Here is a 69,417-nt window from a genome sequence, read left to right on the forward strand (position 1 = left end):
CGCTCCCTCACCCACCGATCTCGCGCCGCCGCTCGCCCACGCACGCCGCCGTCGCCACGCGCACTCTGAGCCACCGCCGCTCACTCCGCCCGCTCACGCTCGCGCCGCTCCACTCTGCCACCGCGCGCGACCTGCACCACCGCTTCGCTCACGCGTCCGCGCCCGCGCCGCCACACGTCGCCCGTGCGCAGCCGCCACCGTGTGCCTCCACACCGCCGTTAGGGTCTGAGCCGCCGTTCCTGCACCACACGCCGCCCACGCAGCAGCACCCTTCGCCGCAGCCGCAGCCGCAGCCGCAGCGCCTTCTCGCTCAGTGCTTGCAGGGTGCTCGACGTTTTGCCCGAGCCACTTCTTGCGCTATTTTCGCGCCGCTTTCACTTTCTTGCACTCCCGCGCCACGTTCGCGCCACCGCCAGTCGAGATGGGTCGCGAGAAGAGGAAGGGGAAGGAGGTTGTTGTCGAGAAGCCCGCTCGCAAGCGGACTCGTGCAGAGAAGGAGGCTGAGAGGGCCGAGATGGTGGCCAAGGCCGCCGAGGAGTAGGCGTCAGGCCGTGCTCGCCCGTTCGCGATCAGAGAGCAGCCAGCCAGGGGCAGGGGCAGAGGCCGAGGCATGGGAAGGGTCAGAGGTGCCAGGGCCACCAGGGCCACTACACAGCAGACCGAGGGTGATACGTCTGAGGGGGAGCCGACAGCTGCAGAGTCAGATCACTCAGTTTCAGATGCAGATTCAGATGCAGCGCAGTCAGAGCAGACTCAGGGGCAGAGCACACAGGGGTCACCGACTCTACGACGTTCTGGCCGCACTCGGCAGACGTCCCCAGCAGGAGAGTCTTCACCAGCGACCGAGCGTCGCACTGGACCGAGGACGCGAGGAGGTCACCAGTCACAGGAGCCTCGCAGGTCCGCAGCAGCAGCAGCAGCTCGCAGAGCCGAGGCCCTAGAGGCCGAGCGCGCAGTGTTCCGTATGAACACTGTTGTGCGTCTGGAGCCAGGAGTGATGCTCCAGAACTTGACCAGAGCCAATGCGGCCAAGGTCAGGAGGCTCAGGTGGAGTGTTGAGGAGGAGGTCTGGTTCCTAGTGACACGTGACAGCATGGTCGACAGGAGGTTTTGGACCTTGTTACTGGCCAGCTTCTACGAGACCTATCAGAGGAGGAGCCACCGGATCTTTCCACACAGAGTGCTTGATTGGGTTTCACTGAGGACAGCTGCAGGGGGAGCAGACGTCAGAGCACACTTTGCACACTTCAGAGGTCTGCCCAGGCTATTAGAGATGGAGCAGAACAGATATATCGAGGACTGGGTCAGAGTGTTCTACGCTACAGCTTGGATAGCTCCCGAGCGCAGAGCCGTGCACTTCATGTTTGGAGGGCATGATTTTGGTCTATCGAGGGCGACGATTGCAGGCATCCTTGGAGTTGACCTGGTTGACGTCTCACTGCACGAGAGGGTTTACGGGGACTCAGATCCACCCCGAAGGGCGATGGTTGGCGGGATTGCACCTTCTCACGAGGCAATCTCTCAGTGCTTCCGCCAGCCGTTCCCAGCCTCTTACGCCAGAGTTCTGAGCTTGCTGACCCCAGAGGCGTACGCAGTACACATGGCACTCCGGAGGACTCTGTTACCGAGGAGTGGCTACCCAGAGGGGTTTACTGGTCTGCAGCAGCTACTGCTTCTACACATCCTCACTCACGAGCCGTTTGACATAGTAGATTTTATTCTGGCTGAGATAGAGGATGTGATCACAGACGGGATGGGTGTGGTGCGACAGTTTCCCTATGCAAACTGGATCAGCTATATATGTTCTATGATTGTGCCAGCAGAGTCACCCATCAGCGCTCCCTACCGTCACGATAAGGCTCCCAGGTTTCCAGTGTACCGACCCACTGCACCGCAGGATAGGAGAAGGGGCAGATCGGTAGACAGAGCTGCTATGGCACGACTTTCACCAGAGGTGCATGCCCGAGTGGCAGAGGAGGATGAGGCACTCCTAGCAGCCGAGGCACAACTTCCCGGAGGAGACGATGAGATTCACTGGTCTGAGCTTGAGTCAGACTCCTCCAAGGACGACGTGTACTTTCCTCCTGCAGCACCAGCTAGTCACGACCACGAGGCAGGAGGGTCTAGAGAGCCAGCTCCACAGACTTCAGCAGCTGCTACAGTCTCAGAGTCCCAGGTGACTCAGCCGTCCGAGCTCACCTCTCTTCTTCAGCAGCTTGTTACCCAGCAGAGAGAGGATCGGATCGCACAGGAGGAGGCTAGGAGAGCCCATGAAGCTCAGCTTGCAGCCATTCAGAGGGAGGCTGCTCGAGAGCGTGCTGCGACCGAGGAGCGCTTTGTCGGGCTTATTGACCGAGTTTCTCAGAGGACAGACGCTCAGTTCCAGCAGATGCAGCAGGGCATGATGGCGATGTTCGGGATGATCTCACAGCTTTACACTCACACCGGACTCGTCCCACAGCAGCCATGACTTCAGGGTGTTGCAGCACCTCAGCTTGCAGTCACACCAGCTCCTCCGCCAGCTTCTACTGCAGCTCCTGCTTTCTCGACGACACCGGGGACCTCGTTCTCGATGTCCGCACTTCTTGGGTCTGCCGGTCGACCGATCTTCTCACCACTGCCAGCTACCACGCTCTTCCAGGAGTCACCGGTGACGGTTCAGTCAGTCGCCCTCCCCATTGTACCTCAGACAGCACCTTTAGGGGGAGGAGCACGAGAGGAGTCCCTGCTTCCACAGTCGACGCAGCCGGCAGCTTCAGCAGTCACGACTTCAGACGTTGACACTTTTTCTGCTGACCCGGTTACGACTTCTACGGACCCTCTCCTAGGCAATGCTAGCACGAGAGCCTCCACGACAGCTACACCTCCAGTCAGCTCAGACCCGCAGGACCAGCAGCTCCCGTCCATCACCGAGGGTTCACCGTCTGACGACGACGATGACGACCCGGACCGCTTCCTTGCCGTACCGCGACAGCCGGACCAGTAGCTCGCCTTTTTGGTGCTTTGACGCCAAAGGGGGAGAGAGTCAGGGGGAGTTGGAGTCAGGGGGAGGGTAGAGTTAGAGAGAGCTCGTAGTTATCATGACTTTGATGCTTTGTATCACATTTGGTGTTAGTTCATGGATATGTATATTTGACGCTTGAGTATGCTGTGGTTTGAGACATATCTATGGATTTCGTTTGAGCCGTTGAGCTCTTTGGTCCTTTTTCGAGTTTGCTTGTGTTTATCCTGTTTTATCTTTCTCGCTCTCTCGTTATTCATGCTTGTGTTGTCATCAATCACCAAAAAAAGGGAGATTGTAAGCATCTAGGCCCTCAAGGTATGTTTCGGTGATTAATGACAACCATTATTGTGACTAATGAGTTTGTGCAGCTTAATGTATCATTTCCGCTCATTTGGTCATATGTCAAAAGAGGCCCCTCAATTTCATTATTCAAAAAGGCGATCTCGGTATTCAACTCAATTATATGTCAAGACTAAGGATCTTTCTAGTCCTAAGTGTCATAAGGTTGAGAATGACATTTAGGTTAGTATAGGTTTTATAGTTTTGTAGTGATCGCACTATTAAGAGGGGTTAAGGTCAAGTAACTTGAGCATGGACATGGTCAATCAAAAATGGATGCACACAATCGTCACTTAGGTTCCTAGAAGTTCAAATAAGTGGTTTTCAACTTATATCTCAAGAATATTTGGATTTCGTTCAAGACTCAAATCAGAAAAGGCAAAATCAGAAAAGTCTTTAACACCGGTTTAACCGACGATTTCATTTTTCTATATGTCGGTTAAACAAAATTAGCAGAGTCTGGACAAGTCAATACACCGGTTAAACCGACGTGTTTGAATTTAACGTCGGTGCATTAGTCCAGAGTTGGTTTTTCCAGGGTGTTTCAAGTTCTATACACCGGTTAAACCGACGCTATTTGAATTGAGACGTCGGTGTAATTGACCAGTGAGAGTTTTTCCAGGGATTTCTGAAGTTGTACTCACCAGTTAAACCGACGATGGTTTTGAGTTAACGTCGGTGCAGTTGTCCAGAGACTTGGTTTTTCAGTTGATCAGTGGACAACTACACTCACCGGTTAAACCGATAATACGTCGGTTAATCTGCCCAAGTTGTAATGGCTAGTTTTCAGAAGGGGCAGTTTACATTCATCGGTTAAACCGACGCTGGCTATTGGAGGATCGTCGGATTAACCGGCGCTACGCAGTTTTCTGGCAGCTTTTTCTCCAACGGCTCTATTCGTGGGAGCTGCCTATATATACCCCTCCAATGGGTCATTTTGCTCTCTCTTAACATCTGGACACATTCATACACTCATACTTTGTTGAGAGCCACCTTGAGCTTCATCTTTCATATACTTGTTCATTCAATCAATCAAGAAGCAAGACTAAGGACTTGAGTAGAGAGAAGCTTGTGTGCATCCGTTCTTGGTGATCGGTTTTTGCTCAAGTGAAAGCCCTAGCTTGTTACTCTTGGTGATTGGCAGCACCTAGGCGATCTTGGTGATTGAAGGTGTTTCTTCCGGAGCTTGCCAAGGATTGTGGGAGCCCGAAGAAGGTTGTACGTGGCTTGAGCTCCACCACGCCGGGATGGTGAACGGAGACTTTTAGTGAGCGACCAAGTCTCGGTGACATGGGAGGTGACAAGACTCTTAGTGAGTGTCACAACGTGGATTAGGGGTGTGTGCCAACATATCGACACCACGGGAAAAAATCCGGTTGTCTCTTGCCCACTCTTTCATTTCAAGCACTTACTTTCATACAATTATTCATGTGCTTGTCTTTAGATATCATAACTTAGCTCTACCTTGCTTAGTTTCTTATCTTTGTTAGCTTGTGTAGTTTGTTTAGTTAGCCGGTTGGTGAATTGAGCTTTACTAGCATTGCATAGGTTAAGGTTGCTTTAATTGTTTTAAAAATTTGAAAAGGCCCAATTCACCCCTCTTGGTCCGTGGACTTACAGCTGTGACTGTGAACGATATGCTTGAGTACTGACTGCTGCTGATTTCTGAACAAGACCGCTGTGCAGGGCTGGATCCGCACAAGAATCTGAGTACTGATTGCTGAACGTGTCCAGTCTAGATCCGCAAAGAAAATGACAAGTTTTATGCAACAGGGCTCAAGGAAAATACCTGCTGGAAAGTTTCTAAACAACACATCTTTTACAGTATTATCTGTTAATCATTGACAGTACCAGTATGCAACCCAGATGAACAACTGATTGGTGTGATTTTTTTTTGTTGCACCACGTTTGCACTATGAAACCGTGAAGTTGATATTTCTATCTTTCCTTTCCCCGTAAGCTGGTGTTTTTTTTTGAAACATAGCTGGTGTTTGTTAGATTTCGTGCATTTACATAAATACAAAAGTAACCACCAAATCGAATTCTAGGATTTATTACGGGTAGTTGGGGTCAACAACGCCATTTACAAACTGAAATATCTAGTAATTGCCTTTCAGTTTTCTTGAGGGTTTGCTCGAATACTCCAATAAAGGACAATTGCGAGTGTTAAAAGCAAGGTAATTGTTTTGAAGTGGTGGCAAATCTATATAAGTGAACAAAATTGATTGCTGATGTTTGGTGCTTACAAATATTGGCTTGATTTATGGGCTAGTATACTCGTCTGCTGCTATTTAGGGAGAATGTATCTGGTGTTACCACCTAGTATTAGGGTGTTACCAATCTTAATTACACCTAGATTTGTACATAAGAAATTTATTCAAAAATATGAATGGATAGAGCACATAAGCATCTACCATCATGCAAAGTTTGAGGTTGAATAAAAATTTGTGCAAGAAGGAACAAAAAGAGAAACTTGCACTTCAATAGTTACGGGTTCGATCGTTCATTTCAGACCCATCCCCGTTACTATTCATAGGTTGATTTCTCTTTTTTGTTTTTCATTGCACAAATTTCGGTTGCATCTAAAATTTTGCATGATGGTAGATGCTTGCATGATCTATCCATTTATATTTTTGTTGAAATTTTAAATATACTAATTTAAGTGTAATTAAAACTGGTAACACGATAACACCTAACCTGCTGGTAACACGAGAGATTCTCTCTTATTTTAGGTGCCTGAAATTGGAGAAATTCCAGTCACTGAAACGTGGGCAATTGTGAAAATAGCTGTACAACTGAGATCTTCCGGTGTCAACGGCCATGGCTTCTCCTCCGACCTTAGAAGAAAAATTGTTGGCAGCAGGGAGCCCAGGCAGAGGCAGCGCCGTGGCAACGAGCGAGACGGCGAGGCGGCAGCAACGCCGCCTGCGATGAGCACTGAAAGATGGCCAGATAGGCAAGCGATGCAGGAGGCGACGGCGCCCGTGTGGTATGATGGCTTATGCTGAAAAAAAGCTGGTGAAGTAAAAAAAATGGATTCGTTCGGTTTTTAGTTTATTTTAGTACAAGTTTATAAAACAGTTTTACGCTATAGTATTTTGATTTTCGTGAAACAAGTGAAGCTGAAGCTAAAATAAACTATGTCAAACATCGAGCGCACGGTAGGGACTAGGGAGATAAGGGAAATTGACACGGGGACAGTGAGCAGGTCGTGGAACTTGACATCGCGGCCGTCCAGTTGGGATCATACGGCTAACGGCGTCGTATGAGAAAACGCCTGAATCAGGCCCGTTTAGTTTCCAAAAAAATTTCTATAGTATTTGTCACATTGAATTTTTGAACATATGCATGGAGCACTAAATAAAGTTGAAAAAAATAACTAATGACACAGTCTAACTGATTAGCACGAGACGAATCCTTTAAGTCTAATTAGTCTATAATTAGACATTAATTGTCAAATAACAACGAAAATACTACAGTGTCAAACTCCAAAAAATTTCGCGAACTAAACAGGGCCTCAGGCGTCTGAATTATAAGCATCCGTAATTATTTTTTCAATCTTTTTCAATTGTTTTTTTTTCCACTTTTTCTCTAGTTTTTTTTGAGGGAAACTTTTTCTCCAGTTCCTTGTTTAGTTGCCGTCTATAAAGTTTTTGAAAAGGAAATTTTCTACATTTGAAGTACTAAACATAGACTAATCACAAAATTAATTACAGAACTCGTCTATAAATCGCGAGACGAATCTAATGAGCCTAAGTAGTCCGCCACTAGATGTTATTTACTGCAGCATTACTGTAGCAATTTAGCATATAATCACGGTCTAATTAGGTTCATTAGATTCGTCCCGTGATTTATATGCAAACTGTACAATGTGTTTTTTATTCCGTCTAGATTCAAGTCTCCATGCATATATAAAAAAAAATAAAATTTTGAACTTTGCAACTTAGGCAGCTTCTCAGGCGCCTCATGCCGCAGCTTTTAAGCCCACCGCCCTCCTAATTTCCCTCGCGTCCCTCCCTCGTCCGCCTCCCCTCCCAAATTTCCAATCCCCCTCCTCTCCCTCGCGCCTCCTCGTCGAGTTGGCCTCCTCCCCTGTTCGCCCCCGCCCCACCGCCCCCCCCCCCCCCCCCCCCCCCCCCGTCCCCGTCCTCTCCAAGAACCGCAAGAAGCGGGCGGGCGGGCGGGCCTCCCGATCGGACAGGCGCGCGCGGCCGCAGCCATGGGGCCGTCGTGGTGCCGGGGCCTTCGCCTCCTCTTCGTGGCGTCCCTGCTCGTCCTCTCCGTTGCGGCGCTGCACCCGCCGCCGCCCGAGCCGTCCGCGGCCGACGGGCTGCTCGTCCGCATGTGCGACCCGCGCAGCGCGCGCCCGGCGCCGGCCTCCTGGTGCCACGGCCTGCACCTCAGGCGCCGCGCCGGGTCCGCGGGGCATCATCGCCGCCACCACCACCACCGGCCCGAGCCGGCGCCGCTCCCGCCGCCCGGACGCGGCGGCGGGGAGGAGATCGACGTGCGCTACGGCGTCGCCAAGCGGCTCGTGCCGACGGGGCCCAACCCGCTGCACAACTGACGAGACGCGTGCCGCGCCGCGCCACAGCGACGACGACGCGGTCGGTTCGTGGTGTCTTGGACGCCGAGTCCCTGGCGCGACAGGAGCAGGCAGCGCCATGCGGTCGCCGCCCGTCGGCCTCTCTTGTTCCTGCTTTCCGGCCCGGCGGAAAGGACTTACAATGGAGGCCCGATCGACGCCGGCGCCCGCATGACAATAACAGAGATACTGCTACTGGATAGATATAGGTGATGGGTGTGCCATGTATAGGCTAGTTCGTCGTCCTCCTCCCGATTCTTGACTTCTTGCCGCTGCTCTGTTTCTTGCTGGGGTCCCCTTGTAGCTGTAGCCTTCTTGGCTTCCGTTGTTCACCAGAAAACTGGAAGTGTTTTCCTCGCCGCGGTGACGCCCGCAGAATTTGTCGTCTCGCTCGCGGACCATCTCCTGTTCAGCCCTCGCCGGGTCGCCGCCCGTCTTCGCCGCTTACCTGAACCCGGAGGCGACAGGTGAGATGAGGTCACGCGCGTTACTCCTCCCCCGTGGTCGTCGGCGTCGCCGACCCGTCGGCATCGCCGCCGCGATGCAACGCCTTCGGGGCAGTTAATGCGCCCCTGGTTCTTCCTGTGACTGCAAAAGGAGGCTAGGGCGCAGGGGTTTAATGGCGCCCCACGGCATCGCCTTCCTCAGCATTGATTTCGTGGCGTCGACGGGCGGACGCGACGCGACGCGCCTTCGTGCTCGTGGTCGCGGTAAAAAGCGCACGGCCACGGCGTGGTAAACTCCGCGACTTCCGGTCGGGCCGTCGTATAACGAACTACAGTTCAAGCGCAATTTTTTTTTTAAATTTTTTTATTAATTTAAAGTACTAAATGAAGTCTATTTACAAATTTTTTTTTACAGATGGGTTGTAAATCGCGAGACAAATATAATAATACTAATTAATCTATAATTAATTAATAATTAACGAATGATTACTGTAGCACCATTGTTGCAAATCATGGATTAAATAGGCTCATTAGATTCGTCTCGCGATTTACAACCTATTTATGTAAAAAAATTGTAAATAGACTTCATTTAGTACTCTATACGTGTATTGAAACATTCCATGTAATCATAATGAGTTTGCTGTTCGACGCCCTGACGCGTGAAAGAAACCTTGGCGTGCCGCGTGCGCCTGCTCATGGCGGCAGCCCCTACAGCATTAACTGAAACAGAGTTGGATCTCGGATCAAGAGGTAACTCCTTGCCGATCGCCCGTGGGTAGACAGCGCCCCAATCTTGTGCATTCTGCAGCCTGAATTATGAGCAGCACCGAATTCGCCACCCCGTGTTCAAACATGGCAAAACGTCGCTCTGCTACAGTCCGGTAAAATTCATACTATGCAGTAAAATCTGGCTTTCTATTGAAGGCAAGAAGATACATGTACTCTTCCCTATGTTATAGCCTAAAATGGACCAGCTTTTGTCCACTAACTACATACGGATTTGACAGTGTACACCATGCTTTAAGCATGAGCTGCAGCAACTATGTTTTCTTACAAAACTATGCACAATCCACCAGCTTTCTCCGCATCACCTCTTCCTTCCGGAGACGGTCTTCTTGACAGCACCAACCGAAACCAAGAACTCGTCCAGCGAGGAAAGCGTCTTCATGTCGTCAGGAGGGAAGTAGCTGGCCGCCTTCCCCATGAAGGATGCCAAGAGCAGGGAGAGGCCAGACACCGCGGCAGGGCGATCAGGGAGCAACTCATCAAGGAAGCCGAAAGCGGCCAGGAAGTCTGATCGGCTTGCGTTGATTGGGGCTGAAAAGTGGCAAGGGATTATCCGTCGGAATGGCCAGTCAGCAGCGATCCTGTCGACCCAATCCCTCACCTGTGGATCGAGGCAAGTCACCTTCATTAGCTTGAATGGCTACTATTATGCAGTGCTAGCTTGTAGTGTTGACTTTGCCTTATCTAGGGTTGGGTGCAAATGCTGGAGAATTAGGGCGTGTTTGGTTTGCTACCACACTTCGCCAGGCCACAGGTGTGGCAGAGTGTGGATCACCACACTTTCATGGGAGTTGTTTGGTTGAGCATTCATGCTAGGCAGCCACAGAACCTGCACACTGTATTCTCGCTACCACAGGCTGTATTCTCACCACAGAGTGAGGCGAGCGATTCCTCCGCCACCAACTGCATGCGACCGTGTCTCCGAGGGACAGTTGAACGAGCGACTCATGAATGCTGCCGGGTCGGACGAGCCAATAACTCGAACGTGTTCGGTCAGTTTTTTGAGTGGCGTGGCTTTTTATGGTCGGCATCCAAACAACCCCTTAGTGATCTAGCACCATCGCACCAAGCCACTAATCATATGCGATTGTGTTCTCAATTTGAGCGTGGATTGATGTACAATTTTAGAAACATCAGAAAGAGTACTGGTAGGGTGAGGTCATTCGACAAGTATCTGGAACATTCAGTTCTGTAAATTAGAATACCACATTGAAAAGAATGAGTACTGGTAGGGTGAGGTCATTCGACAAGTATCTGGAACATTCAGTTCTGTAAATTAGAATACCACATGGAAAAGAATGCCTATATTTCAAATGTTAACTAAATCTGAATATAGTTAATCCGAATAAGATATAAGTTATAGATTTACCAGTTACTGGAAAGATGAATGCTGCTGAGTGCTGACGGTTTGTGTCAGTGAGTAGTGAGCACATAGTAACACCTAACAAGGTGAAGATTTGACAACTAATTTGTTAATAGGCAGGCCTACTGAAAGACAGTGAAATCATAATTTGCCTATGATCCTTTTAGTTTTCTTGAACACGTTTCTGATCCCTAGGACAAGGGATATTTCAGGTGCAAATGGCCTATTTGATGCAAAAATGCAAACATTAAATGCTGGTATTGTGAGGAGATAAATGGTTGAGAAACAATAAGCACAAAAGCGGCATCAAGTAACTCACTAAGGTATCAACCGATGTGTGATGCTAGATTTCCAATTGCCACAAGAAACTTACCTTCTCTGGAACTTTGCTGAAAACGAGTGTCTTGACAATTGGCGAGACGATCAATTTTTGTGACATTTGAGCAAAACTTGCATTTGGCTCAAGAAGATTTGAGGGGCCAAGAAACAGTATTTGAAGCACCATCCTTTCCCATCCTGTTGTATAATGAATAAAGATTGTATCAGTATGTTTGATGTGGTACATGACTTTTTACTATTCAGCATTCCATTATGGAATTGTTTTTTTCCACAAAACATTGATTTGTGCCGTCTAGAATCTTGAATCAACACATAGAAAATATTGCATAACCACTAGTCTAACCAGCTGGAACATGGTTACACCAAAACTTCAGAGAGAATGAAGTTACCAAGGGAGGTAAAAAAAAATTGTTGTAAAGCTCTTAATCAGTGACATAAAAAACCATAAATTGCAAATTAGGCCTGTCCACAGGGTAATTTCTTTTAATAATATCCATCAAGTAGTTGAATTATGTGAACATGGACATGCATCTGTTCCTAGTACATTGAAACTACTCCTATAATATCGATCAACTAGTTGAACTATGTGAACATGGGCATGCATCTTTTCCTAGTACGTTGAAAGCTACAATAGTCTCAAAAGGGACGTGATACTACTAGACTACTTTTGGTTAAAATATGAGAATTATGTTTCACTAATTTCATCTGTCTTGTTTTCTTGTGTATCAATGTAGTGACAAACCCACAACTGCAAAGTAAGGTTTGACTGTCCTAGTTACCTTTCTGACGGTTCAGTGCATTGTCCACAACTGGTTCATCTGGAACCTCTTTTCCTTTGCTCAATAACTTCACTGCCAATCCGTTCTTGGCTGAAGCTAACAAAGATTCTTTGCTGATACACTCGGGAGGCTGCCGCGGAACAAAGATGACAGCATCCGTCACCAGCAATGTCTTTGAAGGCTTATGGTAGAACGCCACCTCCACGTATGGCCCAATCCCTGAAAGCATCGATACAATATTCAGACTTTCAGACAGAAATGCATACAGCATTGAACGAAAACAATGCTGAACATCTGCAGGGTGAATACCAACTTCCGGCGAGCTGAGCACCTTCTGCTCGATCTCGGTGGCCCATGGGGTGGTGTCGTCCTCGTCCTCGAGGGGCTTGGCCCGGAAGATGCCGAAGAACTCGAGCGGCAGGTTGATCGGCCAGCTCCACTGCCTGGGCGCCACCCATATCCGCGCCCTGGGGAACTTCCTGGAGAAGGGCCCGACGAAGATCTTGTGCTCGTACGCGAAGGTCGGCAGCACGATGTGCTCCACCGGCGCGTCCAGCTCCTTGAGCAGCTGCAACCCAATCGCGGCCACGTTAGCGGCGTACCTACCAGGGGAGGGGGGAACTCACCGCGCCGGGCAGCAGGTAGGTAGCGTGCGTACCTGAATGCACTCCTTGGTAGGCGCGATGGGCGCGTGCACCCAGAGCCCGCCGGACTTGAGCCTGATGACGGTCATGCGGATGTTGGTGGAGACGCTGCTGAAGCCCAGCGCCTGCTCCTGCTCGAACAGCCATATGCTGCCCTTCACCGCCTGACCCGTCCAACGGCCGGCGCGCACCAACCAAGGGAGATGCTAGATCGTGAGGGGACTTTCTCCGGCGGCGTCTCCGGTCGTCGTGACGGAGGACGGAGCAAAAAAATGGCGAGGCTGCCTGCGGGCGAGAGAGAGAGGAGAGGTTACCTCGGTGCGGATGGTGCGGCGGTTGAGGAAGGGCCCGAGCGGGAAGGGGAAGCCGGTGAAGTTGAAGTAGAACCGCTCGGAGCCGCCGGCCTCCGCCCCGGCCGCGGCCGACATGGCGAGCCGCGGCCTGCGGGAGCGGAGCGTCGGGGCGTTGGCATGGTCGGGCGCGCCGCCGAGAGCCCAGCGCGGCGCCAGGCGGAGCGGCCGCGGGGTGGAGCTGGAGGCCACGGCTGCGGCTGCCATTGCTGGTGCTGCTGCTGCTGCTGCTGCTGCTCTCGTTTCCGAAGCCTGCGGCTGCGGGGAGTCGAGTCTCGGGGCGGGCCCCGGCGGTTGGTTACAGCGCGCTGGATTTGCAGGCGGGGCGGGGGGGGGGGGGGGGGGGTCCGAACTGATGGCTGGATGGGGCGACACGCGGAGGCGGCGGGTGGCTGGGAGGCGCTGATGGCCGCCGTGGATCGTCTGGCGTGGAGTGGAGACGAGACGAGCGCGCCGCCGCAACGGATGGTGTCTCGGACTCTCGGTCGGATGGGCCTTGGCCGTGCTCGTTTAATTTTCCGGCTCGAAAATTTCACGGGAGGCCCAGTTTGTTCTAGGCATAGCAATGTCCTCTCTTCCCCGCCGGCCGGCTCGAACTACCTGGTTCCGATTGAGAAGATGCGTTTTTTTTTTTCTATTTTTTATTTTTTAAAAACGGGCGGTAGCCCCCTGCCGAGCAGTAGTGACTTATATATAATTAAAATTTGAGTTCTATCACGTGGAGACCCCTGCCGCCCCCCTACCGCCCGGTGGAGGGGCGGCAGGTAGGCCGACCGCCCGACAGGGGGGCGGCAGGCTCCCCCCAATATAAAAGCTGAGGTCCCCAACACCTGCATTTGCAGCAAACAACATTTATAGAGGGAAAAAAGAGAGACGTGGTGTGAGGGAGGGAGTTGCAACAGCGAAGTCCTGCCGGATTCCGCACTTATGATCTGCATATAAGTTACGTATGAATCCATTAATATTTTAAAGCAATTTAATTTAATTAATGCTATAATATTAAAATTTCATTTCAATATTAAAATTTCAGTTTATTACAGATTTGTTTCTAAATTAATTATAAATTAAAATAGAATTAAGTTTTGGATAGTGAAATATAGTATTAAACTTGTTTCTAAATATTACAGCATAAGGCAATGGCTGCCTTCAATTTTGGAGGATTTTCATGGACCGAAGAAAAATCTAGTATAATACTTGAGATCATGACACATCTTGTAATCAATAAGAAGTTGGATGTATTAGCGGATGGTACGATAGAGATGGTGTTGTCAAAATTAGTTGAGTTTAAAGATTTCACATTATTTCGAGATATTACAACGCAAGATGTAAAGGAACACCTACTAGAACGTCGGAAGATATACACGAGGGTATGTGAACTAGCGAATCATCCTAATATTATTGGATTCTTACAAAATACTTGTAAGATATGGATGTGGTCAGAGGTGTATGAGATGCACATTAAGGTAACTCATATTCAGTTCTAATTCCGTCCGTCATTTGTAATCCATATTTATGAAATAGTAAAATTATTGTGTAATTATATATTAGGATTACCCCGAGGACACGGAATTGATTAACAAATCGATGCCAAATTTCCGTAAATCGGTATGTATCTTCGGTGGACTTATGCCGCAAACAGACGAAGGAGGTGGAGAAGATCTTCGGGTGATAGTTCTTGGCCTCCGCAAGAACAGATGACCGGAGGTTCGTCAAGTCATGCTGCACCACCCCAAGCACCAACTTGTGTTAACGGGGATGACGATATGGATGACTTCATGCCCCCAAAACCATGGCCTCCAACACATGATGTTTGTCCCCCTGTACATGAACCTAGAACCAAAAAAGAGAGAAAAGTAAAGTCGAGAGGTTCGTCAAGTCACGCTACACCACCTGCAGCACCACCATCTGCCAACTGGGATGATGACCCAGATGATTTCATGACATGATTTATAACATATGATGTTAATCGGTTTTAGATTGTGATGTAAATTGTGACGGGACGGCATACCTCCTGTACCTTTAATTGCAATACTTATATGTTTGCTATGTTTGATTGCAATGATTATATTTATTTGTGAATCTTGAACCTCGTGTGGCTCTATGATACAATACCACATAAGATACAATGAACGAAATATAAATAGAATGTTAAACAAAATACCACATAACATATTACATTGAAGGTTTCATTCGTTACAACCAAATTTGAGAGAAATACGCACTGCCAACTAATTAAACAAGACATCTAGACATAGTATATACATAATATACTTAGTTTCATACACACAAATACATTGCAAGCTGTTGCGCGCACAGCTAGATGCGGCGAATTCTTGTAGGTGGAGCCGATCCATCCGTCGGATTCCCGGAAGGTCCAGCCTCGGCAGCAGCAGTGGGTACTGAAAGCTGTGGGCACTTCTTGTAAGTGTAACCGTCTGCTCCACACAAGTTGCAATATTTTTTCTTCTTTCCAACCTCGGACTTGTCCATTCCGTTCTGGATACGACGCGTCTGCCGTCGGCCTATGCCCCTCTTCATAGCTGGATCTAGGATGAGCATTGGATGTGAATTTTGTTGTGTGAATGGTCCTAGAATACCGATGTCGTATATCTCATGACACCAAGTCTGTGCAGCGGCTTTCTTTGTGAAATAGTGAGAAACATATGACGCAGCATCTAACCCAGATACAGAACAAGCCGCGATGATATGGAAGCATGGTAAAGTGATGCACCTTTGGCTTCTGGCATCTGCAGAACACCCTCCCGTCAATGGTTATCAAAATTTCTTGAACTACTCTTTGTCTGCGGACACCCTGTCCGGTCCTGTTCCTGCATGATACCTCAAACCTTTGCTCTTTTGTGCCCATCGATATAACTGAGTGAAATCGAGCCTTTTCCATCTTTTTTACATGTACTTATTGACCCTTCCGCAAAAACGCACTCCTGAATCATGAAGTAAGGAAGCGGCTGATACGTACCGCTCCCTAAAATACCTTACACATCCATACATGATGAACTCAACAATGCCAACAAGAGGAAATCCACGAACACGACGCATTACCATATTGTAACACTCAGCATGGTTGGTCGTCTCGATCCCGTAACGCCTCCCATCTGTGTCATACAGAAATGACCACTTCTCTTTAGGTGCACCATCAATCCACTGTGTAAATGGTTTACCAGCTCGAACTAATGAATCTGTAGAACGTCTCCTGCTGGACGATGAGGTCTGGCTCTTAAGCAATTCGGCGCTCATGTCATCAATTATTTCCCACAAAGCATCGAACTTCCTCTGCTGATTTTGAGTGCACAATCGCTTGAACAAATTCATCAGATCCTTATTCTTGAACCTCTCATAAAAATTAGCAGCCATATGCCTCACACACCACCTACTGACAACATCTGGCCATATAGGAGGTGAAAATGGACTACCTTCTTGGAGCTGACTTATGGCTGCAAGGAGACCTGCATGCCTATCACTGATAAGGCAAACATTAGGCCTTCCAGCAACAACGTGATTCTTCAGACGTTCAAGAAACCAGTACCAGCTTTCTGTATTCTCATTCTCAACAAAGGCAAAGGAGATGGGAACTATCTGTTTGTTGCAATCAATTCCGATCGCCGTCAATATTGTTCTCTTATATTTCCCTGTTAGGAAAGTGCCGTCAATACACAGAACATGAAGAGAGTAAATGAAGGCCCTCACACATGCACCAATGCAGAAGAAAGCTCACAGCAAAATGCTTGGCCCCCCTGACAAGCTCGGTACACTGTATGTATCAAAAGCACTTCTAAGATTTCTATACACAATTACTTCAAGCATACGAGGTAGGTTGTCATATGAAGCCTCATAAGTGCCAAACCGCATCTCAAACATTTTTTGTTTAGCCCGCCAAGCCTTTGCATAGCTTATCACATACTGAAAATTATGTTTAATGTCCCTAATTATCAATGCAGGCTCGTAATCCATTTTGTCAAGAATCACCCCATACATCTTCTTAGCCACGAAAGTAGATGTGATATTACGGTGATGTCCCACAACACCTGTCAATCTACAAGTATGTGGTGTAACAATTACACATTCTCAGTGTGTTTTGAACTTCCCCTTGTAGGCATGCGCTCGCCATATACAGTCTCTATCTGCACACCTCACATCGTATTCTTTGCTGCTAGACTTCAACACTCTGAATTTCTTCCTCAGAGATATAGCCCAGACCTTCACAGCATCCTTCACATCTTCAATGGTACGATACTTTGCCCCTTGTATGACCTCATTCACTCAGTATTCAAACTCCGGACATCTAATATCTTGTACCACTGGATTCCCAAAACCCTCTTCACGCCATTCACCTAGCACTGGGAAGCGCTCATCGTCCTCATCATCCGATGAGTCCCCACATTGCTCCATTATTTGTGCATCCTGGTCTTTTTTCTCCATGTCCTCCACAATTCTAGGTATCCGCTCGCCTTCATCTGCTAAATCTTGTGGTTCTGGTTCTGGTTCTGGAGCTTGTACGTTCTCTTCTTCTTTATCCTCTTCCAACTCTTCATTCCAGTCATATGTTGTGTGTGTTGATTCTTCACCTAAATCACCGACCTTCTGGGGAATCTGAATTAGCATTGCAAGAGGCCACCCTCTTTGAAGAGCTGCGTACATGTAATATTTCCATTCTTCCGTACTACTTATAAGCGTCAACTCCCAGAAATCCCCATTTGTTTCCCAGGAAGTCACGTTATGAACCGTAAGCAAATGGGTCTTTGGATTCATATTGAACTTCCCGTGAAGCCATTTGCGTATGGAACCAAAACTCCTCTCTAGGGGTTTATCTAGACTGCACTGTCTTCGTTCCAATGCTGATAGATTTACTCCATAGGTATCACGAGCAATTCTATAGAAATCACCGTAATAAACTTGAAACGCCACCTTGCTCGACATATCTGGTCATTCAAAGACTTAATTTTAATTAAACTAGTTTCTAAAACCATGGTACGGCTTCAATTATAACCACTAATCCGAACTCTAAGCGGTTACAATTATAAAAAACACTAATCACAGAATTAAAAATACAAAAAATTTAGAATGACAAAGTTGAGAAATATTGGTTACCTGCGGTTCGGATCTAAAATCCGGCAGGGCTTCGCTGTTGCAACTCCCTCCCTCACCCCACGTCTCTCATTTTTCCCTCTATAGATGTTGTTTGCTGCAAATGCAGGTGTGGGGGGGGACCTCAGCTTTTATATTGGGGGGAGCTTGCCGCCCCCCTGCCGGGCGGTCGGCCTGCCTGCCGCCCCTCCACCGGGCGGTAGGGGCCTCCATGCGATAGAACTCAAATTTTAATTACATATAGGTCCCTACCGCCCGGCAGGGGGGCGGCAGGGGGCCTACCGCTCGTCTACGGGCGGTAGGCCCCCTGCCGCCCCCCTGCCGGGCGGTAGGGGTATAGAACTGTAAATTGTGAAACTAAAAATATATTTCTGTAAAAAATGTTTTAAAAAAATATAAAAATAGAAAAAACGCTGAGAAGAGCCCTCCCGCCTGCCCGGCCCGGCCCTCGTGTTGGCGTTTACGGGGAGAGGCAAAGGCATATCGAGCGCAAGAAAAACATAGCCTGAATGTCCCCAACCGGCCCTTACCCCTGAGTTTTCGACAGGACAAGGTGCCGTGGCGGTAGGGCATCATGGGCATGCTGGAGCTGAAGTGAGTATAGAATGGTAAAGAGCTTTGAAATTTGGCTTAGAGAATCTAAAAATCGGGTCTTAAAAGAGTCAGGCTCTAATTCTATACAATTTTGACTTAAAATATTTAAAGATCATGTTGGGTTGTAAAAGAGGCCACTAGGGCCATAACCCATTACCACCTCTAGAAGCGACTCATGAGTAGACAAACAGCAGGAGCCGCGGCGGCGCCACAAAGTCCGATCCCGTTCCATGTGTGCTCATGTTCTTGGTTGAATCTCTTTTTTTTTAACGCGAATATCTTTTCTTCTTTGAGTTCTTTATTTTGTGAGAAAAATTGTCTTGAGTTAGTATCTGTATTATTAATAGGATACTACGGAGTGACGGCTGTGACAACTACTGATCATGTGTGGTGTTTTGCAGATGGGTCGATGGCAATGTCTAAAACAAGGAAGGATAACTCTCAGCGTAGGAAAAGAATAAGATTTTTGGAACCGAACCTCCCAGAGGTGTTGTATACGTACAAGTAAAACATCACTAGCTACAGACAATTGGCAACCATATATAGCACTACCTTGACTCTTTAAGATATGATGTTCAGGACTACTAATCTAGTTCCAGTTAACTAAATCGGGAAAGCTATATTCTACCTGGGTATTTTCTCCCTCACTCACACTCGATTTTTTTGCTTCTTCTTCCTCATCGCCTTCTTCTCCATCTCCATCGAGCTTTGGAGCCGGGGGGGCTTCGGGTTCGGGGTTGGGGGCGGGGTCCAGCGGGATTCTCCATTGTCGGACCTAGAGGAAAGGTCAGGGGAGGCAGGCCGGCCCGGCGGAGGTTGCGGGCGCCGGGGCGGCGAGGTCGGCGGCGGGGGCGCCGCCGGGCGGGCGGTGGAGGAGGCCGGTTGGGCCAGGCTGGGGCGGGGGCGACGACGACCATGGCCATCGCCTTCTTCTCCATCTCCGTCGAGCTTCGGAGCCGGGGGCTTCGGGTTCAGGGTTGGGGGTGGGGTCCGGCGGGGTTCTCCATTGCCGAACCTAGAGGAAAGGTCAGGGGAGGCACGCCGGCCCGGCGGAGGTTGCGGGCGCCGGGGCGGTGAGGCCGGCGGCGGGGGCACCGCCAGGCGGGCGGTGGAGGAGGACGGTTGGGCCAGGCCGGGGCAGGGGCGACGACGGCCATGGTGGCGGCGGCGGGAGCGGCGGCGGGAGGGGTAGAAGGAGGTCGCCGCGGGCGCGGTAGGGTCTCGCCGGAGCTCCGCGCCGTGGCGGCGGCGCGGAGCTCCAGCGAGACCCTACCGCGCCGTGGCGGGGAGGCGGACCGTCTGGGCGGTGGCGGGGAGGAGCAGAAGTTGCGGAAGCTTTTTGGCTGGAGGTAGAAGATGATGGACAACCTTTGGATGCTGATCCAACGGTGTAAAAAATTCTGAGTGTAGGAGGCTGAAAAAAATACTCGAGTGTGATATAGATAACCCCAACTAAATTTGTTGTCCTACACGTCATAGTTAAGAGCAGGAGGAGTAGAAGACTTCTAAAAGATATATACTGCCTTGAAAAAAAATAAAAAGAAATTAGACAGCCAAATTTCATCCTGCCATCACTCTGCTTTGTAATTCCTGTCTCACATGATAAATAGCTGGTTTCTGATGTCTAGCTTTTTCCTTTCAAAGTATTAGCCCTGGTGGTTCTAGCCCATGCCTTTTTGAATCATATGGATGAAGCTTAAAACAAATGCAATTTTGTAATGCCTAGTTCGTTAAACGCAAAACAATGAGAAGCTCAAAATCTACTTTAGAATAATTGTTTTTGCATTTATGTGCTCCGTTTGCCATGTTGAGCTAGCTGCATGGTCCGTGGGTGTACGATAAGACATCTTTCCATTTATGATTGCTTGGGTAAATAGTGCAATCCATTAACCCATACAAAATTACCAATATAATCCTGCTATACAGAAGAGAGATCTTCTTTAGATCAGTAAAGAGAAGATCCATCTCGTATCTTCACACTGATATTTTAATCAGTCATAAAATGGGTTGGTCTTTCGTGGTAATCCTTGTTACAATGGTCCTATGTGTCACCTCTCATCTGTGACGAGTGCCATCTGTAAAGCAGGTTTGTTCATGCAAGCATGCACAATTACATGCTTGTGCAGGACATGGACATCTGGTGTCATGTACATTCCCTAATACCAATGCGAGATTTTGCCCGTGTTGCTTGTGTATCCCACACATTTCAAAATGCATGGTTACAACATCCCAACCTCATCCTCACTAGGGAAACTTTGGGCTTAACGTTTGCAAATGGTGATATAACAAGGCCGTTCACTAGTATAGTTGACCAGATTTTGAAAAAACAAAACACTCAGGAAATGGCATGACAACACTCAAGCTTGACATATCTGATTATCATGATCTCAACCCTTGTTATCTCAACGACTGGCTTTAGAATGGTATCACACCAGGATTTGAAAATGTCACCCTTATGCGACCTCCGAAATTTAAGGAAGGGTACAGCTTCCCGTGCTCACTTTTGTTTGGTGGGAATGGAAGCTCGATTCGTCAACTTCACCTCACCCACTGTGCCTTCCATTCCACGGGTGGCATTGGTTGCTTTAGAAATGAGAAGCCTAACAAAACTGCATTTGCATGACATTTGTGCCATGGGGGATGAGTTTGCATGCCTTCCCCCAATTCTCCGGCTTTGATGCAGTTGGAACTTGCATCTTGCAATGAGATAATCTGCTTGAAGATACCATGCATGCTGGAGCAATTCAGCTGCTTGACTGTGTCTGAATGCAGTATGCTGCAAATAATAGAGAGCAGAGCACCAAATCTCTCTACCATCAACTTTGAAGGTAACCTAGTACAACTCTCATTGGGACAACCATTGAACGTGCGAGCCTAAATATGCAATGTTCGGATGAGACCAATTTTCTGTGTTACGCTATTACCAAGCTTCCATACATTGTGCCAAATCTCGAAACTCTTTCGTTATTTTGAGATAGCGAGGTATAATCTGGAACTGTATCGTTAGTTGCCAGAGTGATGACTTTTATCAGTAGTCATTCACTCATTTTCTGAGTTGTATTTCATACAAGATACTTCTTTTTTGCAGATGGTTACTACACCAATGGTAGCTTCTAAGTTCGTCCACCTAAAGCACTTACAAATTTGTTTTGGTGGAGGTCTTTCTGAAGGATATGGTTTTTTTGTCTTTGGTTTCTTTTCTTGATGCTTCCCCTGTTTTAGAGGCTTTTATCTTGGGTGCAAGTCACCACTTTACTATAGATATAGATATGTAGCATCTGTGGTGGTGTAACCAATTTTTTAAGTGACATTAGTTTTGATTCTATGCAGGTATATCAGTCTGAGATGAATTTTGATCCAGTTTTTGGAAACAACACACATGAGGCAGATGTCTGAGTACAAGCATCGCAGCAGCCTCAAGGATTTGATTATCCTTGGCTTCTGCTCTGCAAGGAGTATGATTGAGCTAACATGTCATATTCTCGAGAGTGCAACAAACCTAGAGTCTGTTACCATGTACTGTGTATTTGATGAGAATGATGAAGAAAATACTGGTAGGTGTTCCATAATTTCTGACCACAAACCCGGCGATTGCTTCCCTCTAAATAATGAGATGATCTTGGAAGCCAATAGAGGGATCATGGCAATCGACAGATACATAGATTTGAAAGTTCCATCGGCTATAAAGCTAGATGTTCAGGGGCCTTGCAGCCGATGCCATTCAATTTTCTAGAGCTGTAGACGATACATTCCTCAAAAAGGTTATTTTCCATTCGATAATGTAAATTCTGTAATCATTTCTCATTTGCATCTTATGCCTTATTTATTAGTTTGTCATTAATGTTGGTCTTTTCGCCTGTCTGTCCTTATTAGAATACTCCGGTAGTTTGACAAGCTCAATTTTGCATCCTTGTGAGCCGTGACTACAGAACCACATGGTCAAGCTCAATTTTGGTTATGTGGTTTTTGTTCGGATGGATCCAAACAAAAATGTACATCCTGAAGATCCAGGGCTATCACCAAGAACTCCTCAAATGCCGTGCTACCTATAACCCTTCAAAGCTCATAACACACTATGATTTCAAAGTAAGTCATAATCTACATGACAACAGATGTGCTTTTCGCAAAGAAAAGATTGCAGGTGTTTTTCTAGATGAAAAATGCAGAGCCATAGTAGTATAAGAACATTACCCCATAGCCCACATCATTTTTTAGAAGAACATTAATCTTCAAGTTGTAATCGAGGGCTTGGATACATTATCCAGAAAATAGGAAGTCTGTTCCTGCCTTCACGACTTGCAAAGCAAAAATCCCGAAAAAATGAGTAATTAATCCCTAGAAATACTTTGTATCATATGAACTTTTTATGCACAAGAAATTTCAGGTTGTCTACGAATCTGAAGGTATGAAATTTCAGGTTTTCGTGCATACACAACTTTCTAGAAATCCTAAGTTCTGAAACCTGACCAACCATACGTTTCGACTTACTTTCTAATTGGGTTGTCTTGAAAATAGCAATGCATACTTGTGAGAAGCTTCAAGAAGATTAGAGAGTATGCATGAACTATGGTTGTCATGCTTTATGGTGAAATATGGAATACTCTAGAAACTAAATATTTATATGGTTAGATAAGATGAGAAAAATTCTAGAGTTAGATATTTTTAGAGAAGTGTTTAGAAGATGGACATATAGCAAAACTATGATCCATGGGGGCCTATAAATAGGTGTGCCCCCCTCCCCTCTTATCATACCATGCATAAGAGGTAAAGTAGGAGATGACAAGGTTGCCATATAGTATAGTAGTGCCATAGTAGGGTAGCCACATAAAGAGTGTAAGAGTCTTATGTTATATTAAGTTATGATGAATAAATAGTTGAGTCATCGTATAGAGTTGGTCTCTCATACTGGTGTCTAGGTGAAGTTGTCAATATAAGGTACGCAGAAGAAGTGATATCACATTACTTTGGTACCGCTTCTCGGAAGTCGGTGTCAAGTTAGGAGCACCGATTTCTCAACATGCTAATTTTAATTACTAAACATATGCATACCAGAAAATTTGTTCAGCAATAAAGTTGATCATTTTTTTCTGTTTCTCATTGACGAAACATTAGAATTTTCTGAAGAGTTTCGGACTTTGATCAAGGCTTCAGTAACAGTTCCAAACAAATGGCAATAGACATGATTAGAATAATGCAGAGATTTATGTAATTCAGCATGTTACGGACACAACATATAGTACTAGTGATAACAAAATGAAACAAGCAAGTCGGCTACATGCACTTGTCCATACCACGTACTCCTAGATGCCCAAAAGCAAAATTCAACACCAAATTGAAGCTCAACTATATTGAAAATGGTGAAATCTCTTCTGGAGACACCGGCGTCTAGCACCGTCTCCACAGCCACCTGCCTCACAGTGCAGAGATATCCAAGCAGTAACTTGTGCACCGCGCTCCGTGAGCACAGCGGCGGCGAGATCTTACAATGACCCCTGGAGTCCCAGTGTTGAGCACAAAGTGGGCGATGTGAAGAGATGCACGGGTAGCCATTTATCTACCCTGTTCACGCCTAGAGTATTGCTTCGGCGAGGCAATGGGCGGAGGAGAACTTGAGGAAGTCATCAGTGGAGTGGACGCAGTTATCGTGAACGAGCTCAATGTGTTGATGGGGTCAATCACCATGTCGTTGTTGGGGACAAGGCATTGGTGGTGGTGATGCACTCGTCATGGGTGATATCGCTAGCAGTGGTAGCGCACAACCGGCTCGGCATCGTGGGCGAAGAGGAGGGGGTCGGTGGGGACTGGGTCGCGGCTAGCAGCGCCAAACTCATCGAGGGCGAGGCCGTGGGTGGAGGAGTCGATGTCGTCAGAGGCGAAGCGGCGTGTGGAGACGACGTCGTTGGAGGGGTCGAGGTATGCTGACTCCACGGCCTTGACGGTGTCGTCGGTAGTGAGGCCGCGCGTGGAGAGCACGATGTCGACGGAGTCCTCGGTTTAGGAGAGGTTCGGGTCGTTGGAGAGCCCCTCATTGCGGATGGCCTGTTGTGCTGCCGCTGCCTCCATCTCCATGTACGCGATGGCCTTGTCGAGGAGCGCTGCGGATGCTCCGATCATGTTCTCGACGTTGGCGAATTGAAGGCGTCGAGGCGCCGCATCCTAGTCACCTTCCAACCCTTCTCCTACTTTTGGTGGTGAGGACTAGAAGTTTGAAGAGTGCCTCCACCTGCATCGATCTCCAAGGTCCTCTTCTCGTGGTGCTGGTCCAGCAGCGCCTGCAGCTTCTAGAGGGAGTTCATGCCCGTTAGCTTCCTCCACGCCATGCGCACTCCCCACTTCCCCGCCATGATGTTTCTCGCGCAGGTGGCGCTCTCTCGGTGCAGTGGAGGTAGGTGTTTCGGGGGAGCGATTTGGGAATTGCTCTAGAGATTTGGGAGATCAGTTCGCCTGCGTGTTTATACAGAAATGAAGAAGGCTTGGAGATGGTAGTTGCTTTTGCTTCCTGTGAAAGAACGGCAGGATTTGAACTACAAATTTTGGCAAGAGAGAGGGAGCGCCATGGCGGTGCTAGAGCGAGTGCTTAAGCCTCTGAGAAGACTGGTGAACTGGGCCGTTATGTGGATGGACCGGCCCAACGTGTTGACACAGCCTAAGTTGGCAAGGCAGTCAAACTGGCCTCGTGGCCAAGATTTGTGGCCCTAATTTTGAAGCTAGATGTAAATTCTGATGAGGACTGACGGTATGAATTTGGAAAGGACTTTTCACAGCTGTGCCTGAAGACATTAGAACCTCTGTAAAGATAACTACATTTACTCTTCGTAAGGATCATGAGCTACAGAAAAAAATCTCATCTATTGAAAAACTCGATGACAAGAATCAGTGCCATCTATGTTTATATTTCTTTCCCTCCACCTCTGAATTTTTTCTATTATTGTGTGTGTGGGGTGGGGGCAGGGTTCAACTTTTCGGTCGAATTTCGCCGAAATTTCGGTATTTTTTTCGTTTTCGCTAGTTACCGGGAAGTGAAATTCCGGTATTTTTCGCTATTTTTCGTTTTCAAATTTAAAAATTCAAAAATATTTATAAAAAATTCGAAAAAATATGATAAAAAACTAGGTGTTCTTCTGAGCAAATAGGACTAGAACACACTCAAATCTAAGATCATTTGCTAGGCTAAAATTGCATTTTAGTTGAAAAACAAGGTTATTTGTAGTCTAATGAGGTAGAATTTATAGCTTTTTAGTATCCGACACAGCTTGGCATTTCTCCAGACCCCTCCTCGCTCTATACAAATTACATTTTAGGAATTCTCTATATAAATTGAATCAAAAAAAATTCAAACACTGTCACATGAATTGATAACCAATTCAAATCATGTTTGCCCTGGTTTTAAAACAACTTTCAATTGGATCAACCAATGTCCCTGAAATTTAATAGGCATATCCGCAATAACAAGAATAATAAAAGTCTAGTTGAGACCTAAGAGAGAAAATGGAAGTTGTCACATGAAATGACAAGACTTTTAATTGGTAGTTTTTGAAATAATTAAATAAATTTCAAACCATTGCTCAAATGAAAAAGTTCCTGAAACAAAAGTTATAGATCTCGAAAAACTGAACAAAGTTGGTATTCAAAAGTTTTTCATTTGACCTCCGAAACAGTACGAAAATCACAACGGACATCATTTTCCGGTCGAAATCACCGAAATTTCGGTCGAAATCACCGAAATTTCAGTCGGAATTCACCGAAATTTCGTTTTTTGAATTTGAATTCTCTTTCCGTTCGGAATTAGCGAAATTCGGCGAAATTTCGGCCGAAATTTCGTTTCCGGGAGTTAGCGGGATTCGGTAGAAAAACAAAAAGGTGAACCCTGGGGGGGGGGGCAAACAAACCATGAATGATGTAGAGAAAGGAGGAAGAGGAAAATGAAACCCCCTAAATTTGTAACCTAGATTCGCTGCTGATTAGGTGAACGATGTCATCTGAGACAACCAACAAAAAGGCTATTGAGATGCCATGTGGACCGAAGGATTGTGCAGGGCCTGCCAGCGGGGGAGTACGTTGTGTAAAATCTTCAAACTCTTGACTTAGTATAAATATAAAACTATTGTCTCTAGATTCCTTTTTACGAGAGATTTATCAGAAGTCACACACTAATGCTATAAGATACAATCAACTACTCTCTCCGTCATAACATATAAGCATTTTTTTACTTCTTGACATGATGTTTGAGCATTCGTCTTGTTATTAATTCATATCTAAGTTAATTTGTCTATTTCACAAAAAAAATCATGCATGTTAATTTGTGTTTTCTCGATGCTTTAACAAAGAGAGATAAATACGAAAAACAAAAAAAAATCGCTGTATCTCTCCTTAATGAATGACAAGCTACCGTTAGCTCGGTTACACAGAAAATTTATGATGAATTTTCTTCGAAAGAAAAACTGTGACTCTTCTAGATACTCAACCATACGTAGATTTGTTTTTCAGAAAAAAAAGAGACAACATTGTGAATAAATGCAAAGTAACCATACGTGCTCCGGCGGTATCTCACCTCTTGTTCGTGGATGATATAGCTCACTCTCCTTCAAGGCCACGACGGAAGAAGATGCAGGGATCAGGTCGATTCTGCAGAATTTTGCGATTGGCCCGGGACAGACTGCTGAGCGAACAGAAGTGCTCCATTATGTTCTCAGCTTCGGTGTTAGATCAGGCTGGAGGAGATATTAAACATATCCTGCATATTGAACAAGAGGATTTTGAAGCAAAATGTTTAGGGCTCCGGACCCAGAGGGACGCATGAAGAATGAGAAATTTCAGCCTCTGGTAGAGCGATTGGGCAAACTGTCGCAGATTGGAGCGAGCGCTATATTGCATCGACAGGGAAAGAAGTTTGGCAATATGTCAGATGCAAACTAATCTTTCCGTGCAAACCGTGCAAACTTTAATATGGGTCACCAGATCCACATAAGGAGGTGCGTAGGGAGAGTAGGAAAGGTCGAGGGAGATCCACATTCAAAGAAGTTTTTATTAAGTCAATAGAACAGGCTATTCTAGGCCCATTTTTAGGCCCGTGCGGCTCGTGCGATCGCACAGGGTCCCAAAATATAATGAGTATACTAGCTATAATTATATAGTAAGTTTTGTTTTAGTTGTCTTTTGGCCCAAACGAAGCAAATTGTGGCCCAAATATATCACAGAAGAGGGAATGTACCGCTCGGTCGTTACCTTTCGATCCAATCCGCAGACCGCCGCACGATAGTTTTTGCTTCTGCCATCACCGCTCGCTAGGCACATGCGAGTTGTGACGTCTGCACTTCCGCCTTCCGAATTTCGCTGGGCACTAGGGCCCCGGTTCATAGTTTCGCACAGAGCCTTCGGATTTGCCGGTACGGCGGCCCTGGGCTATTCCTACATATACCACGAGTGTGCTCAAGCTATGGGCTGGGCTATATGAAGTCTTCACCTCTATCTTCCCGCATGACGTGGACGCCTACAAGTAGCTGCGGTATTGGCGGTAAGCTTGTGAGGCGGGTGCTGGTAGTGGTAAAACGTGGGAGCGCGTTGAGCTCTCTGCCGTCTGAATCCTTGTGGTTTCAACAGTTTGGCGCGATCCTACGTGTTCTGCCTGCCTGCTAGGATTAATGCTACGGAGCGTCAGCGACCATAGGTCCATATAATCATATATAGCTCGCGCGCTCGGCACTAGATGCGCGGCCCGATCGCGCATTCGCGCCCCTCCTCAGTATCCATCCGGCTCGCCGCCGGCGAGCTCCACGGCGCCAGTCGCAAGCTTCGTTCGGTATACTGCTGCGCAGCGCGCACGCCACGGGCTCGATCGTCATGACTTGGGTTTTGCCATGCCATGCCATCTTGCGCATCGCCCGATAGTACGGTGGTCGTACCCTCTCGCCCTGGAACATTATTGTCAACTCATCCACATCTGAATTGAGCGACACGAGCCCACAAGTTACCAGCAGGTTACCAGCAGTACACCGTATCCGAACACCTGGGGCACCGATGACGCAGCACTAGAACGAGCGAGAGATAACACTCACGGACAGCGACAGATACGATCAACAATCATCGGGAATGCCCTTTTTTTCAGCGGACACACACACGCACGCTGACAGAGTGAGGACGACGGACGAGCTAGCTATCTCGTGATGCCGTCAGCACATGCTAGCTCAAGGTCAAAGCTTAAGGTAAAACAATGGCGGTCGTCGTACGGATTATTGGATGGACTCGACCGGCTCGGGCTGCGGTGGGGAACTTGGGATGCAGACCACCGGCTGCGGTGACGACAACGAGACGGGCAACCCTTATCAAGAGCGTGGCAAGTACGGTGCGTATACTTTTTTTAGAGAACTTGCCTAGGCAAGCATTTCATTAAGAAGGGTGCGTATACCTTGTACACTGTATGTACACCAGACCCTCTTGTTGCTTGGACACACGACACGTTGCAATCCTTCACACGCATGTGTTGGCGTCCATGGCCGCCACCGGCAAGTCGTGACAAACCCTGATCCCTAAGCACGCACGCACATCACGCATTCACGCAGGGAAACACAAACAAACAAACATACTGAGATGCTGAACTAACTCAGGATTGCGACGGGCTGAACACGTCAAGCTAGCTATGCACGCGTCGGATGTTGCAGGCGCCGCCGACCGCGTGCCCTGGCGGCGGACGGATCATCAGCCGCGCACGACGCCGCCCGCTCCCAGCTGATTCCTGGCGGCGCCGTACCCACCGACGGCGCCGGCGCGCGCGGCGAGGCCGGCGCCGCCCACGGCGACGCTGCGGGCCCTGCGCACCGGGGGCCCGCCGACGCGCACGGCGTCGTCGGCGCCGAACTCGCACGGCGCGTCCTCGTCGATCCGCCCCACCTGCACGCTCCGGCTCCGGGGCGGGACGCCCTCGCCGCCGCGGCCGGGCGCCTGGCGCTTGGACATGGCGCGGACGAGCGCGTCGACGTCCTCCTGGCCGCCGGCCCCGCCGCGGCGCGAGCGGGAGCTGAACGTCGCGGCCTGCATGCTCCCCGGCGCGAACCCGCCGCGCCCGCCGTAGGCGGCGGCGTGCGTCGGCATCCGCCCCGCGCACGCCGACATCTTCCGCGCGTACGAGTCGCACGCCCGCGACAGCGCCCGCACCGGCGCGCCCAGCCACCGCCCCAGCTTGCTGCCCCCCTCCGCCTTCTTCTTGCTCATCGCGATCCCTCAGCCGCCGAAGCTGCAACAGCTAAGAGAGCCGCCGAGTAGTGGGCACGCGCGCGCGCTGCTCAAGCAAGTCAATGGCGAGGTGGGTGCGTGCAAGCGCAGGCTCGGACAGTGGATGTGGATGGGGACGAGGGCGATCGATCGATCGATCCCCTTCCTGATGAGTAGGCGATGGCTGCCTTTTGCCGGTCATATAAGAGGATGGCGGCCCGGCGTAGTAGTGGCCGCGGCGGCTTGCTTCGCGGAAGGTCTCGTTGAACCAGTAGCCGCGCCCATCATTTTGTAAAGAGAAGCAACGGGCGCTGCGATAGTCAAAGGCACCGGGGGGGAGAAAGGTTCAGCTCGAGAGTGGGAGACTCTGAACGAACACCCGGAACTCTTCAAAGTCGCAGGCAATCTCGCTCGAATGGTCGGGTCGGGTGCGTCAGTGCGTGGGATTGGGGACAAGTTACTGCCCTGTAGCCTGTAGGGGTGGGATAGTTGCTGTGTTGGATTGGATCGTTCTTAGAGTTGGAGGGGCAGATGCGTGCGGCGTGCCGAACTGTTCAGATGGGAGTAGTATAAAATTGGAGCACAGCTTCTCAGCACTCAAAACGTTTAACTTGCATGCGCTTCCTGGCCCGAATTGCAAATTCAAATTTACATTGACCTTGCCATTTGCTGCATGAAATCTAGAGGCTGTCAACTCTCCTTTTCGTTTTCTTTTTTCTTTTCTTTTGTTACCGAAAGAAGGAGAGGCTGTCAAATCTTGGGGACACTTCTTCTGTCTCGCTCTTATCTTCTCGTTTTTCACTTCCTTTGATCGTGAGAGATCGCGGTCGTAACAGCCGAGGCAATGAAGATCGTCGAACGTTTTTGTGCAGAGTTGGGAAGAACAATCACTGCAAGCATCGTCAGCGACACAGGAACTTGGCTACTGCTTCATGCGTAGCCGAGGCAGTCGCCAAACCGATTCTCTGCGATTTCACATGCCTGTCTTGCTGCCCTGCTTTACCAGGGCAAGGAAAAACACCAAAGCGTTGCAGCGCGTCGTTTTTTCTGTTACTTTTGTGAACAAACTAAGCGATAGCCGGGTTGAGTTCGTCTGTGTTGTTGGTAGGCTCCTGACCCCCTGATCCACCTTTTACTGTTTCAGCACTTTCAGATAGCTTAAAATAAACCAGAGAGGATTTGACTTTAGACTGGAGAATTCATCGATTGGAACGTGATCATAAGATGGAGAGACTATCGAGAGCAAGCTTTGAGCTCTTAGTTCTGCTAGGTGTTTTGCTCCGCGAATTGTTATGCACTTATGCTAGTGGTTACTTGGGTCTGACTACAGATTTCTTTTAAGGTTCAACAGAGGCGGAGAGAATCCTCCACCTGGAATTTCATTCAGTCATTGGCCCCTGTAACCAGATTACACGGTTGCACGGTTTAAGCTGAGAAACCAGTGCTCTGCAATCACATCGTCATTGGGACCACGTCTTGGGCCTTCCTCATCTAGAGCTTCTGAAGTCAAGATGCAAGCGGGGCGGTCGTGGGTTGCCCGCCCCACGTCCGCATCGCCCGCAAACTCACATGCGGGTTCATGCGGCAGCCCGCATGGGACCGCAAGTTATTTGCGGGTTTGGTGGGAGCCCGCTTTGTTGCTGCAAAACCTGAAAAGCTGCACATACTTCCTCAGCCAGCACGCGAACGCAAGGCAGGGTTCTGGCCGCATGGCTGCAGGTGCAGCACGTGAACAAAGGATGTTCAGAGACAGACTAATATAATACTGAGAATCTCTCTAATGTACAACACAAATTGAAAGAAGGTTAAAATAAAATTAGAAAGAAAGCTAGCGGAGCGCTTTGGCAACAAAATAAAATCTGAAAAGGAGTCCTGCTAATACATCACATATTACATATTTTTATCCTTGCATGGCAGATAAACAAAATAGCATATAAGATGAGTTGTCACAACAAGTTGCCACATCAGGTTTCACAGGTTTCATCCATTTGCAACAACAGGTTGCCACGAAAGATGACTTGTCTCTGAACACATAAAATTCTCAACTCCCATCTGCCAGTGAAGAGGGTGAGCCCTAGAGAACATCAGCTGCAGTGAGGATGGCAGGCTGCAGAACCACCCTGCCTGTAGACATGATAGAATATTTGCACTCCATCAGCCAAACAATGACAAAAAATACAGTTTCTTAAGGATCAATTGGAATACAGAGCAAAATGACAGCGATTCAAATAATCTTGAGCTTTATTATTTTATAGAGAACATGATAAAGACAGGTAAAATGACAGTGATGCAAAGAACATTATAGAGAAAGGAACCTGCTACTAATATTAGTGGAACGCCTTCTCATGCTCAGCTTCAGGCCATACTTCTATTGGCTTTTTCAGGCATGCTGGGTGGCGCTACTTCAATAGTTACTTCTACACTAGAAACAGAATTTACAAGGGTGTATTTGTGTACTAAAATAATGATAAACTGAGCACTGTTTTGGAACATTAACCAAGTTCTGATGATATAACAAACTGGCCATGAGGACTTCACTAAACTATCAAAAGACAAGAACAAATTCAGCTAAGAATTGAATGACAGAACTGCAAAGAAGCTTTTACAGAGAACATTATAAAGACAGGTAAAATGACAGTGATGCAAAGAATAGAACTGCAAGAATCTCAGTTACTAATACTTACAACAATATGCATTAGATGCAATCAAGCTCATCTCCAGCTATGTTTTCAGCTATATGATCATGTGTACTATCTTCTGATCTCAACCAGTCTTGAAGGCAAATAAGAGCTTCAATTGTTTCACTTTTTAACCTGCTTTTGTAGTCACTCACAGTTCTTTCTGCAGAAGAAAATGCAGATTCTGAGGCCACTGTTGATGCAGGCACTGCTAGAATATCACGTGCCATTCGTGCAAGTGTTGGATAAGTGCCTGAGTGCATCTTCCAATACTGCAAGATATCAATATCAACTCCTACTGACATTGTTTCTTCTTCTAAGTATTTGTCTAACTCATTTGTTGTACTCATTCACTATGCACTTTGATGCTGCCCCCAATCTGCCCATGGATTGTTCTCATCAACTTTCTCATCAACCATATGTGCCTTCTCAAGAAATGGGTCACTAATTTCTACAGAATATTCAGAAAATAGCTTTCGAAATGTCTTGTCCACTTTAGAACTATATCTGAATGCTTCTTCCTGAAACCATTGGTTCAAGCGGAACTCAAGAAAGCGCATCTTAAATCGAGGATCGAGAATAAATGGAATGCAGATTTTCAAATAGGACATATCCCAATATGTGTTCAATTTTTCTCTCATCCCATGCACCATAGTTGTAATCACAGGGTCACCAATTGAAGACTGTTTGTCCAACTCTCTCTTCACCTCCCACAACATATGAAAGTAACGACTTGAAGTAGGATATTTTGATCCCGAGACTATCTTGGTTGCTTCATAGAAAGGTTGTAACATGTTACACAGCTTCTTTGCCACCTTCCAGTCCTTGGTTGAAGGCTTGTGTGAGTATTGCGGGTCCCCCTGCTTTAAAGCTTCATATACCTTCCTGAATGGTTTGAACTTACCGTGACCAAGCATACTTCTTTTTTGATAAAAGGAGATATTTGCGATTCTTGTGAAGACCTAGCCAATGTTGTAGATGGAGAAATGACCCTAGGGGATAGCATCATTCTGACTCTAGTTGACTTCGATGCTAGTGGTGACTTGAACCGCTTTGCAGGTGCTGCCCTTGGTCTGGGGACCTTATGCTTCACTGATGATGAAATCCCCTCTCCCTCATTAGCCTGCATAGATAATATTTATTTCTTTAGGCATTATTACTAGCAGGTAGCACATGTACCAACAACAAACAAAATTCATGGGGAATTCTTGACAAGAATCCGTACCTGTGCTTGCTTTTTCTTCTCCCTTTTCCTAATTGCCTCCAGATGTGCAGTTGCGGTGGCAGCAGTTGAGCTCTTGTCCATAAGCCCTTTCCCTGCACCTGCCTCCTCCTCTCCCCTTCCCTGAACACAAATCGATATATAGCTAAGTGCCTCTCCACCTCGATGGCTGCAAGTATCAGCAAATCAAATCGATAGGGGATTTTTTGGCAAGAAATCAAACATGTGCTTGCTTTCTCTTTTCTCCTTCCCTAATTGCCTCCCGATGCGCAGTTGCCATGTCGACCGCAGCTTTTATTGAAGATGAACTCCTCTCCATGAGCCCAGATCCCAGTGGTGGGGGACAACCGGCCGGTGATGGTGGTGGCGATGTCCTCGTCGCGAGCGCGGGCACGAAGACGCGCACCGGACCGGGCGCGGGCAGGAGGACACGCACCGGCGCGGGCATGAGGACACGCACCGGAGCCCAGAATCTGAAGTCTGAACTATGGATCGACGGAGTTTCTAGGAATTCTGGCTTTGCCTCGGCACACGCTGACTCCAATACTGGCAGTGCCGCCGCACCATAACGACGGCGACGCTGACGGGTGATGGCCGCATGAAACTGGGAAAGGACTAGATGGCATTCCGCACCTGATACGGGAAGAAGCGCCGTGTCCGACTGTCCGTGTTCGACTCGGAGTATCCCAGCCTGCTCCGCCGTCGGTTCTTGATCGCACGGCTGCTGACGAATCTGGCCTCGCCCAGGTCCCCACCCGGACGGAGCGAGTAATCCCCAATCCTCCCCTGACCGGCCGGCCACCCCTACCCTCTTCCGCCCGCAGGCTCGCGCCATGTCGTGGCTCGCGCGCTCCATCGCGGCCACCCTCTCCTCGCCGCGCGGGGAGCCCGATCCCGACGCCGACGAGCCGGAGCCGGAGCCCGCCTCCGCCTGGAGCGGGGCGGGCCCGGGGGAGGAGGAGTCATCGCCGCGCGGCCGCGGCACTAGCCGGGACCCCGGCGCCGAGGAGCCCGAGCAGCAGCCCGGCACGCCGAGCCGCGGCGTCAAGGACGACATCTCCGAGCTCACCGAGACCCTCACCCGCCGCCTCTGGGGCGTCGCATCCTTCCTCGCGCCGCCGCCAGAAGTGTCGACCCCGCGCGCCGGCGCCGCGGCTCCGGCGGAGGGCCGGGAGGATGAGGAAGCCGGGGACGGGGGTGCGGACGGGGAGGAGGAGGCCGAGGCGCTGTCCCCGCGGATCGCGGGGATACGGAGCGATCTGGCGGAGATCGGCGGGAGGGTGAGGAGCGGCTTCTCGATGCTGCAGAGCAACCTGGCCGTGGCCGAGATCTCCAAGATCGCCTCGTCGCTCCTGCCGTTCGGGCAGGGGGGCGACGACGAGGGGGAGCCCGTTCCCGGCGTCACCGAGGAGGTGGTGGTGTTCGTTAGGCACATCTCCACGCGGCCCGAGACATGGCTCGATTTCCCCCTCTTCATCAGCGAGCGCTATGCCGATGGTAACAGTTAATGCCTTTTTAGTAGCGCTCCATTTGGAAATTTCTATGAATTTTGGTAATGGAGCGCTTAGTGTATTTGGTTGAGATTGGTGGGGAAGAGAAGTAACCGGAATGGGAAAGCTTAAATGGAGTGCTTTTGTTTATTAATGTTAGCGCATTTGATTGATATTGGTGGGGGGAAAAGTAATTGGAGTCAGGATAACTTAATTCCGGATTTTGCTTGTTTATTTTTGCGGATACTTATTTTATGATTGCACAGACTGTTATATAAACTCGAGCATTTATGTGGAGTAGATTACTAATACTTCTTTTCACTCTATCGTCATGCATGTGAAACAATACAAGTTATGCTGACCTGTACTGATCCTGTGAACTGTGATTACATTTGTGAATGCTGCTTGAGAAAGAGTACTGATCAGTGCCCGAACCATTTTTGTTAGATCCCATGCTAAAGTTGAGCCGTTTAGTTTGATTTAGTTTTGTTTGGACTTCAGGCGTTACTGCGAAAGATAGGCTGTTGGACTGGTGGCTGCTTTGTTTAACTCCACAATTCCATGAGTATTACGAGTCAATTCCACGAAGTATCGGATATGGGTATGGCTTGGTTAGTGAAGTATCGGTGATTCATAGGCCACTATTAATGGTTATAAACAGTTACATAGTTAGGGTGGAACTGGATTCTTTCTGGAGCTTCGACAATATATTTGACTGTCCTAGCTTGCTGGGACTTTTGTTTCTTTATATACTGGGGCTTGGAAAGCTTTTTGATAATGCATCTGTTTTTCATTTGTTTTTTTGGCTTGCGACTAGGTGGACACTTTTTTTCTTTCTTTTAGTATTACTGGTACTGTTGACTGTTGAGGCAGTTTTGGCAAGATGCCTTGTATCATATTTCTGTTACCACAGAATTGAGTCTCTGTATCTTTGATATTGTTTGCTTTAACTGATATTGTTTTCTTTAACCAGACACGCATTGATTGGTGATATATCATTTAGTTCTCATGTTTTAGAATGCCCTGGATCATTCATGTTTAGTTCTACGCAATTAATGAAATAGATCAACCCCAACTTTAAAATCTGGAATATCATTATATTTGCTTCAGATGTTACCTAAAATAGATCAAGCCTAACTTTAAAATGGATCATTCATGTTTAGTTCTATGCAATTAGTGAAATAGATGAAGCCTAATTTTAAAATCTGGAATATCATTATATTTTCTTCAACATTATTTGACTGTCCTAGCTTGCTGGGACTTTTGTTTCTTTATATAGTGGGCCTTGGAAAGCTTTTTGATAATGCATCTGTTTTCCATTAGTTTTATTTTTGGGGCTTACGACTATGGTATGGCGATGCTTGGGAGGTGGAGTGCGCAGGGGAGAAACAAGCAAAAGAGAGGATTGAGAAGATGAACGAATAGGGTAGCGGGATGCAGGACGAGGACTGCCCTTGTCGCCGGCGGCAAGGTGCGCCAGAGCGACCGAGGAACAGACCCAGTCCGGGACTCTATTCCTTCGATGATTTCCTAGTTACAATCTAGGCTACCTTTATAGATCAGGTGCCACAAACGAGATCTCCAATTCCTAAACAAATCTCCAACAGATAACTAAAAGAAAGGAAACGACTCCTACTTGCTAACTACTCCTGATCTTCCGGGATTGCTTCCGATGCTGCATTATCTTCCTGTTGCCGGATAGCTGACCTGGGATGCCTCCTGTAGACTCGACCAACAAAAGAGTCTGTAACATTTCCCCCCCTCCCCAAGAAACAGCTCGTCCTCGAGATGAAAATCTGGATAATCAGCAATAAAGCTCGACAAAAGCTCCCAGGTTGCATCTGATGCAGCATGACCTTCCCACTGAATAAGCAACTCCCACACACCACGATTAAGCCGCGCTCGCAGCACCTTCAATGGCATAGGGATGACACGGCCATGCAAAATAGGAGGAAGCGGCACAGGAACAACAGCTGGTGGCTCACCCACAAACTTCTTCAAAAGCCCAACATGAAAGACGTTATGAATCTTGGCCTTTTCAGGTAACTGTAAGTGATAAGCCACATCGCCAACACGAGCAGTAATCTGAAAAGGACTAGAGAACCGAGGTGCAAGTTTGGAAGAAGTGGAAGTAATTCCAACAGCCGTTCGATGGTGAAGACGCAACCACACCCATTCACCAACCATAAACTCAATCAACCGACGCTTCAAATCATGATTATTCTTCATCACATCTTGTGCTAATAACAAGCGTTCCCTGATTTCTATAAGAAACTCATCTCTGTCCTGCAAGTGCTGTTCCACTGCCGGAGCTCGAGCAGAACCAGCGATATACTGAACAATAGCAGGAGGGTCACGTCCATACACCACGCGGAAAGGCGTAACCCGCAATGATGACTGATAAGAAGTATTGTAACAATATTCTGCCCAAGGCAACCATTGTAACCACGAACGAGGCCGATCACAAGCCAAACATCTCAGATACATAGCTATAATTTTATTAGTAGCCTCTGATTGTCCATCCGTCTGCAGATGAAAAGCCAAACTGAGCAGCAGCTTGCAACCCGAAAGCTTGAACAACTCCGACCAAAATGTACTTGTAAAAACCGGATCTCTGTCGCTGACTATAGAGCACGGCAAACCATGAAGTTTGACAATGTTATCAAAGAAAGCACGGGCAACAGAACTAGCAGTGTAAGGATGGCTAAGAGGAATAAAATGACCGTATTTAGAAAAACGGTCAACCACCGTTAAGATCACAGATTTAACCGCCGACCTTCGGAAAGCCTTCAATGAAATCCATGGCGATGTCGCTCCAAACATTACTAGGCACCGGCAGAGGCTGCAGTAATCCACCCGGATGGAGATGCTCAGTTTTATTGCGCTGACAAACTGAACAGCCACGAACAAAATCTCGGACCAATTTGGACAAGTGGGCATTATAAAAAGAAGACCTGAGCCGATGCAAAGTTTTTTGCATGCCTTCATGACCAGCTTCGTGAGCTTCAGATAAGAGACGCGGCCACAGCGCAGAGTCATCTGGAACAAAAATACGGCCTTGAAATAGTAGTAACCCATCAACCAAGGTCCAGCCAGCAGCCACTGTCCCACTATCAATCTCTGCACGTAACTTTTGAGCAATTGGCGAAGCAGCCTGGTCATCTCGGAGTTCACCAAATAAGGCAAAAGATGGCGTGGAAAGGGCCATTACTGATAAAACCTCCTCATCACGACGCGAGAGAGCATCCGCCACCACATTCTGCTTGCCCGGACGATATTCCACAGTAAGATCATAACCAGACAGTTTGCTAACCCAATTGTCCTGTGGAATAGTAGACAAATGTTGATCAAGAATAAATTTCAAGCTGTGATGATCAGTCCGTACCACGAAAGATCGGCCCCATAGATACGGCCTCCAATGACGAACAGCCTTAACTAGGCCAATCAACTCCCGCTCATAAGCCGGCAGTTTGGCATGATGCGGCGCCACTGCCCGGCTAAAGAAGGCGATTGCACCATCACCTTGATGAAGGACAGCACCAAAACCAGCCCCCGACGCGTCACAATCGACGATGAAGGGCCGTGAAAAATCTGGAAGCTATAGGAGAGGAGCCGACATGAGAGCATGCTTGAGGTCAAGGAAGGACCGTTCAGCCTCATCATTCCAGGAGAATGCTGCGCCCTTGAGCAGAGCCGTCAGAGGGGCAGCAACCGCGCCGTAGCTCGTAATGAATTTGCGGTAGTATCCCGTAAAGCCGAGGAAACCCCGAAGTCCGCGCAGCGTACGCGGACGTGGCCAAGCATCCACGGCCGCGACCTTCTCCGGATCCATGGCAACACCGGCTTGAGATATAATGTGGCCGAGGTACCCCACAGATTCCGCTCCAGAGAAACACTTAGAGCGTTTGGCGAACAACATGTGCTCACGCAAGCGCTGAAATACCGCCTTGACGTGCTGCATGTGTTCAGCCCAAGTGGAACTATAAATGAGTATATCATCAAAAAATACAAGGACGAACCGGCGAAGGAATGGCTTGAGGACGTCGTTCATGAGAGCCTGAAAAGTAGTCGGCGCGTTGGTGAGGCCGAACGGCATCACCATGAACTCGTAGTGACCCGATGCGTGCGGAACGCCGTCTTCTCGATGTCATCCGGGTGCATCCGGACTTGATGATAGCCGCTACGAAGGTCGATCTTGGTGAAGTACCGCGCACCCTTGAGCTCGTCCAGGAGCTCATCGACGACCGGGATTGGGAACTTATCCTTCACTGTTTTGTCATTTAGGGCGCGGTAGTCGACGCAGAATCTCCAAGTGTTGTTGCGTTTCTTCACCAGCAACACCGGGGAGGAGAATGGTGATGTCGACTCCCGGATGATGCCTTGCCGCAGCATGTCGTCGCATTGGCGTTCGAGCTCATCTTTCAACAGCTGGGGGTATCGGTACGGCCGAACAGCCACCGGAGCGGTCGTCGGCAGCAAGTGGATACGATGGTCCTACCGGCGTTGAGGCAGCAGGCCATGGGGCTCCGTGAAGATGTCGCTGTAGGCGTCCAGCAACGTTTGGAGCACGTCGTGGCCGGAAGCAAGGGCGAGGACCGGCGGAGAGCGCCCGCCAATGCCGGTCCAGGACACAGTCCGGCCATCACGCCAGAACAGCATGGTGAGGGCGTCGAAGTTCCAGATAATAGGGCCCAATGTGCCCAGCCAGTGCACACCAAGGACCACGTCGAAGCCATCCAGGGGTAGTGCATAACAGTCGAGGGAGAACTGCTCGCCGTGCACGTGCATGGCAATGGCGGCGCACAGCCCACTGCTCGCCACGCGTTCGCCATTGGCGACCTTGACGGAGAGCCCAGGTCGCGACGTGATGTGGAGGCCAAGCTTGGAAGCGACGTCGGCGTTGATGAAGTTGTGCGTCGATCCAGAGTCCAGCAGGGCCACCAATGCCACGCCCGCTACTTGGACGTGCAGCTTCATGGTATGTGCAGCAGTAATTCCGGTCAGTGCATGTAATGATATACTGACCGTGTTGTCTCCCTTAGAAGAGCCTTCACCATCTTCTAATTCCAGGAGGAACACGCCCTTGCGAGCACATTTGTGGTCCTTGGTGAACTTCTCCGGGCAGAAGTAACACTGCCCGCTGAGACGTTTCTTGGCGATCTTGTGGGGGGAGAGACGACGGAAGCGCGGCTGCTGGTCGTCTGGTTTTTCCGCTGGGTCGGCTGCGGGCACCGCAGCCGAGGCCGACGATGCCGCTGGGCGCGGCCGCAACAATTGGCGCGGCGACGAGGATGATGTTGCGCGCGCTGCCTCGGCCGACCTTTTCTCGAACGCCCATGCCAAACTTATGGCCGTCTGGAGGTTAGCAGGGCGCTGCATCTCAACGTTAGAAGCCAGTGGTTGGCCCAAGCCTGCAGTAAAGAGGTCCACCTGGTGATGCAAGGTGAGATCATCACAACGGCAAAGGAGGGCCAGAAACTGCCGCTGGTATTCTTCCACGGTGCCGACGCGCCGGAGCTCCTTTAGTTCGCCTAGGGCATTCGTGCGGATGGGGGGGGGGGGGGGGGGGGCGAAACGCAGATTCACGTACTCGGCGAAGCTGGGCCAGGAGGGGATGCTGACGTCGCGCTCGAGCTGGTAGTACCACTCAGTCGCGATGCCATCGAGGTGCAGAGACGCCATCCAGACCTTCTCTTCATCCATCGTGCGGCAGCCCTAGAAGTTGTGCTCACACTTGTTCAGCCACGGGAGGGGATCGACCTCACCATCATAGTGAGGGAAGTTCAGCTTCGGCCGGTGGGGGCGCCGCCAATCATCCTGGTCGTGTCGGTCGTAGCGGTTGAAGGCGCCGCCGCCATCGCGGCCGCCGCCTCCGCGGCCGTCGTCGTCATCGTCACCACCGCCACCGTCGTCGTCTCCGCCGCCGCGGCGCTTGGGCTTCTCAGTGTCGTGCACTTCCGGGATCAACTCGTCCTCGCTGGACTTGGCCTTCTCGATGCGTGCCAGCCGGAGATCGTGCGAGTCTAGGCGCTTATTAATGGTGGTGAGCTGGGCGAGAATCCGGTCCAGCTTGGCCGAATCAATCGCCGGAGGATCGTTGTCGCTGGGGCCGGCCATGGAAGCTGCTGATGGCGGTGCCCCAGTTGTGGTCTCTGATACCAATTTGGTATGGCAATGCTTGGGAGGTGGAGTGCGCAGGGGAGAAACAAGCAAAAGAGAGGATTGAGAAGATGAACGAATAGGGTAGCGGGATGCAGGACGAGGACTGCCCTTGTCGCCGGCGGCAAGGTGCGCCAGAGCGACCGAGGAACAGACCCAGTCCGGGACTCTATTCCTTCTATGATTTCCTAGTTACAATCTAGGCTACCTTTATAGATCAGGTGCCACAAACGAGATCTCTAATTCCTAAACAAATCTCCAACAGATAACTAAAAGAAAGGAAACGACTCCTACTTGCTAACTACTCCTGATCTTCCGGGATTGCTTCCGATGCTGCGTTATCTTCCTGTTGCCGGATAGCTGACCTGGGACGCCTCCTGTAGACTCGACCAACAAAAGAGTCTGTAACAGACTAAGTGGACACTGTATTCCTTATTTTAGTATTACTACTGGTACTGTTAGAGTGTTTAGGCAGTTTTGGCAAGATGCCTTTTATCATATTTCTATTATCAGGCCACAGAATTAAGTCTCTGTATCTTTGATGTTGCTTGCTTTAACCATACAAGCATTGGTTGGTAATATATCATTTAGTTCTCATGTTTTAGAATGCCCTGGATCATTCATGTTTAGTTCTATGCAATTAGTGAAATTGATCAAGCCTAACTTTGAAATCTGGAATATCATTTTATTTGCTTCGGGTGTTACTTATACTGGTAGTTGGCCCATACCTGCTAGCCTATATTTTGCTACTTTAGCTTGCTTAGCAGCCTAAAATATGAAACATAATGTTACACATAGAATCTGTGTACACAGTGCACCCTGTAATCTGCATGTCCTGAGCTAGTGGATATACATTTTGTGTTAGAATCAATTATTCAAATTGAACTGATGTCATAATCATTCTCACTTGGTTCAAAAAATGGTTTTCTTTGTTGTCAAGATCACTGTGACCATATGGTAGAAATAGCACATTTCCTTAATATTTTGTCTGACTGCGGGAATTACAGTTTCCTTCAGAATTCTAGTTGTGAACCATACCATGGATGGAAAATAGTAAATAGAATAATGGATATACGATTTTTATATCCTGCATCATATTCTGTAATATTATATCCTGCGATTACCATTCATGTTTGTTGGTTGTTTGTGGTTTTATTGATCACAGGATCACATTCCATGACATAATATTTGCCATTTTTTCTACCGCCTTTGTCACCAAGTGATGCATTATACTACCTGCTGCAAGAATGAACAACTTTAGCTATTTAAGTGAGCCTGTAGTTCTCTTGTTTAACATTCATTTACATTTACTTATGGAATGAATAAATCATGTTCTACTTCTTTTCCTTCTTTACTTATACATTCCATTTGTCGTTAATAGAAGTGCAATCACATTTTGTGGAACAGATCTCAAAGATTTTTGTCATTGCGGACTTCGATCGTAACATAGTTTCTCTTGCTTTTCTAGATTTTGAATTGTCAGATGCTCAATATGTGCATGCATTGTCTATAGAGCACCTTGTCCCAGGCTTATCAGATTTAAAGATTCAGATTTGCTCTACTGATATGACTGAAGCGTGTTTTTGGAAGATCTACTTTGTTCTTTTGCACTCAAAACTCAACCAGCAAGATGCTGAACTTCTTTCAACACCACAGGTAATATCCTAGATCATCTGCAGCATGTTTCAGTTGTGGCCCAATGTATTTTTTATTAGCTATGGATTTCTGCACTATTTGCATTACAGTGGATGTTCACAATTGCAGTTTTTTGTGCAGACTGTAGAATAGCAGTCTAGTTCTTTCCTAACCTTTCATTTTTGGGGGACCCAGTTTCTTTTTTACTTTAATTTTACTTGAGTATACCTTAAAACCTTCTTATTCACACAGATCCTGCAAGCAAGGGAGCAATTGCTGCAAAGTTTACAGGCTCAGAATAAGCGGGGATCCAAGTTTTCTGGTGAATCATCAGAGAATGTGAATGCATCCACTGCTCCTGCTGAAGAGAAGGTGATTCAACCTTCAAGCATCCAAGATAAAGCTGAGACATCCGAGATTTCATCATTTGAAGAACCCACTTCCAATATCACGCCAGAAATTGAGTCTGAAAATTTTTTGATTTCAACCACTGACGTCGAAATAGTTGACAAGTCAGTGATTGAGGAAGAGTTGGCAGTGAAAAACGAGAGCAAGACATCACCCGTCCAGTCCAAGCTTCGGTTTGAAACTGACAAAGATGAAGTTGATGAGTGGCCTGATGATGATCCTGCAGAAGAGGTTAGTGCAGCAAACAATAGAACTTCATTAGGGCATGAGGAAGACGTGTCCTTCAGCGATCTGGAAGACGACGAGGACGATGATGCGACTAAAAGGGATGGGCAATAGCCAAGTGGACAGGTTAGCTCAAAATCTGGTCCTGTTGAACAATCATCTCTGATCCGACAGACCGACACTCCCGCAACCACATGCTGGCTTCATGGGAGTAGGGGCCAGATCACATCCAAGGATCATTGCTTTGTTATACTATTATTAGAGCCCGGAATTAATGAATCCAAAGGCGTAGCTCAGTCTTGGATACCCTAGATGCGGAATCGTAATGATAAGCATATGCCTATGCAGCTCATGTTAGTGTTAATGGCGAGCACTGCATCTGTATTATTAACCTCGCCCTGTACATAGAGAGCGCCCTATGGGCCTTCTTTGTATTGGAAACCTACCACTCTGCCCATCTGAACTTCATTGCCTCCTGGTCCATTTCATACGAGCAATAATTGAGATCTGAATCTTTGGTCTCGATGAGGATTGGTAACAGTGTGCACTCGTGATTGTGGTCGTGATATTCAGTCGGCAAAGCGATCGCGGGTCTGTCGGTTGTGGTCTGGGTCTGATCCTTCAGTTCTTCCATTTGAGTCCACAGACAGCAGTGGGATGCCATGGGACGCCGCGGCCTGGTCGCTGCGGTGTCAGGCCCTCGTGGTGTGCCATAGGCGTGCCCCCCCTTTGTGACGGCGAGACCGCGCGGTCAGAATCAGGTGAGCGCGGAGGGAGTGACGGGACGTCGGGACGGGACCACGCCGCCGCTGCTCTCCCCTCTCTGCCTTTCGGCGGAGGCCGCCGGGCTGCCGGGCCGATTCCGGCAACCGGCGCCGCCTCTCCCTCTCACGGCTAGGCCGGAGAGCGAAGCGACCGGGCAGGGGCGGCCGTTGCATTGCACCCCGGGCTCCGCGTGTCTCGCGCGCGCATGTTGCCGCCGCCCATCCGCGGCCGCGTGAGCATCCGTCTTACCTAAACCCGGGTCGGCAGAGCGATATGGAGCCCATGTGATGCGAGGCCGGCCGGGGGCGGACCGCGGCGACCCCCGAGCCGGTGCGCGTCACACGCCACCAAATCCGCACCTGACGACGGCGCCCTGCGCCCGCGGCCAAGCCAAACCAGATAAGGAGGACACGACCAGCCGCCGGGCACCCGCGCACGCACATGGGACGGACACGGACACGGACACGGACACGCCCAGATGCAACCGAGTCAGCAGAGCTCGCTCGCCCGCGCCGCCCCAGCCAGCCGAAAACCGCGGCCGCGGTCACCACCGGCCGTTGTGGTCTGCTCCTAGACGTCAATGCCGCGCCGCTGTCCGTCCGTCCGGCCGCACCGTCCGCCGCTTGCGTCACCGGCCGATGGCACGTCGCCGTCCGGGGAGCTCCGAGCTTGTTTAGGGACAAGATTAAGGGCTTGTTTTGTGCAGGATCAAATCACCCGCGCCGGGCCGGGCGAGGAAAGCGTGCTTTGATTACGTCCTAGATCTCGAGCGCGATGGGGACGTGGCGACGCGGAAGGGGCCCGTCCTCTCTCCGCTTTCCTCGCGGCATTGGCGCCATGTGCGGTGTCCGCATTAGGCACCGAATTTTTTTTAAAATTTTTCTTTTCCGTCCACTGTTCGGGAAACAAGCTAAGGTTTCTGAAAGCTGAGCTGATGTGTGAGGTGGGGCTGATTGTAAGCCTAGCTGATTGTTTCCAACGAACTGCTCCGTCAGCGTTACAGCTTCCATAAGCTGGAAGTAGTAGTAGAAACTGAACTCTCGGCAGGAACTGCGGCCAAACTGAGACGGTTTCGACCTCGGAGCTGATCAGCTGAACCTGAGCTGGTGCTCTTGAGGTTTTTCCTCGAACAGACGGGCCCTCCCAGTCACATGTCCAGAACCCGACCGCCAGGCCTTGTGAAAAGACCGAAGGAAAAACCAACAGAGCTGCTGGTCCTCTGAAACCACTCACAAAATCCAACGGGTGCATTCCTCACTTGACAGCAACTACTTCTACTTCTACTTCTACTTCTACTTCTGGGTGCCAGGCCCCCGATTGGAAGGTTAGGAGAGCAAGCGCCATCACGCGGCAGGCCAAGCGAGCTTACTCCTAGACTCCTAGTGGCTGGCATTTTCCTATTTGCTTTGCTTCCACATGGATTGCTGCAAGCAGGAGGGACACACTCATGGATCGCTGTCCTTTTCAGGGATTGGGACACGAATCACACAAACAAGCATATCCCTGCCAAATGCACATGATGAGGACAAGGGCGGCTTGTAGCAAAGATGGAACACGGCCCCCGGACTCCAATTGTGACCCATACCAGTGCCCTTCTCAGCTTGCAAGCATGATACATGATGGTGATGTAACGGGTGAGTAATTCTATCTATATCACATTTCCTAGAAGAAGAACTGAACTATATATGCAGATTATGTATATCAACAATCACGATAATTGATTGATCAAATACGTGGTAACCACAAGTATTATCTTCATTTGAAGGTAAAGTCTGTCAAGAAAGAAAGAAAGAAAGAAAGAAAGAAAGAAAGAAAGAAAGAAAGAACCCATCTAGGCACAGAAATATTCTTACAAAAGAATCGAGACCTGAAAGAATAAAAGCATCTCACAGGCTAAATCCAAACTATACCTATCTACAGCTCCACATTTCAGTATCTCTGGCGAATCTTTTTTTCAAGTAAATCTCTGGTGAATCTTGACCCCTGGAATAGGGACCAGAGCTTCCTCGTGTAAGCATCAGAGAGTGCGACGCCCTTCCCTTTACAAAGAGCCGCTTAGATGCTTGCAAAGATTTCTTCAGACAAAAAAAGAGAGGAAAGAACCCATTATACTCCTTATTTCTGTCACTCCACTTGCTCGCCGATCAGGTCGAGGCCGACGACCAAGAATGAGACCCCTTGGAACAGGAGGAAGTAGAAATGGATTCCCTGGGCAGACAGCAAGCTGCGGGCGGCTGCTGTTAGCAGAAGGAAGGACAGTGCGAGTTCCTTCCTGTAGATCCTATTGTGCTTCTTCTTCTTCGAGTCCTTTTTAGGATTTGACTCCTTTGTTAGCGCGTCAAGATTGGGCGCAGAACCTACTCTTTGTTGCTTAGAGTGCTTTTCAACGAGGGAAACAAGATCACCCTCAGAAGAACGGCCTGATTTCTTGGTGACGACCCACTCGTAGGCACTCCCGAGCTGGAACAGGCCAGAAATCATGGCACTGAACTTGGTTACTGACATGGTGTTCTCAAACAGAAGGTACGGAACAATGAACGGGAAGGATTTGGGGGCTGGAAGGATGTTGAGGATGGACATTGTAGCTGGAATGTAGCATACTACCCATGTGGGGAGTTCAGCTTCAGGAACAAACATTGTCATGGGAAGGATGACACAGAAAAGAGTGAAGGAATAGAATGGTAGGATGAGCTTCCGGAGGAGGAAGAAAAGGAATATGAGATTGAACTTCTTCCAGAATCCAATCTGCAGAAAGTAAGCAGCAACATCAGGCCAACTATGCAAGTGCACTCAGAAATTGTGGTAGATTAAAAAAATGATTTAAGTGGCTTGAAAAAAAAGATGCATAAGACTAGCATATCAACTAATTCAAAGATCAGGTTCCAATTCAATGTTTTCGTTTTTGCAACAACTATGTAGTTGATGCTTCACATAATTACTTCATATGGTGACATGTTCCTACGAAACCAAAGAATATAAAGCAAAAGGGCCCTTGCAAACAGGCTACATATTGGCTGGCCATGCTTAATACTTTTGCCAGATATTTTAGCTTTCACAGTCGTGCTTGCCGAATGTGCCGTACCTTAGATTTGATTATGTCCACAAAGCACAGCCTAAACAATTGCATGGGACCTGAGTGCCACCGGTGTTGCTGCTTTCTGTAAGCTTCATAGGATTCTGGCAACTCGCATTGACACTGGAAGAGAAGTTACAGGTTAGTTGTCATGCCTTTACATCAGAAATATTGTTTTAAGAAACAGAGAAAATTGTGCCAATACCTCAACATCATTTAGGTAGACAAACTTCCATCCCTTAAGATGTGCTCGGACAGCTATGTCCATATCCTCCACTGTTGTCCTCTCCATCCATCCTCCAGAGTCCTCAAGTGCCTTAATTCTCCACACTCCCGCAGTGCCGTTAAACCCGAAGAAGTTGAGAAACGCCCCATTCACCTGCTGCTCCACCTCAAAATGGAAGCAAAGATTTATGTTCTGAAGTCTGGTCAGCAAGTTCTCATCCTTGTTTACAAAAGACCATCTTGCCTGAACCAACCCGACATCGTCCTTTCCCTGGAAGTTGCACAATTGAAGTGTCAGAAAACATAACTAATAGGACTAGTTATCAAGTAGAGCGGCTAGCATTGTTCAATTGTGCCAAACCTTGAAATGGGGAACGGTGCGCTTCAGGAAATCCGCTTGCGGTTGAAAATCAGCATCAAAGATGACAACAAACTCATAATCTTTCACATAACTGCAGTTCATGGCTGATTTCAGGTTTCCAGCCTTATAGCCATCTCGGATTACCCGGTGCCGGTATATTATGCGCACACCCTCCCGCTGCCATTTCTCCACTTCCTCCTTGATAAGGGCTGAAGTGGTAGCATCATCGGAATCATCTAGCACTTGGATAAGGAAGTTTGACCTTGGCCAGTCCAGGCTGCAAACTGCACCGATGGACTGCTGGTACACCTGCAACATTCAAATTAAATATGTTAACTGAATTGAACAGATGTTTTTGAAAGGAAGTTTTGGTTGTGCGTAAAGATGGATCATCTATTGTTGACCGCTTCTCATTCTAGGTTTTGTGAAGCTGTGATTTATGCTACAGTTTGATATTCACTCACTAGCATTCCCAATTATTAACTAGTTGGTGACAACATGCACACCGAGATTTGGATACCAAGAAACGAAGTGTGCTTCACTGCTTCTGAAGTACAACGAGTTTACTTCAGAAATTAATTTCTGTTACTCTAAGGTGCCAATTAGTTAATGACCAAAGCAACTTTAAACTCCAGGAAGCACAAAAACCGTGATTGCAGACTCAAGTCAAAGATCCAGACCAGTGTATCTCCTCCACTCTATTTGTGCTTGGTTGACTAGAACTAGGAGACAGGAGTCACTAGTAAGCCCCAAATTACAGCTCCAAAACAGAATTTTTTGATCCCAAAATTCAACCTTGAGCACGCACGAGCAAGAACCGAAGGAACTATGGAAGGGGAAGGGTGATTGAGGGTGTCGCTGTGACCTTACCTCCCTCTCATTGCACATGGGCATCTGCACGAGCACCATGGGGAAGTCCTCGGCGCCGGCCTCGACGTCCTCCTTGCCGGCCGCCAGCGGCACGGGCTTGATCCCCTTGAGCCTGATCCAGAAGCAGCCTAGGCAAAGGACAAGGCGGTCGACGCTCTGGATCAAGAAGAGGACGACGCAGGCGTTGGTGAGGAACTGCAGGGGCGGCGCGAGGTAGTCAAGGCGGGTGCGCATCCAGCCCGCGTAGGCGGCGGCGAAGAGCCCGTCGACGGCGAGGAGCCCCTCTTCCACGTCGAGATGCCACCCCTGGAGGTACGCCGCCACCTCGACGGCGAGCAGCAGCAGGGACAGCACGAGGAACACCCGGATGCAGCCGTAGAAGCGCGTGCGCAGCGCCGTGTTCTCCCCCGGCGCGGCGTCGGAGTCGGTCCGCCCCGCCGCCACCCTCCGGCGCGCGGCGGCCGCGACGGCGAGCGCGGCGGAGGCCGCCCCCGTGAGGCGGCCCGCGGCGCGGTGCGCCTTGAGGAGCAGCACCCACGTGATCTGGCGCGCGTTCTTGCCCCGCCCGGCCTTGCCCCCGCCGCCGCCCGCCGGCGAGCCCGGCGCCACCTCCGACGCGGAGACCTCGGAGATGGACCAGTTGGGGTTCTCCATCTTCACCACCACCGGCGTCCCGCCGCCGCCGCCATTGGCCCTCGCGTCCTTCCCCCACCACGACGGCGCCATTGGCCCGGCCAAGCACCACCACGCCCCCCCCTCTCCGGCTCTCCTTCACACAACCCCTGCACGCAGCGACGACCCGAGCTCTCCTCCTCCTCCTCCCTCACCAACTCATCAAGAACGGCCTTAATAGCCGGAAGACGACCACCACCGCGGCCGGCCAGCCAACATATGTCGCGCGCACAGACACAAGAGAGAGAAGGGAAGGGGGAGAGAGCGGAAGAACAGCTCACCACGTCGGTCTAGCAGGCGAGCTCGCCCCCGCTTTTATTTATCCGCAGGCCGCCCCTCCCTGTCCCCGTCTCTCGCCACCGTCGCCGTCGACCAAAAAAAAAAGCCGCCCTTTTCGCTCTCCCCCTCCGCCCCGCCCGAGACGCACCCCACCACCGCGTAACCTTTGTCTAATTCATGTTTGAGGGTTGCTCACCGCACCTGCCACGCGGTCACCACCGCGTAACCGAGCCGAGTGGTTTTGATCTGGCTGGCATGGCAGCGGCTTGATCTAGCTGCTGCTCGGGCCGGTGGAAACCGGAAGCGGCAGGTTTTTTTTTCCCCCGCCCCCTTGTTTTCAACCGAGCGGCGCGGCCGCGGTTGGGTCGTGGACTCGTGGTTCGTTTGGTTGGTTCCTGCCGGGCTCCGGGCCTCTGACCGCGGCGCGTGGGCGTGCCGCCGAGTGGGCTCGCACGACGACGGTCTATTCGTTGCGTGCGGTTGCAGCCTGGCGCCTGTCGGTGGCCGCCGGAGGGGCGCGCTCTGGCTCTCCCACGCCGCCGCAGCTCGCAGGAAGGAATTATCCCGCGCGCCGTCAGCAGCTCACTGCTCTAGTACCTGCTTGCCTGCTGCAGGCTGTAGCCATTGCTAACCAGTCAGGTCAAAGACGCGTCCAGTCCCTATTGCTAACCAAGGCTCTGTAAATAAAATCTGACCAAAATGAAGGAACGGAACCGTCGTTAATCTCTGGTATCGACGCGGGGATACTGGATCACTACTGGTACATGCTACAGAGACAATGGCATGGGATCGACCGGTTCTGCCTGCGCCGCCCTGTCAGCAATACTAGCACGCACGGACGCAGTGCGGCACTGTTGTGTGTAGGGAAGGCTGGAGCAGGAGGGAGGCTCGTCATCGTCGGAAAGGACAAGGGCGAGGGAGAGGAGAACGGGGCGAGCCAGATTGGATCTGCGGCGCGGCCGGAGTGGAGTGGAGACAAGCTGCCTGCTTGGTTGCATTAACAACGCCCCATGATTAGCACGGGACAACAGCAGGAATAGCTCCGGCGATCGATCGATCGAATCCGGGCGCCCGGACAAAACTCCAGCAGCATCCACGGGAGAGAAAAAAAAATGGCAGCTCGGTAGATCTCTCAGATTATCAGGACTTGTTTAAATGCGTAAAATTTTGGGTGTAAAATACTGTAACACTTTCGTTTGTATTTAATAATTATTGTCTCGTCGTGAGTTAACTACACTGAAAAGATTCGTCTCGCAAATTATAAATAAACTGTGTAATTAGTTGTTTTGTTTAGCTATATTTAATACTTCATGTATGCGTTAAAAGATTCGATGTGATGGAAAATTTTGTAAAGTTTTGAAATTTTGAAGGGAGCTAAACATGACCTCAGATTAGGGTTTGCCAGAGACAGCCTGATATCCGCCACTAACACGCTGGGTTATGAGTGATTACTGGGGACAGCAGCATCCCGCCGGGGTCACCCCTCAAGATCCCAACCGTGCGGCGCGTGCGGGGCGAGGCCGCTGAGCCCATGCTCCTCCAGGCCTCCATCCATCATCGATCATCCAGGTTCCAGGCAGATGCAACAGCCGCGTCCGCCAACGAGCGACGCGGTGGACGTGCTCACGTTTACTGCGATGCACGCGCGTTGGCTTTGGCTTTGGGTTTGAGCTGACGCTGTGCTCTGTCTCTTGGTTAATTTGCTCTCCATGGAAGGCAGGAGTGGAGGGAGCGAGGGATCCTCCCGTTCCGTTTCCATCTGCTGATCTGCAGGCCGGTGTCGAAGACGGTGTAGGCAGCACGAGACGGTGCAAAAGGAGTCGAAGCTGCCATCTTGAACTCTGAATCTTTTGGATCTCGATGGACGAGTGGCTTGAGATTTCCTCGAGGCGAGGAACCGAGCACAACTCGTGCCGGCCGTTTCAGACGAGAGATTCCTGCAGAGGCGTGCGTGAGAAACTTCCTCCGCTTCATGTAAATTATTCGGCCCAATGACAATCTCGTGCTAGCTGCTAGCTACCTTGCCACTGCTCACTGCATCTTCTCTTCTTCGCTGCCTGCTAAATCAGCCGTTGTTGGTGCATGCTAATTCTAGAACGACGAGCATGCGAGTGAATGAACCACATTACTCGCATTAATTCTCGTGTTACGTAATCGGCGGCCATCATCATCAGAAGATGCAAATAAATTGACTCTTCTTTTTCCATTGTATAAGCAAAAGGATTTTTTTATACATATACAAAAAAATGGCATCTACTCTGTATAAGCAAGGAAACAGCAGGCCTGCCTGAAAGAAAAAAGGGAGAGAAGAAATGCAGCCAAAAGAAAGGAAAAAAAACTGAAGCTGCAGTTGAAGGCTGCCGACTGCCGTACGTGGCGGATGACTTGCGTGCGAGTCTGAACATGGGGGAGCGAAGAAGCTAATCAACATCAGCCACCTAACCTCACTATAATCTAATACTGTACTCCGCCAATCAGCGAATCGCACCTCCTTGGAGGCTTGGACAGATTCCACGGATCGTGCTCGCTCGCCCGCAAGCTAGGTTAGCGCTGCACGTCAATGCGATCAGATTTATTACATATACATTATATAATATCAGCACGACGATACATATAGATATATGGCAAAATAGTTTTTTTATCCCTCAACTTTAAGCTGAGAGTCAAGTTTATCTCTCAACTTTCAGATAGACCAATATAGTTCCTCAACTTTCATTTTTAGGTCAAATCATCCTTGTGCTATATTATCCTCCACAATAATATCATGAGATTTATGCAAAAAATTCTCTTTACCCTTGTCTCCTTCCCCTTCTAAATTCCTCAACAGTTTATTATTACAAAAAAATATTTAGCTATGCAAAACAATGTAGTGGCACGAGCATCAATCCATTCAGGAGCTGGACATCACAAGTGTAAAATTTGAAATATAGAATTTTATTTATCCATGCATCGCGTTGTATTGCGGGCACATGAAGAGTGGAAATTTAGGAGAGGAAGAATAAGCCAAGGGTAAAAAAATGATTTTTTTGCATTTATCTCATATTATTATTGAGTACAATATCAGCGTAAGAACGGGTATGATCCTAAAATGAAAGTTGAGGGATTATATTGGTCAATTTGAAAGTACATATACGAATTTGATCCTTGCAATAAAGCTGAGGGACTAAAATGTTTATTTTGCCTAGATATATATATGCACCAGCGATATTGGGATTTATTTGCATATGCCCATATGCATGGTAGGGGAAATGTGTTAGCAACAGATAGCTGCGATCGGTTTGACTATGCATACATACCTGAAGTCCCGAACGAAGACGAATTCTTGCTAATGCTGACATGTCTATACTAATTGTTCAAAAAAAAAGACATGTCTATACTATAGTTAACAAATTATACGCGGAGCTAGTCGTTGCAGCTTCATGGGCTGCACTAAGCTTTTGTGGTTGGAGGTCAGAGCCGGGGAGGCCCACACGGCCACACCTGGCGTGTCGGTGCTTGCTCCCCCCCCCCCCCCCCCCCCCTGCTCACCGTCCTGCGCCTGCAGGATCGGCGGTCGTGGCGCGCACACTTGGAGCCCAACCGGGCACCGGTGGTGGCGAGGTCGGGCGCTGACCGCTCGACCGCGGGATCGGGTCCGAGCCTCCGAGGAAGCCGTCGTCCTATCGGGGGCAACACGAGAGGGAAAAACCGCCGACGGCAGAAGGCTGCCGCGCCCATCAGTTGAGAGTTCAGAAACCTTCCGTGGATGCAAAGCATGCGCGCACGAGGGCTCCGGCGAGTCGGCGGCGACTTTACACCGCGATCCGGGGGCGATCTCGAGGCCATCGCAAAGGCGAAGCCGCGAGATGGATCGGAGGATATTTTACTGCGGAGGGATCTTTACAGAGTACAGAGCCCGTTTGCACTTTGCAATTGCAGGGCGGTCGTTTCTGGTGAGAGCGAGGATGGGGGCAGGTGATGCCGTGATGCAGAAACGCGCAGTGTTCAAGCAGCTGGACCTGCAGTTCTCTGCTCATGACATGAGCGCAGCAGACAGCACGAACGGGCCAGGAATGCACAGAGGTCGTGTCACCTGAATGAAGGGAATGGAAGCTACAGCCTACAGGGAACACGCAGAAAAAATCTTCGAGGCCCGACCGCCCGAGGTATAGCTAGCGTCACATTGGAGACCTGAGACCACTCCAGCCTGATCTGACGGACGGGACCATGCACACACATACGCAGCAAAAGGAGTCCAGAGCGAGTGAACCTCAGTACAATGGCAAGTTGGCGACACATGCATTGGAGGTCCATCCTCAAGCCTGATCTGCATCAATCATCATGAGTCTCTATAGCTAGCTACGGAACGATGCAAAAAGCCGAGGGCTGTAAGAAAGGAATGCGCATCTCTTCAATTTCCTCCTCAAGGCAACGGAAGATTCAGGCTTCCCACCCGGTAAACACAAAAAAACCGTAAACGCATTAAAGTGAAAAAGAATTTTGCTAATTTAAAGTACTAAATGAAGTCTATTTACAAAACTTTTTGCATGGTTGGGCTGTAAATCGCGAGACGAATCTAATGAGCCTACTAAATCCATGATTTGCAACATTGATGCTACAGTAACCATCCGCTAATTATTGATTAATCATGAATTAATTAGCATCATTAGATTCGTCTCGCGATTTACAACCCATCTGTGCAAAAAGTTTTGTAAATAGACTTTATTTAGTACTTCAAATTGATAAGATTCCCACGCAAATTTTTTTTGCGTTTACAGGTAAAACAAACTTAACAGGGCCTCAGGCTGAGAGCTACACAGTAGCATATGTAATGTGCATGCTCCAAGGCTAATAATAAAGCCTAAGAGGAATTGCAGGGCTAAGAGCTACACAGTAGCAACCCTAATACATGGACAACTTGGCATGGTATCACTTGAGAGTTGAGACCACTTCAGCTAGATCCAACGGGACCATCCGTATGTGCTACAAGAGCCCAGCCCGAGAGCAGAGTGAGAAAAAAAAACAATGGACTCTTCAGCAAATCATACGACGAGAGGCGCATGGCCGCATGGGGGGCCACGAACGAGGCCACAGCTCGCTGTGATAACACCCAACTACTGTATACGAGTACTATTATGTAGCGGCAAATAAATCAAGCAACTCAAAGCTCAACTAATAATTAACACGGGCCGCACGAGCGTTGGCCGAATTGTACTACGAGACACTCATCACCAAGCCCCCACTAATACTGGATGCACTGCACTCTAACGCATAGGCCGTAGACCGTTTTACACGTTGAATCCGTGGACGCTGCTGATTGAGCCTGCACTCACTCTGATTGCAATGGAAAAAGGAAGGTACATATCAAACAGTAAAACAAAGGCGTCGCGTGCATCATGCATGGAAGGCCCCATCATCACCATGGAAGCGTCACATGCAGAAACAGATGGAGCAACCTCCCGCCTCCTGTTCACTTCACACGTAGGCGCCTACACTTGCTCCTCTTCAGATAGTTCAGACGCAGAGGGTTTCTTTCATCAGAGCTGCACATCATTTACATCCTTCTCTGCTGTCTCGTTCACCATCTTTATTCAGTAGAGTTCACAATTGCAGAGCGGAGGGGGGGGGGGGGGGGGCGCAATTCTGAAGCAAATGTCGTCCGGCCAGGTCTGGATTTTTTGGAGCCTGAGGATTGTTTTGTCCTGTGCTGCTTTTCACACCTGGCATCCTTGCGGCTGCCAGAGTAGCAGGCAAGCAAAGAGGCCGCTGCACATCATGCCTCCTTATCTTCTTGTGTTTTCTTTTTGTCCCTCCCTGAACAGGTGGACAGAGCCAACAGAGTTGCCAGTAGATGATGGCCTTCTCCAGCTAGGACTGTGAATGGCACACAACTGAATTATATGTATCATTGCAGGCCCATTCCCATTTTACCTTTTTCGAGCAGCCCTGTTTTGGTTTCTGCAGTGTCATTCTTCTGATTTCTCAAGTATGAAATCTTCCCTGGAGAATGCCATGTCTCATCTTTCTGAAAAAAAAAAGAAAGGATGCCTTGTCTGAAGCAATGGGAGGTACAGACGATCAGCACGAGGATGGATACCAAGGCCAAAAGGTTGCACGGGGACGAAACGAGATCAGATCGCACTCCATCGTATCGGCAAACTCAGCATCCATCGAGCGACGAAGCTAAGATTCATCAGCACGTGCTGCACCAGGTGCCGGCTACGTGCAGTGCAGATGAGATGGGGCGCCGACAAAAGAGAGCGACGAGGAGGTTGCCGGCTTGCCGCGTTCGTCAGAAATCAGAGGGGGGGGGGGGGGGGGTTCAGAAACCTTCCGTGGCTGCAAAGCATGCACGCGAGCAAAGGACCCTGCGCGACTTTACGCTGCTGCGTAGATCGATCTGGAGGCGATCCCAAACTGGGAGATCCAAGGTTGGATCCTGAAACGACGCTGTACGTCGTCTCAGGTACATGAGTGAAGATGGAGCAAGCGATGCAGAAATGCAGCGTCCCAGTACTGCATTTCTGCTCATTTTACAAGCTGAGTTCATGCTAATGAAAGAAAAGATCAGTCAGTGCAGCGACATCATTTGCATTCATCTGTGTTCTCGTGTCCGTCATCTTTAGTCAGTAGGGTTCGCCCTTCCTAAAAAAAGGGATGATTAATGTTCCAAAAATGTCATCGAATCACTTCCAAGAAATTGGTATTTAATGATTGTTTGGTTCTGTACTACTTTCACATCTTGCGGCTACTAGAGTACAAGGCAAGCAAAGAGCCTGCTGCATATCATCCTCCTGCCTATCCTTTTTTTGGGTGTTTTCTTTGTCTCTCTCTGAACAGGTGGACTGCCAACATATGATCTTTCTGCAAACTGCATTAACAATCTCCTAGTTTTATATGATGGCTTATCAAATCAGGGCTGTAGTTGTACAAGAGGAGAATTAGGTAATCCTTCCGACTAGTGCTTCCCTGGTGCTGTCCTGATGAAGTCTGAACATGAGCGATTTCTTGTTAAGAGAGATGATGTAAAGCCATGTCAGGCCCCGAGAGTGCCGTTGTCTCAACATCGCAGTTCATTGCTTAGCGCATGCAAACCATCTGTTCTGAAACCTGCTCTTCTTTATTTTTTTCAGTTTTTTTTTTTGAAATTGTGCTTCATTTATCGACTGCCATGCGCGCAGTTGGGCCGATCTGAATCATGGACAAACAAACACCACAAAAGTATGAAGGGCAACCAGGCAACGAAGCAACATAAGGCCCATGAGCCCATAAGCCCATGTTACATGTTGACTCGTGGGGATAATCATCACTTAATTTCTGTCCTATAGAAAATGTAATAGTGTGTAGCGCACGCGGTTATAGTGGTTGGGTGCAAAGTGTCCTTCTGACGATGCCGTCTGCTGGCACGGGCTTGGAGGTCACGATGGTCAGCTATCTCTCAACCTGCAAATAGTTTGGGCCAGAGTGGTTTTAATGGATTGGATTTACTCTGAATTTGGTTTGGTTGGTTGTAAATGAGCTTCTCATATTAATTGATTTGGTTTGAGTTGGATGCTAAAATGAATAATTTGGTCTGATTGTTGGTTCTAAATGGGTCGAGCCCATGAATTGGAAATGGTTACATGGCCAGGGAAAAACCAAACCCTATCCCTACCCCAGATGGCCGGACCCCGGCACCCACCCTCAGCCGCCACGGCGCCAGGCGGTCGCGGGTCCTCGCCGGCACCACGTCTCCACCGGCCACCGCCATCGCCGCCAAGCCTCGTCAGCTCGCCACCGCCACGCCTCGGCGCCTCCGCCGCCACAACTGGGGGCGCTCCCTCCCTCGCGCGGGCGGTGGAGGTCCCCGTGGGAATTAGACCACGACGAGCGTCGGCGGCGGTACATACGAGCTCTTCTTCCGGATCTTGTTCGGCAAGGGTTGTTGACGCGCGTCCGTACGTGACGATGCCGGTCGTAGTCGGCCGTTGTTGACAGGTACGTGATGATGAAGTTCGATCGCGTTTCTGTACTGGCATCTTGCTTGCACCCCTCTCGTTGGTTGGGTAGGAAGCATGTAATGCCCATTAGCTTCCTGCTATGGATATTGCTGGGCGAGTGCTCATTCGTCCTCCATCAATTTTTGAGGGTCTTGCTAGTTCGTAGATTCTTGAATAAGATGCAAGTGCACAAAAATATGCATTTAACTCAACTGGTTGTTTTATGTTGCATCTGTCAAAACTATCATACTTTATTTGGGTACTAGAGCATTTTTTGTAAATGGCCATGTGCTTGAACAATCATAAGATAGCCTTTTACTTGCACAGGTTGTCCTGACTATAGATAAGCACTGAACCTAAGATTTTTCATTTCTCAGTTTGTAGTTTCAATGTCATTCTATAGATAAGCACTATCATACTATAGATGTTGCTGGTTGTTTAATTAGTTTTTCTGATCTTGTATCTTATGGTATCTTGCTTGTTTCAACATGGCATGCATAAATTTGCTACCTAGATTTTCTGATCTTGTAGTTTTCCTGTGTTTAAACTTCAAATTCGTTAAAAATCTTATATGATAAAAGTGGTACATTTCTGTGGCTTAGGACTAGTCATAAGGTCTTTTAGGTAAACTTGTTTGTGCAGATTCATTGTTACTATCTCAAAAATGTTTGCAAGCACATCCCACACAACTGATAGCTCTGGAACCGATGATGAGCATGATTCATCTCAACCACGTGTTAGAAGATCAAAGGTATGGCAATACTTTGAGCAAGATTTGGTGATGGTAGATGACGTTTGGAAGGCAGTTTGCAAGTATTGTGGGCTGAGACTTGGGACTCAATCGGACACTAGTAGTCTTAGAAGTCATATTGCTATAACTTGCCCGGCTATTGGGGATGCTGATAGAAACAGTTTTTTAGCCAAGAAAATTTTTTCAGATACCTTTGTGATTGACCCCGTCTTAAGTCGTGAGCGCATGGTTCAGTTTGTCATACATGCTGAAATCGAATTCAATAAATTTGAAGACCCTTATTTTTGAGCCATGGATAGAAACTCTACAACCAACAATGAAATGTGTAGGGCGCCAAAACCGTTCGTAATGATTGCCTCAAGATGTATGAGAAGATGAAGCAAGATCTTCACAATGAGTTTTCAGTCTTAGACTCTTGTGTGTGCTTCACATCCGATATGTGGACTTCCCTTCAGAACTTAGGATATATGGTCATAATTGCACATTATGTAGATGCTGATTTCAAGCTTAAGAAAAAAAAATTAGTTTGAAGGAAGTCAAGTGTCCTCATACCGGCTATATTTTAGAAGAGGCTATTGTAAGCAGCCTAATTGAGTGGGGTTTAAGGGAGAAAATGCTTACTTTAACCTTAGATAATGCAGGCAACAATACCAAGGCATGTGAACTAATATACAGCATCACAAGCATGAGTTGTTATGTGAGGGAGCACATCTGCATGTTAGATGTTCTGCACATATTTTGAATATTCTAGTTCAAGATGGAATGAAACTTATTCATGCTGCAATAGAGAAGATTCGTGAGTTGTTGAAGAGCATAGAATCTTCACCGTCATGAATTCAGAATTTCAACTCAATTGCAACTAATAAGGGCCTTAAAGCAAAATGTGGCATTTATCTGGATATACCAAATAGATGGAATTCTACATTTAGAATGGTATGAGAAGCATTAGATTACAAGTCTGTACTTAGTACTTATGCTGAACAATATCTTGAAGTTGCACCAAATGAAGAAGAGTGGTAAAAAACCGAAGCGATATGTGTATTTCTCAAGGCTTTTGAAGAAGTGTCGGGTGCCACAATTAGGGACACCCTAATTGGGGTACTAAGATCGCTTTTAAAACACGAATACCTGTTAAGGCAACTGGGCCCACGAAGGCCCCCGGCCTCCTTCCAAATCCGGAAGAAAGGAAAGGACTCAAAGAAGCCCAGCATTTGGCCCATTCGCACCCCTCTCAGGCCCACCGAACAATCTCCGCCCCGCTCGAGGGTAGCGGATCTACCCTCGGGCGGGTCACTCATCTCCGCCTCGCTCGAGGGCTCCCCTCGGGACCCTCGACCGCGCAATCGCATTTCCGCCTCGCTCGAAGACAGCGGACCTGCCCTCGAGCGGGTGGCCAGTCTCCGCCTCGCTCGAGGACAGCGGACCCGCCCTCGAGCGAGTGGCCAATCTCCGCCTCGCTCGAGGCCATCTCTCGGCACAAGGGACAAATGGCCCCGCCGCCCAACCGACCGCCGTACAAAGGCATTAAAGGCCAGCTACTCCGCCACGGCTCAAAGGACGGGCGGCGTCAGACTGCCACTCCCGCAGTGGATGTGACCGCCGTCCCGTCCACTGACCCCGGTCACCGCTCTGCCACCCCAGCCGCTGTAGCAGCACTGTGGAGCATTCAACGCGGTACAAGACAAGTTGGCGCCGCCCCCGTTACTGTCACGCCGACATCAACCATCCGAACACACCTCCCCCTGGGGAAGGGGTCTGGCGATGTCACGTGCCCTTCCGAGAGGGGCACTCCGCATGCGCGGGCGGGACCCCGGACCTCCCTCTTGTGGGGTCCAGGACTTCCACGCGCTCCCGGACCTGCTAATGCGCACGCCCGCACCCCGACCAGGGGGTCCGGGACCGTCCCACGCCATTACTACCGCTGGGACTCTGCAGGACGGCCGCCGCCATCTCCACGGGACCAAGGACGGAGCCCAGGATGACGGCGACGTGCGCCGCCTTCCCACAGTACACTTCCTACAGTGTTCGACCACTGTACCCGCGATTCAGGGGAAAACGACGACTTCCGCGCCCCTACACTCATGTACGCCGCCCCTCCTTACAACTATAAAAGGAGAGGGTGGGCTTCTTTTTATGGGGGTGGATAAAACTTTCTCCAATCTAATGTGGGCAGCAGGTTCTCCGGTCTTTCTCCCTCAGAAAGGCCTCTGCACTACTGAGCACTCACCTCAACCGACTCCACTCCTAGCAGAGACTTGGGAGCTTTCCTCCCTCTCTCACTTTGCTTGTATCCCCTACTACAAGCACTCCGGGTGCAAGATAATACAGTGCCCTCACACACCCCCTTTGCTGGACGTACGGCCCCGCGGCCGGAACCAGGATAAAATCGTGCGTTACTGTGTTGCCTCTTGCATCATCATCTGGGACGAGGAAACACGCAGCATTTACTAGTTGGGATTCAGGCCCCTCGGGTCGGAACACCGACAGTTGGCGCGCCAGGTAGGGGAAGCGCTGCGTGACTTTTTCTCTCTTTTTCCCACTTGATCTCCAGGAATGGCGAGCAGATCGAACCCATACCCTATGGGTGTTTCGGATCCGTTTCCAGTGGGACGCGCGATCTCGTTCGGGAGTCTCGAGTTCAGGACAACTGGCAACGGTTACCTCATGCAGCTCCTCTCCTCCGAACGCAACCTCATCACTCCGACTTCGCCAGCCCAGCGCAACAGGCGCTCGGGTCAGCGTTCGCGACAAGCACGCGCGGAGCGGCGTCGTGCGGCATGCCACAGCTCCCCCACGTGGGTCGAGGCTGGCGTGCCGCAACTCAGCATCACGGCCAATGGGGCAACCGTTTTGCCATCGCGTGCCTCGGCGTCATCTGCGCCGGCGCCATCGCCTGCGGCAACACTAGTGCCTCCCAGGGGGGACTCGACTTCGGTGTCGCCCTTCCCCTTCGGGATGCGCAACGCTGCCGCCCACGCCTCGTCAACCGTCGCTGACTTCGTCGAGCGTGGGGATTTGCCGGGTCATCATCTTCGGTCGATTCGCAGCCCCATCGCGTCGCCTCCTGACGAATCCTACCCCGAGACGGCGAGCTCGATCGCCGACGACGTCGACTTCTTCATGAACAACTTCACGGCCGAGGAGGCCGAGGACTACTCCGGGGTCTACGACCCCAACGCTCTCCGCTCGTTCCAGCTAGCGACGGCGTACTGCCCCACCTGCTCCGAAGACTCCAGCGAGGGGGATTTCGATCCTTCCCGGGAGTGCTTCATGGTGGACCTTGCGGACGAGCAAAATGACAACGCCCCAGGCAACGACGGGGAAGCCGGGGCGGACGCGCGGGCAAAGCAACCAGCGAACCCGCCTGCAGCACCTTCCTCGTCAAGCTCGGCGGCGCGACAGGCCCAGCTGGCATAGCTCAAAGAGCTTCAAGCCAAGCTCGACGAGCAGCGTCAACAAACCCAGGAGCTGCGCGCCGCACTCGAGCGGCAGCGTGCCGTGCCTGGCGCTCACGCCCAAGCGGTGGGACGTGTTGCGCGGGAGCGCATCCTGGCCGACGACAACCTCGACAAATCGCCGGAACTGAAGACGGCGGGCGAGAAGCTCGTCGCTGCAGCTTACCTACTCCAAGCTATGCCCGAGCCATTGACACCTTCGGGCCGCAACCTGCGCCGCGAGGCACAGGAGCTCATCGAGCAAGCTACCGTGCAGCAGGCCGAGAGTTCTGCGTCTCGCATGCGCTCGAAGGCCCCGGAGCAGTGTGATGGGACTGCGCACCGGGACCGTGAGGTTTCCGTGCACACACCCCCAGCGGCGAAGGGCAAAGCAGCCGTAGCGCCCGGCGCGAGGGCACCCTCGGTGCACGAGCGCATCGGGAGAATTCCCGTAAGGGAGCGAATCCGTGACACTCGCGGGAACGCTGGCGACGGCGACGCCCGCATCGTCATCGACGGCAGGAGGTACACCCCTCGACGGGGTGGACGCTTCGACCCCGAGCACGACAGGGGTGAGTCACCGGAGCCTCCGGGCACCCGGGTGTTCAGCCGGGAGATTCGAACCGCGCCTTTTCCCCCGCGCTTCCGACAACCCAACACCCTCGTCAAATACTCGGGCGAGACTGATCCTGCAGTCTGGCTTAACGACTACCGCCTAGCATGCCAGCTAGGCGGCGCGACGGAGGACGCGGCCATCATCCGCAACCTTCCTCTCCATCTTGCTGACGCCACACGAACGTGGCTCGAGCACCTGCCTGCGGATCAGATCCACAACTGGGCCGATTTGGTCCATATCTTCGTGGGCAATTTCCAGGGCACGTATGTGCGCCCTGGGAACTCTTGGGACCTCAAAGGGTGTCGTCAAAAGCCCCGCGAGTCCCTGCGTGACTACGTGCGACGCTTCTCCAAGCAGTGCACCGAGCTCCCCAGCGTCACCCACGTCGAGGTCATTAACGCTTTCCTCGAGGGTACGACGTGCAGAAACTTGGTGCATGAGCTTGCGAGAAGCCGACCTGTTAACACCAATGAGTTGTTCGACGCTGCCACCAACTACGCCGCCGGCGAGGAAGCGGTTGGTGCCATCTTCGACGACAAATCGAGCAAGCGCAAAGACGATGCACCCGCGGAGGGCGGCAGCGTCAAGCCCAATGCCCCCGCCAAGAAACTGAAGCGGGGGAAGAAGGGAAAGAAGCCGGTCCCACCAAGCCAGCGCGGGTCGAGACAGGCAGAGGACTCCGAGGAGGCCTTTGCAGCTGCCCCAGACCGCAAGGGACCTCGAGGCCCCCCTCGAGGCGGTGGTGGCCAGTTCGACGACATGCTTAAGAAGCCGTGTCCTTACCACAAGGGCCCGGTCAACCATACCCTCGAGCAGTGCGAGATGCTCAAGAAATACTACAACCGCGTCGCGCATCGCGACGAGGACAAGAAGAAGGATGCTGGTGACAAAGGTGGAGATGACGGGTTCCCCCCAGTGGAGAACGCCTTCTTCATCTTTGGAGGAACAACGACGAATATGACTTCTCGGCAGCGCAAGCGTGAGCGCCGCGAAGTCTTTTCCGTTACCAAAGCCACGCCATCCTACCTCGACTGGTCGAAGGATACCATCGCCTTTGGCCGCGAGGACCAGCCCGACTACGTCCCACATCCGGGACGGTATCCGCTCGTTGTCGATCCCATCATCGGCAACACTCGCTTCTCCAAGGTGCTCATGGACGGAGGCAGCAGCCTCAACATCATGTACGCCCCTACCTTGGAGCTCATGGGGATCGGACTGGACAAGCTTCGCCCCAGCAAGTCGCCATTCCATGGCGTTGCGCCGGGGAAGCGAGTCCAACCCCTCGGCCAGATCGATCTGCCTGTATGCTTCGGCACAGCAGCCAACTTCCGCAAGGAGGTTCTCACTTTCGAGGTGGTGGGATTTCGAGGGTCCTATCATGCCATCCTTGGTCGTCCTTGCTATGCCAAGTTTATGGCTATCCCCAACTACACCTACCTCAAGCTCAAAATGCCGGGTCCGAAGGGCGTCATCACCATCGGCTCTTCGTTCGAGCACGCCTACGAGTGCGACGTCGAGTGCGTTGAGCGTGCGAAGGCTCAAGCGGAGGACGAGGCCCTCGCAGCCACCCTCGACAAAATGGCGAGCGAGGCCTTAGACTCCACGCACCGACACGCCGGGAGCTTCGAGCCCGCCGAGGGTATCAAGAAAGTACCCCTCGACCCAAGCCACTCCGACGACAAGGCGTTGCAGATCAGCGCCACCCTCGACGACAAATAGGAAGTGGTGCTCATCGATTTCCTCCGCGCCAACGCAGATATCTTTGCGTGGAGCCCCTCGGACATGCCTGGCATACCGAGGGAGGTCACCAGGCACTCTCTTGATGTCCGACCCAACTCCAAGCCGGTGAAGCAGCGCCTAAGACGCTTCGACGAGCTCAAGCGCCGGGTGATCGGCGAGGAGTTGCAGAAACTTCTGGCGGCCGGATTCATCAAAGAGGTATTCCATCCCGAGTGGCTAGCTAACCCAGTATTAGTGAAGAAAAAGAGTGGAAACTGGAGGATGTGTGTGGACTACACTAGTCTAAATAAGACATGTCCGAAGGTTCCCTTTCCCTTGCCACGAATTGATCAGATTGTAGATACTACTGCGGGATGTGAGCTCTTATCCTTTCTTGATGCTTACTCCGGTTACCACCAAATCAAGATGAAAGAGTCCGACCAGCTTGCGACTTCTTTTATCACACCTTTTGGCATGTACTGCTACGTTACGATGCCCTTTGGCCTCAGAAACGCCGGAGCTACCTATCAACGGTGTATGCTCCACATTTTCGGAGACCATCTCGGGCGGAGCGTAGAGGCATATGTCGATGACATCGTTGTAAAATCCAGGAAGGCAGACGACCTGGTTGCCGATCTCAGGATCGCATTCGATTGCCTACGGGCCAAAGGGGTAAAACTTAACCCCGAGAAGTGCGTATTCGGGGTGCCTCGAGGCATGCTCTTGGGTTTCATTGTCTCCCAGCGGGGCATCGAACCCAACCCTGACAAAGTCTCGGCCATCACTCGGATGGGACCGATCCGAGATTTAAAGGGGGTACAGAGGGTCATGGGATGCCTAGCGTCCCTTAGCCGTTTCATCTCGCGTCTCGGCGAGAAAGGCTTACCCCTGTATCGACTCTTGAGGAAAACCGAGCACTTCACGTGGACCCCCGAAGCTCAAGAAGCCCTCGAAAGGCTGAAGGCATCGCTCACTCATGCCCCCATTCTTACGCCACCTACGGACGGCGAGCCCCTCTATCTGTACGTAGCTGCGACGACCCAAGTGGTCAGCGCGGTGATCGTGGTTGAAAGACAAGAGGAGGGTCAGGCTCTGCCCGTCCAGCGGCCGGTGTACTATATCAGCGAGGTGTTGTCCGAAACCAAGACACGCTATCCGCAGATTCAGAAGCTGCTCTATGCAGTAGTGCTAGCTCGACGCAAGTTGCTGCCACTACTTCGAGGCTCACCCCGTCACCGTCGTCTCGTCTTTCCCCTTGGGAGAGATAGCCCGCAACCGGGAAGCCGAGGGTAGAATTGCCAAATGGTCTGTGGAGCTGATGGGAGAGACCCTTGCCTACGCCCCCCGCAGAGCGATCAAGTCCCAAATCTTGGCCGACTTCGTGGCTGAGTGGACGGACACTCAGCTACCCCCATCACAAATCCAGGGCGAATGCTGGATTATGTACTTCGACGGGTCGGTGATGAAAACTGGCGCCGGTGCCGGCCTCCTATTCATCTCACCCCTCGGAGAACACATATGGTACGTGATCCGCTTGCATTTCCCTGCTTCGAACAATATGGCGGAGTATGAGGCCCTCCTCGGTGGCCTCCGCATCGCCATCAAGCTCGGCGTCAAACGCCTCGACGCGCGCGGTGACTCTCAGCTTGTCGTCGACCAAGTAATGAAAGAGTCCAGCTGTCACGACCCGAAGATGGTGGCATACTGCAACGCGGTGCGCCGCCTCGAAGACAAATTCGACGGTCTCGAGCTCAATCATGTCCCGCGCAAGTACAACGAGGATGCCGATGAACTGGCCAAGATAGCCTCGGGGCGGACCACTGTCCCCCCGAATATCTTCGCCCGCGACATCGCCAAGCCCTCCGCCGAATTCAAGGACCCGCCAGAGCCGGGCCCCTCGTCCACCGGGTCCCCTGGCGGGAACCCCCCGGCGGACGGGGTTGAGCCCATGGACATTGACTTTGGGACCACCTCCGCGGACGAGGCCGAAGCAATGGAAGTCGACGAGGCCCCCACCTCGCGAGACTAGCGCGTCCAGTACCTTGACTGGATGATGGATCTTACCCTCAAACCGTGCTCAGGCACGGCGCCTCGCCAGGAGGGCCAAGTCCTTCGCTCTAATCGACAATGAGCTACACAAGCGCAGTCCCTCGGGCGTCTTGCAGCGATGCATCCCCCTCCCCGAGGGCAAGGAGCTGATCCGCGACATCCACGCTGGCATCTGCGGCCATCACGCCGCGCCACGTACCCTCGTGAGCAACGCGTTTCGGCAAGGATTTTACTGCCCACTGCGGTCGCCGACGCCACCGACATCGTGCGGACCTGCGAGGGTTGCCAGTTCTATGCTCGAAAAACACATCTTCCGGCCCATGCTCTGCAGACCATCCCCATCACGTGGCCGTTCGCCGTGTGGGGGCTGGACCTCATCGGTTTGCTGAAGAAGGCGCCTGGGGGCTTCACCCACTTGCTGGTGGCGGTCGACAAGTTCTCCAAATGGATCGAGGCTCGACCCATCGGCAAGATCAAATCCGAGCAAGCAGTCCAATTCTTCACCGACATCGTCTTCAGGTTCGGGGTCCCGAACTCGATCATCACCGACAACGGCACCCAGTTCACAGGCAAGAGGTTCTTGGCGTTCTGTGACAGTTTCCACATACGTGTGGACTGGTCGGCTGTGGCACACCCACAGACGAACGGGCAAGTGGAGCGTGCCAACAGCATGATCCTCCAAGGACTAAAGCCAAGAATCTTCAACAAGCTGAACAAGTTCAGCCGGAGGTGGCTCACGGAGCTACCCTCGGTCATCTGGAGCCTGAGGACGACCCCGAGCAGAGCCATGGGCTTTTCACCGTTCTTCCTGGTCTATGGTGCCGAGGCTATCCTCCCCACTGACTTGGAGTACGGATCGCCGAGGCTCAAGGCATATCAAGAGCAACGAAACCAGCGAGCTCGCGAAGGCTCGCTGGACCAAGTGGACGAGGCTCGAGACATGGCGCTCCTCCACTCTACGCGCTACCAGCAGTCCTGTGGCAGAACCACCCAAAACTACTGGGCCCGGGTGCACTGATCTTTGTTGCTAAGCAACTCTGACCCGATTTGGCACTCACCGGTAGTTCCTCGAGTGAAGCCTCGATAAAAGCCACGCTATTCCAGGATCAGCAGATAACACTCACACGAGGTGAGCCCAGAGATTACAACACAAACCACTTCATACAGCTCAGAGTGATTGTAGCGGAAAGAAAATTTATTACAAACCAAGTTCAGAGTAACAAAGTACCACGGAGTTCCAACTACTCAATTATTTAAGTCTCATGTTCAACGGAAACAGCAAGGATAACTAGCGAGATAACGTGACGCATCGGTAAAGCCCGTACGAATGCGTCACTCAGCGGGAGGGTGATTAGCACCAGCTGAAGGGCCATCCCACTCAACAGACCAACCCGGAGGCAGAGTACAAGGCCAAGTAAGACTCGCAAACAGATCTTCAAAGTTAGTACCTGAAAAACAGTGCCACAAGCAAGGCTGAGTATACTAATACTCAGCAAGACTGACTCGTCTTCGGATATAACATAGTCCGATAACTAGACATGCAAGGCTTTTTGGTTGGTAGGGTTTGTTTGCCAAAAATGCCGCTAAGTGTTGATCCTTACTTTCAGGTTTTACTTAGCCAGATTCTAGTGAAATTAACCATTCTAAATTTGCAACTAACTCTACTCAAACATGGTAGAGCAACCATTTAATCAACCAGCAGTATTTTCATCATCATATTCCACTTGTTACTCTATGTGACCGAAATCATTAAGCAATCTCATGCCGTGAGAGGCGGACGATTCCGAATCGAATTTCAACCTGGCCAGGGGAACCTAGACCACACGCATGGGGATCGACTTCGCTCCCGCCCACGCTACTTTTCCCCTTTCTTTCCAGTCCGTGGATCCGGAACACCCTCCCCGACTACAGAGTCCGACCACTCTGCACCCGTACGTCGCGACAAAAATATAAATCCTACTTCTACCAGGAGGGTGCGAGATCGTTCCACTCGCCGGTCCAATCAGGTACTTCAGCTTACCGATTACCATATTTCTCGGTATGTGGCTAGTACTTTCAAACGCTTAGCGAAATGAGCCACACACCGCGACCTTAGCCATTTTTGACTACACCAGCGGGGTATCACAACTACACAACCCCGCCCGTTGTCCTTACATTTCAACAGGAATTAAAGTCAGTACAATTCCTATTTGCTCACGAGAGGCAGGAAACCACTCGACTTCTACCGTACCTATTTAGCATGGCAACTAGTCGATACAAAGATCCGGTATCAAACATAGGTTCCTATGGATCATGCATCTAAGGTTTTCGATCAACGCCTAGAAAACTTAAATGCAGAAAACCAACTATTACCATACATTAATAAATAGATAGCTGAAAGATAATTCGGAAAAATAATGGGATTATGCTCCGGGGCTTGCCTTCTTGGGCACTGTCAGGCAGAAAAGCTTCTGGGGCTTGGCCCAGGTCTTGAGACAAGTTAGTACAGTTCAAGGAGACCTCCTGATCCGCACGAGAGTCCGCGGGCACCAGTTCGTAGTCACCGTCCGCGAGATTAATCGTTTCTATATGCCATGCAAGATTATGAGTTATTCATGGATAACAATTTCTTTCCTTCACGATAAAGTTGTAGTCCAATGAAAGTTAATTTAGTGACGATTTCACATTTCAATGCATGGGCAAACGTTTATAGAGTAGTAAATATAACTACGTTTATTCATGAATGGGTGGGGTTTTGGGTTTTCATTTTTAATTTCAACACATAGCATGCTTTCATTCTTTCTTAACAACACAACTACTAAAGAGCTAGTGATGAAACACTAAAGTAACTCAGATCCAAACTTGAACATTCATGGTATAAATTTCAGCATCTACCATAGAGCAAAATCTATAACTATTCATGCAAATGGATTACTCTAGTTGCTTCATCTTTTTGTACAGAATGTTCAACATGGGTTCTGGTGCTACAAATTTTATGCAAGCAACTTCAAAGCATAAACTCAGTACTGAAATTTTTCCAGATTTTATACACTTATATAGCAGAGGTGATAAAAAGAATAAAAACAGCAATCCATTAACAAAGATTAATTCTACAGAAAGTTTTACTAAGGATTTGGTTCTCAAATTTTTACCAGAGACTAGTCATGAGTTAAACATACTCCAGAAAATTTTTCAAGATTTAACTCACTATGATAAATTAGTTATTCAGTTAACTTAGCATGAGTTTGCATAAATTTCTCAAGATGCATTTGACCAGTATTGCATCTGAACTTTTTATTACAGGTAGAA

General features: G+C 49.7%; 6 protein-coding genes and 1 long non-coding RNA gene across 10 annotated transcripts; 3 read left to right on the plus strand and 4 right to left on the minus strand.

Annotated features, from left to right (window-relative positions):
* Positions 1-7,509: 7,509 nt before the first annotated feature.
* Positions 7,510-8,287, plus strand: LOC120701296 (CLAVATA3/ESR (CLE)-related protein 10-like). The gene has a single exon (XM_039985408.1). It carries the CDS (start codon positions 7,563-7,565, stop codon positions 7,908-7,910), a length of 348 nt encoding a protein of 115 aa, XP_039841342.1. The 5' UTR covers positions 7,510-7,562; the 3' UTR covers positions 7,911-8,287.
* Positions 8,288-9,246: 959 nt separating this feature from the next.
* Positions 9,247-12,946, minus strand: LOC120698147. 4 transcript variants are annotated; one of them, XM_039981667.1, is made up of 7 exons: positions 12,600-12,946; positions 12,300-12,449; positions 11,951-12,209; positions 11,642-11,860; positions 10,897-11,039; positions 10,530-10,601; positions 10,241-10,414 (listed from the first exon to the last, which is right to left on the minus strand). In XM_039981667.1, exons 1-6 carry the CDS (start codon positions 12,840-12,842, stop codon positions 10,533-10,535), a joined length of 1,083 nt encoding a protein of 360 aa, XP_039837601.1. In that variant the 5' UTR covers positions 12,843-12,946; the 3' UTR covers positions 10,241-10,414; positions 10,530-10,532. The 4 variants fall into 4 exon arrangements, with proteins under 4 accessions (XP_039837598.1, XP_039837599.1, XP_039837601.1 ...); XM_039981664.1 differs by lacking the exons at positions 10,241-10,414; positions 10,530-10,601 and adding an exon at positions 9,247-9,761; XM_039981665.1 differs by lacking the exons at positions 10,241-10,414; positions 10,530-10,601 and adding an exon at positions 9,247-9,761 and having other exon boundaries at positions 12,268-12,449; positions 12,600-12,935.
* A 15,746-nt stretch (positions 12,947-28,692) lies between these two features.
* On the minus strand, positions 28,693-29,861 carry LOC120701297. Its single transcript, XM_039985409.1, has one exon. The coding sequence runs from the start codon at positions 29,538-29,540 to the stop codon at positions 29,028-29,030; it is 513 nt and encodes a 170-aa protein (XP_039841343.1). The 5' UTR covers positions 29,541-29,861; the 3' UTR covers positions 28,693-29,027.
* A 1,507-nt stretch (positions 29,862-31,368) lies between these two features.
* On the minus strand, positions 31,369-34,248 carry LOC120698149. Its single transcript, XM_039981669.1, has 3 exons — positions 33,444-34,248; positions 33,123-33,341; positions 31,369-31,664 (listed from the first exon to the last, which is right to left on the minus strand). Exons 1-3 carry the CDS (start codon positions 33,522-33,524, stop codon positions 31,521-31,523), a joined length of 444 nt encoding a protein of 147 aa, XP_039837603.1. The 5' UTR covers positions 33,525-34,248; the 3' UTR covers positions 31,369-31,520.
* On the plus strand, positions 34,238-43,880 carry LOC120698148. The gene is made up of 3 exons (XM_039981668.1): positions 34,238-34,937; positions 42,558-42,745; positions 42,977-43,880. The coding sequence occupies exons 1-3, from the start codon at positions 34,274-34,276 to the stop codon at positions 43,469-43,471; spliced, it is 1,347 nt and encodes a 448-aa protein (XP_039837602.1). The 5' UTR covers positions 34,238-34,273; the 3' UTR covers positions 43,472-43,880.
* On the plus strand, positions 34,944-41,764 carry LOC120698150. Its single transcript, XR_005684734.1, has 2 exons — positions 34,944-36,298; positions 41,116-41,764. It is a non-coding gene; the product is annotated as an uncharacterized LOC120698150 (long non-coding RNA).
* A 1,939-nt stretch (positions 43,881-45,819) lies between the features above and the next one.
* On the minus strand, positions 45,820-49,618 carry LOC120698151 (probable xyloglucan glycosyltransferase 7). The gene is made up of 5 exons (XM_039981670.1): positions 48,652-49,618; positions 47,782-48,090; positions 47,401-47,691; positions 47,205-47,318; positions 45,820-46,867 (listed from the first exon to the last, which is right to left on the minus strand). The coding sequence occupies exons 1-5, from the start codon at positions 49,375-49,377 to the stop codon at positions 46,247-46,249; spliced, it is 2,061 nt and encodes a 686-aa protein (XP_039837604.1). The 5' UTR covers positions 49,378-49,618; the 3' UTR covers positions 45,820-46,246.
* Between the last annotated feature and the right edge of the window lie 19,799 nt (positions 49,619-69,417).

The sequence above is a fragment of the Panicum virgatum genome, chromosome 3K (assembly GCF_016808335.1).
Source record: "Panicum virgatum strain AP13 chromosome 3K, P.virgatum_v5, whole genome shotgun sequence".
NCBI classification, from domain to species: domain Eukaryota; kingdom Viridiplantae; phylum Streptophyta; class Magnoliopsida; order Poales; family Poaceae; genus Panicum; species Panicum virgatum.

What these genes read in the sequence shown, in the direction of transcription:
- LOC120698151 (XM_039981670.1), bottom strand. Translation starts at nt 49,377, where the DNA reads ATGGCGCCGTCGTGGTGGGGGAAGGACGCGAGGGCCAATGGCGGCGGC. An exon ending in CCATGTGCAATGAGAGGGAG is followed by an intron (nt 48,091 to 48,651) that starts GTAAGGTCACAG and finishes TGAATGTTGCAG; the next exon opens with GTGTACCAGCAGTCCATCGG. An exon ending in TCTACCTAAATGATGTTGAG is followed by an intron (nt 47,319 to 47,400) that starts GTATTGGCACAA and finishes CTTCTCTTCCAG; the next exon opens with TGTCAATGCGAGTTGCCAGA.
- LOC120701296 (XM_039985408.1), top strand. Translation starts at nt 7,563, where the DNA reads ATGGGGCCGTCGTGGTGCCGGGGCCTTCGCCTCCTCTTCGTGGCGTCC.
- LOC120698149 (XM_039981669.1), bottom strand. Translation starts at nt 33,524, where the DNA reads ATGGACAAGAGCTCAACTGCTGCCACCGCAACTGCACATCTGGAGGCA. An exon ending in AGAAGAAAAAGCAAGCACAG is followed by an intron (nt 33,342 to 33,443) that starts GTACGGATTCTT and finishes TTATCTATGCAG; the next exon opens with GCTAATGAGGGAGAGGGGAT. An exon ending in AAGAAGTATGCTTGGTCACG is followed by an intron (nt 31,665 to 33,122) that starts GTAAGTTCAAAC and finishes TCATGTCTACAG; the next exon opens with GCAGGGTGGTTCTGCAGCCT.
- LOC120698148 (XM_039981668.1), top strand. Translation starts at nt 34,274, where the DNA reads ATGTCGTGGCTCGCGCGCTCCATCGCGGCCACCCTCTCCTCGCCGCGC. An exon ending in CAGCGAGCGCTATGCCGATG is followed by an intron (nt 34,938 to 42,557) that starts GTAACAGTTAAT and finishes TTGCTTTTCTAG; the next exon opens with ATTTTGAATTGTCAGATGCT. An exon ending in AACTTCTTTCAACACCACAG is followed by an intron (nt 42,746 to 42,976) that starts GTAATATCCTAG and finishes TTATTCACACAG; the next exon opens with ATCCTGCAAGCAAGGGAGCA.
- LOC120698147 (XM_039981664.1), bottom strand. Translation starts at nt 12,842, where the DNA reads ATGGCAGCCGCAGCCGTGGCCTCCAGCTCCACCCCGCGGCCGCTCCGC. An exon ending in GCCGCACCATCCGCACCGAG is followed by an intron (nt 12,450 to 12,599) that starts GTAACCTCTCCT and finishes TGGACGGGTCAG; the next exon opens with GCGGTGAAGGGCAGCATATG. An exon ending in GCTCAGCTCGCCGGAAGTTG is followed by an intron (nt 11,861 to 11,950) that starts GTATTCACCCTG and finishes CGATGCTTTCAG; the next exon opens with GGATTGGGCCATACGTGGAG.
- LOC120701297 (XM_039985409.1), bottom strand. Translation starts at nt 29,540, where the DNA reads ATGAGCAAGAAGAAGGCGGAGGGGGGCAGCAAGCTGGGGCGGTGGCTG.